The sequence below is a fragment of the Mastigoproctus giganteus genome, chromosome 2 (assembly GCF_048544385.1).
Source record: "Mastigoproctus giganteus isolate SK-2022 chromosome 2, ASM4854438v1, whole genome shotgun sequence".
Classification (NCBI taxonomy): Eukaryota; Metazoa; Arthropoda; class Arachnida; order Uropygi; family Thelyphonidae; genus Mastigoproctus; species Mastigoproctus giganteus.
In genome coordinates, this window is record NC_143576.1 from 43,057,448 (window position 1) to 43,129,536 (window position 72,089).

Genomic DNA, 72,089 nt, shown 5'->3' on the forward strand with positions numbered 1-72,089 from the left:
CGTACTGTCATTAGTGTCATTAACAATCCTGCCAACCTTCGTATTGTCTGCAAACTTAGGCATTAAGCCTGATATACCTTCTTCAATATCATTAATAAATACAGAAAACAACAATAGACCTAACACTGAACCCTGGGGAACTCCATAATAACATTAGTCCACGAAGAGCAGTGTCCATTGATTACCACTCTCTGTCTTCTCCCACTCAACTATCCCTTTATCCATAGCAGCAATTTGCTTCCAATGCCAGAATGCTCCAATTTGTGCAGCAGTCTTTCATGCGCAACAGTATCAAAAGCTTTCCTGGAATCCAAGTATATGACATCAAAATAATTTTTTGCATCGAGTTCCTTTGTAACGACATCATAGTATCCAATCAAATTGGTCAGACAAGACTATCCCTTAACAAACCCATGCTGTGTCCGAGCTATAACTGAAGTCTTGTTTAGGAGATCCTGCAGTCCTTCTTTAACCAGAGCCTCCATTAATTTCCCTGGAACAGAAGTTAAACTAACAGGTCTGTAATTATTTGTGTCACCCTTTGATCCTCCTTTGTGAATTGGGGTTACATTAGCACACTTCCAGTCCGTGGGGACTTCCCCCGAGTCCAAGGATGCTCTCATGATTATGTCTAAGGGTTTGCTTACTTCCTTTGCTGCCTCCTTAATATAACTGGATAAATTCCATCCACCTCAGGTGCCTTCCTAAGGTTTAACTTCAACAATTTCTCCTCCACTTTGCTTTCAGTTATTACAAAATCATCTAGCTCACTGCCAGAGCTAATTCACCTCTGGCATTCCCCTCCCTGAATAATTCCTCATGAATGTAGATGCAAAATACTCATTTAGTTTGTTGGCTACTTGAGCAGGATCATCAACAACAGTTGAACCATCAATATCAAGTGGACCAATCTGAATCATCCCCTTCCTTCTAGAGATCAAGGGTATCTACTCCCTGTTCCACCTATCATTAAATTAAATAAACGGAATAATGAACAAGCTGCTATTTATGCGTAGTGGATCGTAGTGAAGTTTAATGAAATAAATAAAATTTTTTAAATCTGAATAAAAATAATAGGTTCAATTACAGGAATCTGAACGAGAGATGCTGGTAGGGGGAGGATCTACGATAACGTTGTAAATAACAAGAACAAATAACATCGTAGAATATATAAAAGAAAAAGCCTGATGCAGTGATCTCATAAAGGATGGATGAGATGGCTGCAGAAATACAAAAATCGAATAAATTTAATGTGAATGCTAGCTAATCTATAATAATGGCAAAATCGCGTCACGGTTATCAAAAATTGGAAAAGATCACCGTTTGTTGAGGAAATAACCACTTTACCAAGAGACATAATTCGAGAAAGAATATTAAATTTAAAAACAAAATAAAGATGTCTTTATTTTATTACTAGTCGCGTGTGGAGGAAATATGACAATTCATTCATATTTCAAATCTTTTATTGACTTCAAAAATAAATACGGGATGTCTATAAATTATTCGCCTGATTATGAAACTAGATTAAAAATTTTATTGTAAACGGTTTGCTGCATTTAATAAATCAGATCAAAAATTTCATATCGCACAAACACAGTCCAGTAAACCTCAACATGGCCACCTCCGGTAGACGTACAATGTCAAGACGACAGCCAGTTTCATTCCAAGTGTTTTGAAGTATCTCTTGAGAAATGGAAGTCACTGCTTCTTAAATCTGGTCTTTTTAATTGTGATGTTGTTAACTTTTTTTACATACATCCTGTCCTTTACGTAACCCCACACAAAGAAATCCATAGGTGCGATATCCGGGTAAGACAGAAGCCATGGAATGTGGCCATCGCAGCCAATCCATCGGTTATGAATTTTTTTTATTGATTAAATCTCGCGCATGCAAGCTCCAATGTGGTGGCTCCCCCATTTTGCTGGATATCTTCCAGCTGTGGTGCAGTGTAAAATTCTACTTATCTAGGTAAGTAGCGGAGTTTACAGTGTGTTTTTGTGGAAGAAAAATAGAGCAATCACCTTGTTGGACAGTACGCACGATACATTTGCTTGGGATTATCTTGGTCCTGTTCACGAACTGAGTGAGGATTTTCAGATTCCCATATGCGAAATCTATGGCTATTAACTTCAGGTGGGATGTCGCTTCATCACTGAAAACATCCTTTTTCAGAAAACTCACTTTCGTCTATACGGTTGAGAATATAAACAGCGAATTTCTCTCGTTGTGGTTTGTCGTGAGGCTTAATTTCCTGGACGATTTGCACTTTGTAAGCATAAAGTTTCAGTCTATTTCTAACCACCTTGTGCAAATTTCTCTTGAATTTACAGCTGCAGGCTTGCCCAGCTGATATATAGTATAGGACTGAAGGTAAACACTTCCTGAATTTCATCTCCAGATATAACAAGCCGTCCCGCTCCTTTCTGGGGAAGCACACTGCCGGTTTCTTCAAATCGTCTTACCATCGCCTCATTTATCGTTCCGTATCTTTGTAGAATTCCCATTGAAAACATCTTCTGTCACTGGAGATTTGGTATGCTACAGGAAAAACACGCACATTGCTTTCGCCTGCAATGTCGCCATTTTAATGCTGTACTTTTGCAATGCCTGCTGGAATCAAGGCTACCAACCAAATGAGAAAAAAACTCAAAAGCTCATTGAGTTTCTTTGATAACTGCAGCAAACCATTTTAAGATACCTATTATCTTAAAGAATATGAAGACCGATTAAAATTTTATTATCAATAAAATTTTAATCGGTTTTCATATTCAGGTGTGTAATTTATGCAGCCTATTATATTTTAGAAAAATTCTTTTATAATTTTCGAGAAGAGTTTACAAAAACCTCAGGTTACATCTAGCAGTGGGATTTGGAGACTTCGATTCCATAGTTCGTCTAGGAAGCCAATTTATGGTTTATCTAGGGGAATATTTGCTAGTGGCCAGTCTATGACCATCCCTGGAGAGAAGACACAGTGGTTGTGAGAGGAACGATGAACAGCGATCACTTCCAAGGCCGTTGTATAGCTATTATTGGATATTCTCGCTAGATACTCTAGATGAACGTAGTGTGGCTCCTATTTTTTATGTAGCGCATTGTGTTGCATAAACAATATCATCCAGGGATGATTTGCATGGTGTGTGGAATTAAAAATCCGTAAACAGTGTTCAAAATAAAAATAGTATTCAAAACCACTATACTGTATTCACAATAGAGGACTCTCTGTGAATCAATAAAGTGATAAAGCAATGAGAAATAACGACCTAAAAGCATTGCACTGTCTAAGAAAATGAATCAATAATCTTGTCGATCTTCAAGTCATCAAGAATCAGTTGCCACTCGATGTGAGCGGATTGGAATACGGGTGGAAGATCATAAAGATATACACTGGTTTCTAAAACTTAAGCAGCACATCTACTTAGTAATATATTATCGCATGTATTGTAAAAATGCAATTAATAAAAGATATTACATACCCAAAAGATGACTAATTTTGCATACCGCAATAAAATTAATATAGTCTGATCCACTATAACTATCTAGCAACTACACTTTACAATTTATAAGGGAATGAACAGGAAATAGGTTTATTCGCTACTCCATAAACCTACTGGTCATGTCAGGGTTATCCATTGTTAATAACAGATGAAAGGAACAACCTGCCTGAGTGTATCACTGGAATGTACTTGAAACTTTTGGCTGGCCAGTTTTAAGCAAATGTTCAACACTGAAAATGCGGTAGCCGACAGACTTTGGAGATGGTTTCAAGCAAGGGAAGATCCAGCCTCAATTTCTTGCAGGGGTAACAGCATAAGCAAACAGGGGAAATACAATCTTATGGGAAGGGTAACAATATATGAAATTTATTTTGCTTACACAAATCCACATAATCCGAAAGCATAACATCCAAGAACTTTCTTTTGGAATAATCTTAGGGCTGGGAATTTTCCTAGATCCGGGTTTGATTACAAGAGTCAGAGACTGGCATCAGAAGAAACCTGGTTGAGGTAGAGCTATGACAAAAACCTTGAAGAAATATACAGTATATATCTTCGACTGTTAGCACAAATACACAGGTTGGCAACACGATCTCATCTCAAATTCATTCAGGCCTCACAGTCGCCACAGACTTTGCCTCTTCACGTTTTTACAGACATCTTTGTCTGCCTCTATCGATGCTTCGTCAAAAATTTCGAATAACGAAGAAAATCGTGGGAATTTGTGTAATTTAAAGAGAAAAAAGTCTAAAGGAGAACGTTGCGGGATACTCTGTAAATAGAGAAAAAGGCAATGATGCAGAAAATGAAAGGAAATGATATAGTAAAGGGAAAAGCTGCATTATAGTTGTTTGACAGTTGTCAGCAACCTTTTTAATGCAACTGATATATTTTATAGAAAATACCTAAACAAATAGAATCGACTATCCGGAACTAATCAAGATTTGAACAAGTGCAAAATATTATATTACTGTATATCCAAACGTTGTAGGAATGATGTTTAGCTATCACATTTAAATTATTTACTACTATTGCATTTGTTAGCCACGAATAACCTTGCTGTAAGCAAGCACAAAACTTAACGATTTTCATCCCAGTGTAAGAAGTAATTTAAAAAGATCCGCATCAATTTATGATCTTCTCCATGCCACTTATACATGAAAAATATATTCTTTGTGAAGGTAATTTTATTTTATCGCATAAATGAACTGATCCTGTTGAATTTTCTCAGTTTCCTCGTTTTCTCCTGGCGTCTGTCGCACTAAACCAACATTCGGAATGAAGAGAAACCTTTTCAGTCAACATTTAATGCCATTGTTCGTTAAAGTCATAAGCTAGAAAACTCAGGCTTCCAGTTCTCATTTTATCTAAGCAATGCATGTTAAGCAGGCTAGCAATTTTTTCTTCAAATCATTAAAACTGTTCTAATGTGCGAGGCTTCCAGATAATAAAAGGCTATTTATCTTGGGCCGTAGTCAATAACAGGTGGCAGAATTTTTATGCGTCAGCTGCACTCATTTAATGAAGTTTGAAAGAGAAAAAAAAATAACTGTTATATTTAGCGAGATTTTTAAATCGAAGTTAAATATAACACGGAGATGTTAATACGCTTAGGTAAGTAGTACTGCTCGTGGTATTGTGACGCGTTTCGAGTCGGGGTCAAAGAGTGCAATCGAACGATAATAATAAATGAAGAATACACTACACTGAAACTTTTTTAATTCATTCCCGCAGTCCTTGAGAAAAATGGTTGTCTTAAGGGGCTTCCTTTAGAAATCAAATACAGTAACTAAGGAGTGAAAGTCTTAAGGTCTCATTCAAGTTTAAATAAACGTAACTAATATGGTTGATTTATAAAAGCACTTTACATTTTGCATAAAATCCTTTTTGAAGAATGATGATAATTTATATTCAGAAGCGCAATCTTAGAATCCTCCATCATAGAATTCTTATTATGCCCACTCGTCTATTTCTCAAGCAGAATTAAAAATTTTCCCATGGGCCTAGAGATCTTCATCGCAGGGACTTTAAGGCGACTGTTGCACAGCTGTTTTTCTCAGGTAATGAGGTAAAAAGCACAAAAGGGTTATGTAGAACACCAGGAGAACAGATGAAAGGATTATCTGCTCATTATTTGTAAGGTGGCAAAGAAGATTCTGCAGTAACGAAATTTGAATGCCAAAGTAGCTAACACTCGACTAGTAAATTGCAGTGATAGCCACAGTTTTTTTTTTTTTTTTTTTTTTTTTGTGTGTGTGTTCGATATGATGAAGCATTTCGTACTTACGTCTCTTACGTTTAAAATTGGATTACAAATCACTGCACTGAAAATCTGTAAAATATTATACTTTGTTATGCTGGAGAATATACTCGTTTTAAAGGATCTGAAGATAATGAGGCAGCCTGAATGTTACTGTTTTACTTCGGTTCAAAAGAGAAGTTAAAAAAAAAAAAAAAAAACATAATGCTATGTATATCATTAGAACCATGAAGAACGTTGACAAAATGTTTAAACGTTAGTTGCAGTATACCAGAATTCTTTAAAAGAAATGAATGCTTTATAGGGAATTAGGAAAATGATTCCCTATAAAGGAATTAGGTGGGTCCAACAAAGCACAAAAATAAAAAAAATAAATAACAAATAAAATAAAAATACTAGTAAGAGGTATGGAAGACTAGTTTAAATGAACTTACCAGGCCAACAGCAAACACACAATCGTGAGGTGAAACACTACTCGTACAAGAATGGCCATTTCTTTCTTTTGCATCAGTAATCATCTTTGTTTATAATGTTGTGTTATTCCTTTTATGTAAACCCCTGGCTTGTAACCGTGAAGGGTGTTGTGTACACCAATGTGCATTCTGTATACAATAAAGAGTTCTTCTTCTTCTATTTTTTTTCATATATTGACCAATATATGATTCGAATTAAAAGTGGGACCCTAACTAAGGGAATTCCCATGTGATCGAGGAACACTATACTGTACAGCAGTCATTGGTCCACGGAAAGAGCACAAGATTCTGAGGGACACCGTACCGTTATGCCGATGAGAGAAGATTTACAGTGTTTGTTTTCAATATGCTTATATTAAATGGCAGTCAACTGATTATATGTACGGCGAACTTCGATTTACCAGATGAAAGTGATGATGACGATTTACCAGATGGGGGTGAGGTAGCCTCCGTTAAACTCAAAAGAAATATGGATAATTTCTTCCGAAGTTGACAGAATGTTAACAAAAAGTCCTGCATTGCTAGAGTGACAGGAGAGGGGAGGGACCCCTAAATGTAATAATTGTATTTATTATGTGGAGTAGATTAACTTGTGATCCGTTTGGGAGATTTCGAAATGGTGAGGAAAAATCCTGGAAATAATGAAGAAAAATCCTGACTTTCTGGCACTTTGTTTTATTATTAAAATATACAAATTGATGCTAACTACGTCAGAGTGAGGTGAGGTCTCCAAGTCCAGTATGAATGCTGTCCATTACATCCGAGATTCCGAAGTCTTGAAAAAAGTTGGGAACCAAAAATCAACATTTTTGTAATTTTTTAAAGTATGGGAATGTCTAACGTTTCCTAAAGGTGGGTGTAACTGAATTAACTGGGGGTTTATCGGTTGGTTCAATACCGACAATTATTGTTTGTAAGTTTGCTGAAAGCTACAGAAGGGTAGAATATGAGAACATTTCGCTTAAACAAACGAATTGTAGGATGAATATGACCGGACAGTTCAAGATGGAAAAATGTTTTTTTTTTTTGATAATTTAAAAATAAGTGTAATTAGTAATACACCTGCATAAAGAGAGAAATAGTCTTTAATATTACAAGAGTAGCGTAGCTACCGTTGTCTTATTTTTATTTTAATATTGAATTAGATTCTTGTTGTGTCTTCTTTACTGAGACAGCCATCCAGATTTAATTACAATAGGAAGGATTCTATAACTTTTAAATTATAAAAGCCATTTTATTAATCATATTATTATTATTATTATTATTAAGGGATCATTTAATAGATGTCAACCGAACAATAATTAATTAATAATTACGCTTATTAAGTCCGTCGATATCCGTCACTTACTTTTTAAATAACACGATTCCTTCATACCAATTCTCTTAACTCTTCCTGTGACACTACAGAGTGTTGCCTTTCTAAATTAAAATTAATGACAAATCATTAATTGTAATGATTTCTAATTTTTTATCTTCAATGTCTATAGAATATGTTATCAAATTGGGCAGTAATATCTATAAAAAGTGAAATGCACGCCCTATCCCTGTTTAATCGGGGATTAAACGATGCATGCCCAGGATTAATCGGGTCTCTACAGCCGATAGAAGTCTACGTAGAATAACGAAATGGAATCTGTCACAGATATTGTTTCATTCTGCATTTATCCTGCGAACAAGACACTTCGAATTCTGCAGAAATCGCATTTCCACCTTTGTTTGTGTCCATCATGTTAATCTCTCTATTGAAAAAAACTTCATCAATAAATATATATGTAAAAAAAAAGAGAAATTGTAAAGTCTCTTGAATGAGTCTCTGATTGACTACAGGGAAGAACAAAGTGTATCCGCTCTCGCTGACAAGGTGACGCTTCAATAGTTACGTAGCACCATTTTCGGGAAGCCAAGCCCATAGGAAAAGCGAATTTCACTGTTTCCCTTTCTTCAAAAAATATATTTGTATTAAATTTTACTTCAAATCTTTTCACGCTGTAATACACTTATAAATATGATACAGTAGTTATTTAATTAACGGGTATTAGAGATGCAATGGCTCAATCTGTTCTACGTTATATATCAATCAGTTAACAAAAGGAGAAATTACCTCTATGATGTCTTGTAGAACACTTTTGTACTGATACTCTCCGTTGTTGAATCAACTATACAAATATAGTTTACATGTATTCCGCACCCTCGTAGACAAAATACAAGATGGCCCGCGCACGCCAAGCTACCCCACAAAATACATCGAATCACCAATCAAATCTTTGAGGGAAAGAATACACTCACTCAAAGATTGAGAGAATACACTCGCTTAAAATATGGACTAGTTATCTTCTCTCACTCAAATCCTCAAATCAAAGGGTTGGTGATTCGATGTATTTTGGGGACGGGCTTGGGGTCCGTAGGTCTTCGATTCCGTTTTGCACTGGATCACTGATTTTGTCTACGAGGGCTGCGGAATACATGTAAAAGTATTTGTATAGTTGATTCAACACGGGAGTATCAGCACAGAAGTGTTCTACAAGACATCATAGAGGTAATTCCTTCTTTTCTTAAATAATACAGTAGTTATATAAATAAATTTAAGTTTTTTTATCTCTTTTCTTTCATTTTGCAAATTATAAGGGCAAATTTATTTCTCGTTCAACCCGGATAATCGGGAATCTACTCTATGTGATGACCTTGATCTGCACAGAATTATTATACAATTTTCATTGGCCAAAGCAAAAAAGAGCATTCTTCAAATTTACTTTGAATAGTGACGTCATAAATTTGATTCGCTTTCGAGCAAATTACCCGTGCAGAATGAAATTCTTGCCTGCAGCAACCAACGTTGAAACTTTATTACACACTTAAAATCTTTAAATAAAAAAATAATACTGATCAAAGAGTTAAAATACATTAGCTTAAAAGCTTTGAAAACAGACAAAATTCTATTCGATATCAAGGCTTCCTGAACTGTAATAATTTGAATTAAAGCGGTGCGTATTTATACATAGCAAAAAGAATGATGGCAGAAACCAAAATATATACAGCTTAATATTAGGGGTGTGTGTGTGTGTTAAATGCTAACGCAACTAGGCCACGATGCATCATTATATTGTCTGTATTCTGTGGTTGAGTTGCCCGTTTGATGGATGAAAAACTCGAGCTTCCAGGAGGTAAAAAAAAAAATTAATTAATTAATTAAAAAGCGGATAAAAATTCCTCTAGTTATCCACAGGACTCAGTCCAAGGCGTTTTTCGCCTTGGACTGAGTCCCGTAGACTTAATCATAGTCCTCCCCTACGCCCGGAGGAATGTGATTATAACCACTGTTTTATCCACGCGGATAGAGGGCGAAAGAAAAGAGGGGAGGGGAGAAAAAGGGAAATTAAAAGTGGAAGAAGATTAGAAAGGAGAAAAGATGAATTAGTAAAAAAAGAGAAGAAAAATTAAAGCTTTGGGAGAAGATAAAAGAAGTTACACTTGAAGCGATCCAAGGATTGACTATGCACTCAAATCACTGAAGGGGTGGAGAGAGACCCGTTGACGACTTTTACCCAACTCACGGAACTACAGACTCAAGGATGGGATGTATACGGATTTCTATCGAGAGTTAATCTAATGCTGCATATGACAGCAGATTCCAACCGCTAAGACCATATACTGTACATACAGTATGTACGGTACATGCTGTAAGAACCATATACTGTAGCTGAAACACAGTGTATGGGATATATTAGCTATAATTGTTTGTTAATGTGCACTAATTGTAAGAATGATGGGCAATAAGGCAGATAAGATGTTTTCTGTTCGCCCTTATGAAGTCGCCTTTTTCTGATGAGCCCATTTTTATTATTAGTTTACCAAATATATGAATCTAAATTATTACTATTTGCTGATTATATTAATCGCGGCAGAAATGTAAAATATGTATTATCTATCAATTTTATTATATTATCGGTTAATAAATTAATAATTATTTATATACACCCTCCCCAACCCCACCTTCTTGGCATGTCTTCAAAACGTAGATAATAAAATGAAGAAAAAAAAAATCTGCTAAGGTTTGTTATCAGATTTGTTTATTCATTTCTGAATAGGCATAAAATCATATTGTGTGATCTTTAAGCTATTTTTAACAAGCGTAAAGTAAGACCCCCCCCTCCCCGTTTTAGGAGTATTCTCCAGTTCAAAGACACGTGCCGTAAAAACAGACTTTTCGTATCTAGCAAGTGCAGCCCTGCTGAATGGCAAGATTTCTCAGCGTTACAGCAGAAGACATCAGATTTCGATAGTACGAAGAGGTGATTACATTGTGGCACGATAAAAACTGTCTACTACTTAGTAGCGTCACTAATGAAAGGCTGTGGTGCGTGTAGAAGTTTAATCCTTCTCGTTCATCTTTCCTTCATTACGCCACTAGAGATTTACACGTGGCATGACAATAAAATCTCGACGTTTGACCTACGATGCTGCAGTGATCTGGAGGAACGTCAGTTCTTTCTTCTGGTGACTTATTCTAGAGTAGCAGCATCAGCAGATTTCGGATATAGTCCCTGCGCAAAAACGTGCTTATCTGAAGATATGCACTTACATACGTGTTGAAATGGTGAAGGGGGGGGGGGGAGGATCGAAAGTTTCTAATTTGCGGTTTGAAACAAAATGCGAGGTAAAAAGTGAAATAAGAGAACCATAAAGCTGGTTCGCTGATTTATTTCATCGCGTGTGTAGGTGACTAAGAGAAGTTTAACATCTTGTTGCATTAAATTCAAAGGTCAGAAAATGCTAATTACGTTGTTAAAATGACACCAATGGAGACAGTAAAGCACGTTGCGTCAGAATTCCTCATTAATATGTAAATTACCAGCGTGCATTTATTTTCATTACGCGTAAATGGATGCAAAAATATAAAGAGCATTTTTAGACACCACTGCTAATAACTGTAGATGAAAATTATTATTACTCTTATTAAATTTTTTATTGCGAGCATGTAGGTACGCAACACTAGCAATATCCCGTCACGACAGAACGCCTGGGGTTTACAACTTTTCTTGACAAAAAGGTTAACTGAGCAATTAATCAAACAAGAATATGTAAGAATAAAAGTCAGAAATTAGGGTACACAAGAACAACATGCAAAGCACCAGGCTACACAGTCTAAGTTTTGTCACTGCAGACGATCTCATTGTTAATTCCAAGACTGTCTAAAATGCTTCTCCGCTGAAGACTGAGCCTTGTATGTCCGGCTGCATATCCTATTGCTGTGCGAAAGTGATTAATGAAAGAGACTGATGATATAGCCGGTGAGTCTAGTCTGGCAGTGAGGAGTGTAGGTTATAACATTAGTTTTGCTTAGAATCAACTTCAATGGTATCCAGTAGAGACCGGATAAAGGATGCCTTCTGGGAATGATAAACTTTTTTTGGAGTATTTTGTTCAACTAACTGTCAAACGTATACTGTATAACTTTATTGCAATCAGTGCTAATATGAAGCTACATAGCTGACCGATGCAATACCGGTAATAGTAGTAATGCTAAGGATTTTAAGCGCCTCCGTAGCCAGGTGGGAAGGAGCAGCAGCAGTGCGTAGTACACGCTTCTTGATTAGACCGGGGTTCGAGCCCGTCACCACCAAATGCGGAGCATGTGGAAAGGTCAGAATGACCACCGCATATCCCGGAGCAATATGGCCTTAGTTGCTAATGCTCCTAAAAACCAAATAATAACATAATAATAACAGCTAAGGATTTAACATAAATAAAGTTATTCACATGAAGTAGCAACATCAGCAGAGAATAGTTATTCAGACGATGCTGGAGAACAGGACCATTATCGTTCGCGATGGCAATCTGCGCTATACCAGGACTATTACAGCTGGAGTCCCACAAGACGGGTTCCTGTCCGGAATCTTGTTCTCGTGCCATTTGTGACAGGCCGAACTGACATCCTCACCTTTGCCGAAGACATAAAACTGTTTACTGCCATCAGCCCTGGAGATACTGCTGAATACATCAATACCTTAATCCTTCAGAAAATCCAGAACCTTGAAGCCTTTCTCTCCGGTTTCGGACTTCAAATCAATCCTGAGAAGTCAAAACAGTTGACTTTCTCTCTCAAACGGAGCCCAACAATAGTACAACCCATTTTAAGAGGATGCGCGATTTCTGCCGTCCAACAACATACAGATCAGGGCATTATTTTTGATCAAAAGCTCTTCTTTTCCACCGCACATAAACCACTAGCAAATAAAGTTCTGTCCACTCCGGTGGATGATTAAACAACAACTAATGCACGTCCATGACCAGGCTGTTGGGTGCAGATATATTAAGATATGTGTTTATCCGGTCATACTCTATGGCAACGAAGTCTGGACTTCAACTGCTACGACCCATCTTAGACAGATTTTTGCGAGAGAATTCTGAAGTGGGTCATATGGAAATTTCGGCTTCCTCCTACATCAAGGACCACCCACATGGCGGAAGCTCTCAACATGAGACGTCTTCCTGCCAACATTCACAAGAGAAGATTCGTCTTTACCATCAAAATGATGGTCGGCATTATTTCAGTACCAGATTTCTGGGCTAATTATGGATGGAGGATCCCTGTCCCAAGCGTTAGGGCTAATCCAATCCTTCAGGCCATTCAAACCAGTTAAAGTTATCTGATCGGTTCCTACCCGTGTAAATGCTGCAAGACATACAGCCACGTCAGAAGACATTAGAACCTGCTCCAGGAGAGCTATTCATTACTGCCTTGAACTCATCATTCTAGTGTTCAAACCTTTCAGGAGTCATAATGCTTTTTTTTTTTTTTTTTTGTGTTTATTATGTTATGTGATTTCTTTTATGTAAACTCCTGGCTTGTAGCCGTGAAGGGAGTTGTATACAGCAATGTGCTTTCTGTATATAATAAAGAGTTCTTCTTATTATTATTTACATCCCACCATCAGCAACAGTGGCTTGCTTGGCATCAGCTGGATCGCTAAGCCTTTGCAATATCATGCTTTTAGTACCATTTTGGAGTAGCAACCACACTTCTTGAAGATTACGCGAAAACTGTTCACTACTTATGCGCTTTTTATTGGCTTTGTCAAAAATAACTTGTAACCAGCGTCGCGCTTCAGGTAAATGCATTGTAGTGTACTCTCAATGGTTTATTCAGTCAATTATCACACTCCGTGATATGTAAAAGGTGTTGCTTGGCAAACCACCTTGATCTACAGACGTTCTGGATGGCTGAAAAATGACGTTTAAAGGTGAGCTCCTAGCCAAAAATGACCCCAAGATCTCTGTTCTTGGTGAGTGGTGGGGTCTTCTCCGCGTGTAGCACTGTGGTATCGTCACCATCCTCCCCACACCGGGTGGAAAAGGCCCGGGTTCGATGGCACGAGGAACAAAAACAGCAGCAGATGCGGTATTTGGGTTTTCTGTCTCAGGATCCGATATAGGAGCTTCAGTTCAGCTGAAAAAAATCAGGCAGTTGGCATGTGAATGGATAAATTGTAGCAGTAAATAGGGGCCCCTGATAGTATCCCAATCTGAGGTACACCAATCTTAACTGTCTGTGTGAAGGATTTTTTTTTATTCACAATCGGGTGGAGAACCTTTGTCGTTAGAAGCGGTTTCGGGAATGCAAAAACATTGCCTTTAATCTAGCATCTTGCCATCCTAGAAGTTGCCGTTAGGTAACTGGAATAGATTAAGCTATTACTCTTCTAGCTTATGTAATAAGTAATATGTAATATTACTTATTACATAAGCTCATGTTAATATGTTCATATCATGGATAAGTTCACGTGTAATACGCTTCATGTATGCGTCCTCACACACTTTGAAGAGGGCTGGGACATAAACAAAGTCAAATGTGGATTGGCCTACATGAATGTTCAATCCACATTTGACTGATAGCTCAGTCCAATCTCGAAATGCTTCCAGAATGGTGTTGGTTGTTACGAGTAGATTTGTTATAGTGGCCTTCCCTTTCAGTGCACAATGGTGTACTGAAAGGGAAGGATATACAGAGAATCACATGGTAGAATCTGGTTGGTTAGGATGGGAAGCAGATATTTCTCCATTACTCTGAGGATACAGAAAGCTCTCATTACTGGTAGTAACTGTATCCAGACTTCTGGGAAGAGTTGAGTGGTAAGAATGTCATTTAGGTTGGTTATTTGGTTTGGTTTTTTTTTTTTTTTTTTTTTTTTTTTAGGAGCTTTAGCAACTAAGGCCATATTGCTCCGGAATATGCGGTGGTCATTCCCTGACCTTTCCTCATCCTCCGTATTTGGTGGTGACGGGCTCGAACCCCGGTCTAATCAAGAATCGTGTGCTACGCACTGCTGCTCCTTCCCACCTAGCTACGGAGGCACCAATGTCATTTAGGATCACTAGAAGCGCATCCATGATGTAGACACACACGCTTTAACATAAATTGTTGGGCCCTTATGGGTAGCACAGTTGGTAGAATCACCGTTCTGCCAACACCAGATGGAAAAGATTTGAGTTTGAGTCCCGTCGATGACGGGAGAAAAATTTATGGGCCTTTTTCACAAAGTGGAGGAGTTAGTTGGTCTCAGGCAAGGAGAGCATGGTTTGTTCTCCCGGAAACATGGGGTTTTTTTTGTCCAGAAAAATAGTAAATAGACCACAGAACATACGCAATTCACAGACAATATATACGGAGCATCGGCAGGGTTGTAATAGGGTTTTAGGAGCATCGGCAGCTAAGGCTGCCGATGCTCCTAAAACCCTATTACAACATACATGAATTAACTCTCTTTCCGAAAATGGAAATAGATGTGAGAGTGTCTCGCTGCCATCTGACCTGTAGGTTCTGCCAAGCTGTCGTAGATTCCGGATTAAGTCTTGAAAGGTCATCAAGCCACTCAGCCGTAGTGAGCTATTGTCTGAACTTGTCTTTCCATTCCTAATTGTATGCTTTCATCAATGTATTCTTTAATGGCTGTGAATTTGCATCTTTTAAACTTAACTAAGATCCTGGCATCTTTTAAACGAGCTAAGATCCTGTTTTGTGGATCTAAAGTTGCTTTCCACTTTGAATTTAGATGTTGCTTATTATGAAATTCGACTCTGAGCTACCTTGGTTCTATCTTGCACTTCTCGAGCTAGAAACTGACATAGTTTTTGAGGTACCACTTCCAGCTATAACATTCAGCCAGCACGTTACTAAGTAAAAGCCAAGATATGGATTGCAAATAAGTCAGGGTCTACCAAAGTAAAATTTATACTGCGTGGTAACATATATCATAATTGAGGAGCGAAGGGCTGATCACAGTTTTCTTGACCGCTTCTTGATCAACCTTTAGAGGAGATTGTCACTAAAATAGCGAATTCTATGTTGTAAAAGGAGAGCTGAACTTATAATGGACTCCTCGCACCGAGTACATCTGTAACGTTGCAAAGGTCTCCGTTCGACTATCGTCTAGAAAGGAAGAACTTTTAGGAACTTTGGACGATATGTTTTCATCCAGAAAACAGACGGCACAACAGCTGCATTTTACAGAGAAAACGCAACGGCGCCTCGCGACCTTATTTTCCCTGGCAAAATAAAAACGTTTAATCAACCCAGTCGTCTCACAAGAAACCAATCTGAATTTCTAGTATCAAATCGACTAAGCGTAATTATCAGTTAAGCCTTCAGAATCGGAACTTATATAAAAGGTTAAGATGAAATGAAAGTTGATCCAAAAGAAATAAATACAAAGGAATATAATAAACCGTAGTCTAAAGCTTCTGCCATCATCTCCAATGATGACTTTGATGAATGAAATGAAATTTGTCAACTTCTTCAAACACGGCTGAATGCACACGAATGCCATATATCATTTGCTGACTTTCTACTGTTCGGAAGAAAATACAGTGAGTTATGACTTCGAATAAAAGTTAAGAAACGATCCCATATTCTTTCTAAAGGATGAATGGCAAATATAAGAGTTGGCAGATATCGCAAACACAAATACAGAAGCACAACAATAAGAAAAAAGGAATTTTATTCAACATGCAAAAGGCGGGAGACGCTCCGGGAAAAACAGGCCTAATGATTTTCAAAGTATTGTTCACTTTGCCCTAAATTGTTGATTCAGTCACAGAACCAAGGTGAATCAACAATGGAGAAACCCTTCTGGGGAATATTGAACGCATATTGTTACTTGAAATAACACCTAATTTCTTATTACTGGCTGGAATGTTGAACAATAACAGCGATCTATCATGTCCAAAATAATTCTGCAGAATAACTTGGGAATCAATCCTTAATTTATAAATATCATGAACACAATTAAAAGAGAATATAAATATCAAATTATTGTGAAGAGATATAATAAGTAAATAAGTTGATACTCCAGTCGGAGGAATTCACAACATTGAGAGAGAGAGAGAGAGAGAGAGGAGAATGCAGGAAACAGCACCGTATTTAGCAGTCAAGATAACTCGAAACACGGTCGCTTAAAGGGCTTACTTATACACTTTCGCACCCGACCATGGCTGCTAAATATATCAATTATGCATATTCATTGCTGAATATGTCAACTTGCAGTGTTTTTGGTATGCAAGTTGGTGTAATAAAAAGAAATGTTCGTTCGAACAAAGGGAGCCTTACGAAACTCTGCCGTTATTTACCTTACCAGAGTCTTAATGAAACGCTTCAACTGCAAGAAATCATTGTAGAGACTGTTAAAGCTACGCACCTTATACTCTCTTCAAACCATGAAAGAAATAACCACACTCTAGGCGCAATGTTGCAAAAATTAGTAAAACACTGCCAAGAAAATTCTCTGTTAACTCCCTGGAAATCAGTCTTGAAGCAGGTGACCAGGCAACACATTCTAGACGCACTGACATACACTGAGTGATCATTGAATTATGACCACCCCTATGAAAGCTGAATGCGACCCGTTGACCAGGTGAGGTACAAGAGTGCGGAGTAGGTTAGTCGACCTACGTAGCATTGATAAGGGGTCAGTGGTTCAGTAGGTAGTAAAATTCCGAGCGTGATGGGTGAAAGGAAGGATTTATCAGACTTTGATAAAGGACAGATTGTAGGTGCTCGACGAGCTAGTGCCTCGATTTCCCAAACGGCTGAATTGGTGGGGTGTTCGAGAGCCGCTAGTTAAAGTGTACAGAACCGGCGTCAAAATGGTCAAACAACGACCCGACGGTAAATTTGAAAAAGGTCAGCAAAAGGTTGATGCTAAAGGTGAGCGCCGGGGCCTACGACTCGTACAGGCGAACAGGAACAGCAATGTTGAAGAGTTGACTACCCAGTACAACATGAGCCAACCCGGAACAATATCTGGCATGACCGTGCGTCGCACGTATGGGCTATACCAGCAGACGATCCCTATGGCATCCTCTCCTAACCAAGGTTCATCGGCGTAAAAGACTCGCCTGGTGCAAAGAGCATGCAAGTTGGACGTTAGAAGACTGGAAGAAGGTATGCTGGTCGGACGAGTCACGTTATTTACTCCACACCGTGGATCGTTGTGTACGGATTTGGCGTCAACAACATGAGGCTCTTGATCCATCATGCATGGTATCAAAAGTGCAGGCCGGTGGAGGCGGTTGTATGGTGTGGGGCGTGTTTCACTGGCAGGAACTTGGACCCCCTTGTGTATGTGGAACAACGTATCAGTGGTCTCCTCTATCATCAACTGCTTGCTGACTGTGTACACCCCGCTATGTTACACTGTTTCCCGAATGGCGATGGTGTTTTCCAAGATGACAATGCGCCGAGCCATCGAGCTCTTGTGCAGGAATGATTTGAGGAACACAGTTCTGACTTCCATCATATCGATTGGCCCTCTTCTATAAGGCAGTCTTCTTACCAGCAATAACATACGCATCAGGAGTCTGGTTCCACAAGGCGGTAACAGCAGTAAACAAAAGGAAGCTAGAGACAATTCAACGTTCAGTCCTACTGACAATCTCGAGAGCCTGCTGTACTGTAAGCACCCACGCCCTCCAGGTCCTCTTGGGCGCTCTCCCCCTGGACTTGGAGATCGTCCGCTGTGGATTGCTTTATCAACTATCCAAAGGCAAAGCAATCACCTGCCTAGACTACACAACTGATCCGGCAAACGATCTTAAACTCGAGAAAAAACGCCTTCTCACCCACCTACAGCAGGCCTGGCAAACCCGCTGGACGACTTCGACAAAAGGGGAAGTCACCCGAAGATTCATACCGGATAATCAACTAGTGTTTCCCAAAAGCCCAAACTGGTTTTCACCGGGACTGCTGACAGCTTACCTGCTCACGGGACATGGCGCAATAAGAGCAAAACTCTCCAGTTTCGGATTGAGTGACACCCCTCTCTGCCACTGTGGACAGCCAGAGACGTGGGAGCACCTCATGCACCACTGCCTTGATAGGAACCTATCCTTCACTCCCCATCTTAACTATCTCAGAAATAAAATCAGAAATTACTCGTCACTATTTGCAAGAATCACCCGCAAGGACTGCTGCATAAAGAAGAAAACCCTTGCTCTTTTTCACAAAACTGTGTTCCTGCCAGTCATTCTCTATGCCTCCGGTGTCTGGTACAAGAAAGCAACCACTGCAACTAATAAAAGAAAACTAGAAACCATACAGAGGTACATCTTACTGACTATCTCACGAGCTTGCAAAACAGTGAGTACACACGCGCTTCAGGTGCTCACGGGTGCCCTCCCCTTGGACCTGGAAGTGATACGCAGTGGACTCCTCTACAGCCTTTCCAGAGGCATACCGGATACCTGCCTAAATTTCACATTAAATGTAGCCAGCGAACCGAAAATAGAGAAAAGAAGACTAACTGTACATCTTCAGCAAACCTGGCAAACACGGTGGCAAAACTCAACAAAAGGGCAAATAACGCGAAAATTCCTCCCATCTGTCTCGGCCGTATACCCAAAATACCCAAGCTGGCTCTCCCCAGGATTGCTGGCCACGTACCTCCTAACTGGCCACGGCGCCATCAGATTCAAACTAATGACCTTTGGACTGAGCAACACTGCCCTCTGTCATTGTGGCTTAGTGGAAACGTGGGAGCATTTAATGTACCACTGCAAGCTTTATGAAGACCTCCGATGCCGACTAATTACAGAATTACATTATGTACCAGAGAATCAAGAGGAATAATAAATAAGATCTTTATTGTACAGTACATCGGTACACGCAGGTACCACGACCATACAATACCCTTCACGGCACCATGCCAGGGGTTAACAAACGGCAGAGATAACCTCGCCGGAATTATAAAGATTAATTTTTAAAAAATTAATTAAAATTAAAAAATTAAAATATTAATTAAAATTAAAAGATTAATTAATAAAAAAAAAAAAAAAGTACTCATAGCAGATAACATTGACTTGAAAGGAAAACTAATACAAAAATAACAAGTTGTGATAACAAAAGATTTTCCTCGAGTCCAGTTTTCTGAGAGTCTCTTGCCCCGCCAAACCGATCTGAGATCAGTTGGTAGTTGTGGAGACCACGTGCAGATCGAGGATGATCCGTCTATACTTTTTATCATCTATGATTTTAAATAAGTCAGCATCCAAGGATTGAACCAGGTGGAGCTTCTGATAAGGGAGGAACCGATCTTTCAAATGTAGTCTCGAAGGAAGAGCAAGAAGCTTGGGAGTGGAGCGGAGACCTGGTTGGGGAATCCGCCAGCACACGGTGTCCCAAACGTTGGGTGCTGAGACTCTCCCGGCAATCATTTTTACGGTGAAGATGAGTCTTCTCTCGTGCATTAATGCTGAAAACCTGGTTAAATTCAGCGCGTCGGCCATCGGTGTTGTGCGCTGCTGTGGTGGGAGATGACACTTCCAGGTTGCCCACTTCAGGAGCCAGTATTCAGCGGCTTTTAATGGTTTAATTGTGGTGTCTGCAGCTGAGCCCCACAACTCTACTCCATACAGTATACTTCCAAAAACCATCATCCTGATATACATTTTTATCAGGTTTGTGTTGTCAATGTGTAGCAAGTGCTGCTTGGCAACCCACCGTTTCTTGTTGAATTTAGCACAGAGTTCGTCTATATGATGATGGAATCGTAATTTTCTGTCGAAGATTACACCCAGATCTCTTTGCTTTTCAACGCAGGGGATCGGGACTCCGTCAATCGCAGGCTGAATTATGGTTGGTATGGGTTTAAGAGAGAATACCATGATGGCAGATTTCTCAGGATTCACTTGCAGGTCAAAATTCGTGAGGTACTGCCGTACTTCTGATAAAGTCTTGTTGATGGTTACTGTGGCATTTTTGGCTTCATCGGTCAACTTTATTTTTGTGAAGATCTTTAAATCATCTGCATATGATATCATATCTGTTCTATTGTGTATTATTGGAGGAGGAGCACAGCTACAAAGCACTGGCAAACTTTGCACAAGATCTTTTTCACAGAAGGCATACTCTTCCGCCCCCACAGCCACAATAGCGTTTCTCAGGCCCACAGTATATCACTTTGCAAACAACCATATAAGGTGCACGGACAGTCACCATCAAGACAATCCACAAAGGGATTGCATCCCAGGAAGAAACAGCATAAAAAAAAAAAAAAAAAAAAAAAAAAACAGCCGGACTCGACAAACTCGGATCCAACAAATGGACCCAGGATCCAATAACTAATGACCATCACTCCAGATAGAGACATAAGTACAGACTGGACTAAATACCCACAACTACGGACCTGACTAAGGCACCTGTCCTGCTGCCAAGTGACAACCACAGACAGGAGCCTACACACGGATGGGACAACAAGGACCTGACTCAAGCAGACATGCAGCCGCCAGGCCATATGGCGACCTGTGCCGGCTCCCTTGCCGGGCACACTTTCCTCCCTTCCCTGGCAGAGGGGGAGGCGACAGCCTTCTTGTTGCCTCCCCCCTGCCATCCCACATCTTTCTCTCTGGTGGAGCATGGGCATGCCCCACTGGCACATGCTGGGGTCGTCTACTCTATTGATCCCAGTCTTTCCTAGCTATTCCCCCCCCTAGCCTTCAGTCTCCTCCCCTCTCTATCTCTATGCCAGCGCAAGACCCACACCAAAATTCTAGCTTCTCTAAATTATTTCGCCCTCTCCTCGGCCATTAAACTTTCAAATGCAACCCCTTCAAACCGGGAAACATGTATGTGATCAACATACAACGTGCGAATTTTTTTTTTTTTTTTTTTTTTTTAGGTCCTAGCCACTGAAATCTCAGGAAATTAGGTGGCAGGACCTGCCAGAGTATATTAATTATAATACTGGTGTACCTGGTCTGCCTCCACGGGGCGAAAGTGGGGCAACGTTTGGGCCTCAGTAGGGGTCCAGCGGCTAAATGACCAGATGAACAACGGTACACGACACTACATATGAACAATATCCATACACTTTTAAATCTCTGGCATTTCCAGCAAACTGGCACACCCATCACAATGTAAACAACGCGGAGATGGGGGAAACCCCTGGTGCCGTATGACCCTAAATACACTTTACACTTTATGCACCACTGCCAACTATACGAAGACCTCCGCTGCCTCTTAATAACCAGAATTCGTTTCTCGCCAATAAACCAAGAACAATATCTCCTGGAGAGCGTGGACAACTATGAAGCCTTAACGCAGTTTGCGCAGGATCTTTTTACTAGAAGAAGAACATACCCACAACCTTAGCAGGAATTTTCCCACAAACTAACCACTCGTCATCCATAATAAAGATCCTTAGATGTGTCAACCAAACAAAAACCTAACAGCCACAATCTGAAAAACTAATCATTAACTTAACCTGGATCCGACCACTGGCTTAAACTGGAGTCATTATCTGGACTTGACCACTCACACGGACGGGACAACATGTCCCAGGAATGGCATACGAAGACCTGACAAAGACATTGTGCAGTTTGCTGCCGAAACATCATTAGGCGATCTGAACCGGGTACCTCACTCGGTTCACTTTCTTTCCCTTCTCTTGGCAGGGAATGGTTACTCTGTAGGCCCCCCCCTGCCATCCCCTATCTTCACCTGGTGAGGCATGGGTCTGCCCCGCCGACTTTTGGGGTTATCTTCACTATTGACCCCATATTTCTGTCTTTCACCCCCCAGTCTTCAGTCTCCCTTCCCTCTCTAGCTATCTTGCGACTAGCGTTTGACCCTTGCCAAAACTACACAAGCCCCACACTAAAATAAAAAAAAATTAAAAAAAAGAACTCCTAACCCGTATAACTTATATCTCGGCCTGACCCAACTACTAGCGTTTCTCCCCCCCTCCATTTTTTTTTTTTTTTTTTTTTTTTTTTAAGGTCCTAGCCACTGAAATCTCAGGAAATTAGGCGGCAGGACCTGCCAGAGTAAATAGTAAATTTCTAAAATACTGGTGTACCTGGTCTGCCTTCACGAGGTATAGTGTGGGCAACGGTGGGCCTCATTTGAGACTCAACGGCTAAAAGACCAGATGAACAACAGTACACAACATTACACGCCACAATATCCACACACTTTTAAACCTCTGGCCTCTACAGTATTCTGTATAACACCACAATGTATATTACGCGGAGATGGGGGAAACCCCTGGTGCCATTAGACCCTAAACACACTATACACTATATATATATCGATTGGCCTCCGAACTCCACAGATACATAATCCCATAGAACACTTGTGGGACACTATGGAAAGGCACATCAGGCGTCTGGATACACCAATCACCTCCATACCTACATTGCTGACCGCATTACACACAACTTGGTTGGCCATACCTCACGAACGCTTCCGATATCTTGTTGAATCAATGCCACGTCGGATAGCTGCTGTACTGAGGGCTAAAGGAGGACCTACGAAGTATTCGGTAGGTGGTCATAATTCAGTGATCACTCAGCGTATATACCTAATGCGCTTATTGTCTTCATCATGTCTGTCCGTCCGCTTGTAAAATCCTTGTAAAATCTGCCCATAATACCTCGACTCCCATTGGATGGATTTTCGAAAAACTTTGTTTTATTCTCTTACGGAAAGTTATCCAAGATTCGAAATTTCATTAAAATCGGATCCATATAAATCGGGAAATTATTATTATTATTTTCATGCATAGTACATAAGCTTTCCATATACCGTATATTGTAGGTCAACGGTACTCAACCTTTTTGGCGGAGACCCCCCCCCCCTCGGAAGTTGGGCAAGGTTCTCAGGTACCCCTCAAGATTATCATAGGCATAAAATGCTAAGAAGGGGCATTTTTCGTTTTTTGCATGTATGTACTCTATTACAGTGGAATCGAAAAATAATCGCTACTCTTAAAATTAAGTATTATTAAGACTCCAAAATAAAAAATAAACTTACTCAGTGAATCTAATGAGAGACCTGTTTCCACAAATTTTCAGCGATTTTGTTGAAATAAGGTGCCAAAGCTGTAGTTCAATGGTTCCCAACCTTTTTGGCAGCGATACACTCCTGATGGCTGACAGATAATGTTTGTTAAAGAGAAACAAATTTGTTTCTCTTTTTTGATTTTGTGTCACAGTATTTGGCAAATCCACATTCACATAAATAAGTCGTCACAAATGGTAAAAGTTTACGAACTGCTTTGTCAGTTGTATTAGGGAACGAGTCGAACAAACTAGCCTAGAACGAAGACAGTGGAACACTAAAATTTTTTTTAGGAGTGACGTATCACAAGAGATATCAATGAGTTCTTCTTCTTTTGTGGACAGAACAGAGGAGTTTCGGTTTTTAAAGAAAGGCTATCCTTTTTTTTTTTAGCTCTCCCCTTGTAATTTTCAATGTCTGTATGGGGAATATTCTTCAAAAGGGATCGACAGCTGTGTGAGGTGATCAGTTATTGCTCTCTGTAAGTCTGAATCTGACGAGATATATTTTTCAATAAAACGTAGTAAAAGCATCGAAGATATAATATTGTCCTGTTTCAGCTGTCTGTTTAAAAAGGATAATTTTGGTTGAACGCTGAGATTTTATCATTAGACTTATAGTCGATGAATCTCTGCGGTTTACCTCAAGTTGATTTTCTTGTGGCTTCAGCATCAGTAAGAAACCTTACAATTTCAGAGACCTCGACTCAGCCAACGTGCTTTAGGCAAAGAGGTAAGCAGTCGTGCCCATTTCGTCGCAAATCTTGTAGACCAGATTTCACATAATGAACGATTTCTATTAGTGTCTTAAAAATATATTTTGCAGGAATTCTTTTCATAGCTAATTTTTCTAAGATGAAGTTGAGAAGTGATTTGTGGATAAATCATGTGACTTCACAGAAGCACTATGATTGGCCAGATAGTTTGGTTTTGATTTAGTTTTCTCAACACACGATAAAATCTAGGAAATCAGAAAAAAATAAAAATCAGCAAATTTCGCGATTACCTGATGAATATTTTGCTATAAACACATTAGAATCCGCCATTTTGGATGCAACGCCCCACGTACCCCCAGGGTTTCGCGTATATCCGGTTCAGGATCACAGTTGTTGGTAAAGCACTAGATATGTTTACTGCCATGCGCTGGATGGAGGAATCAATGGGCAATACGGATGATGTGCTGAGAGGAAATTTTCTTGGTTCTCGAATAAAAGTCGTTGCTTTTTTGTTATAAATCATGAATTATTACTGTTTGCTAAAGAACCTGAAATGTATCGCACTGCGAACATTCATTAACTAACTTGTTTTAATACCTTGTTTAATTTTTATTCATCTCTGTGTGTGCACCGCTGTCCCATTACTGCTAAGTTTTCGGTATGACTGTAATTAATGCTGTTATGACATTATATTAAGACAAAAGACGATAGTGGTGCACAACCAGATTTAATTGAGGACTCCACACGGAGGCAACTTCCTTTGATGTGTTTCAATCCATCACTTAGTATTCACGGAGCACATTCCACCAATTTATGACGCTTGTCAATGGAAAGTTCCAGTTTCCAGTAGAACAACTTTTAATTGAACGAGTGATCCTGGTCCTCGTAGAGGAGTCCTCCAATTCTTCCTACAGGTTCTACTTGGCCAAACAGGAACTGTGAGCAGTCTTGTCCTTCGCCGTCACATCGTTCTCATCAAATCGCGATAGAAGACGTTGTTTGAAAAAGGTAAGTTCCTTTTGCAGCTCTAAATTATAAAGCTGTTAAAGTGCTTGATAATATGTAATAAATAAATAAACAAAACAACTTTCTTTTATTGTTCTAAGCAAGATACAGGTAGTAACACAGGCAGGTTATTTTATGTTAAACCCCTAGCATTGTCGCTGTTATGGGTATTATTGCATCAGGCTATCGTGTAACCATTCACTGCCTGCAATAAAGATATTACCTAACACTGTTCTAGAAGAGTTTTTCTGCCAAACCCACTGGCACGTCTTACTTCTCAGGGAGAAGTGATTAATTTCGAATTGTTTTAACATGTAAAAATGAAATAAAATTACACTATGTTTGGAGAACCCGAGCGAACATATCTCAAAAATTAATGAAAAGATCAATCGAAAGCTACACGACTTAGGATCCTATCTCCATCAATTTGGACTACTTATTAATCCAGCAAAATCAGCTCAAATTGTCTTTTCTTTGAAGCGCAAACCTTCTCTAGATGGAATTCTCCTTCCAGTGGTAAATATACATACCGACTTGGGAGTCGTCTTCGACTGCAAACTGACCTTCAAGCCCCACATTAATGTCGCAGTATAATTAATTTAAAAAAGGATGTCTGTAATATTTTGTATATAATGCCAAAAATACTGTATAATATCTTTATGAATATGTTGTGAATAATTTAACTGAAACTTACAAGCTCATAACGAACTTCTGCAAAATGCGGTGGATTATCAAACAACTACTCCACGTTAAGGATTTGGATGTGACTGGGTGGTACGTATACACCTCTGTATACTCCGTCGTGTTATACGCCTCAGAAATATGGGCATCTGCAGCCCCCACGAATATCAAGTGTGTGTACTCCTCCGAATACTGGCTCCTTCGTTAGATCACACACACAAGAAACATCATCGTCAACCCCAGCAAAGAACAACTGCGATGGTAGCCGCACTGAACTTTGCCCGACTGCCAAACCTTATAATGGAAAGGTGCCTCACACTAACTGCCAAAATGACCACTGGAATAATATCGGAGCCAAACATATGGGAACTGTGCAGCTGGAGAATCCCTCAACCCGGACTGAGATCAGCTCCAACACTTACAGCCAACCATAATAGACTAGCCCTTAGCGACCGATTTCTCCCCAAACAGATGCTTATCACAGTCCAAGCAATCGAAGGCGACCTCTACAAATTTGTCAAGGATCGCAAATACCGGAGAGAGATGTTTGATGACCTAAACTCAACAAAACAAACTGCACATTAATGTCGCAGTATAATTAATTTAAAAAAGGATGTCTGTATTATTTTGTATATATTATGCCAAAAATACTGTATAATATCTTTATGAATATATTGTGAATAATTTAACTGAAACTTATTATATTGTTGGCCCTGGGGGATGAACCCGAATTTCGATGTGGGCCCCGTCCTCAAGGCCTTTGTCCACCAGCCAGTGTGAAGCCCTGAAGGGTACATTGTATACATCCTTTTGTACACAATAAAGATTATATTTATGTTTATTTATTTATTTATCAATGATTTAAGTATTCAATCATCATTCATGCTGCGAGATACCAAAAAAGTAAAAAAAAAAAAACTCTGTGTGCGCCGAGTACTCATAGCCGAAGTTAAGTGAAACTTCTTTAGAATCTTTTGAAATTTATTATTTGAATGTTACAGTAGTTTAATATTTTACAAGTTCATTATAAAGTTTTCAGAGATCTCTCTTCTGTACAATGGAGGTGGTTTTCGTGGTCGCATTGAACGTATACGACTTACAACACTCGCTATTAGTTTTCGGCATCATGAATTGTAAATTTTTTAGGATTTATGGCAGATAATGAGGAAAAAAGAAATATTTTGGTTTTTAAAATCGGACTGCTAGAAACTGAGACATAGCGATTTAAAACGTAAACGCGACACGCGTGCGAGTTACATCGTCGCCGCGCTGTTGGGGTATTGATTGTGTCATACGCCGCTGCTACGTTTTTCATTTCGTGTCGCATTTTAGTGGCAAGCCTTGTAAAATCACGGACGCCTTGTGAAATCACAGAGACCACAAACCATCAGAATCGTTTTCAAAACACACTATTGTTTAAGCCTCATCTACAAACCTCATCTAGTCGTGTGGTGTCAATCCATTCTATCCGATGTGAAACCTATACTTTTGGCACCGTATATACACCGATGAGCCAAAACATTATGACCACCTACCTAATATGATGTTGGTCCTCCACGTGCAGCCAAAACAGCTCGTACCCGGCGAGGCATGGACGCTATCAGATTTCTAAATGTGTCTTGTGGTCTCTGGTACTAACGCGTAACCAGCAGATATCCTGTAAGGTCCGTGGTTGGAACGCCGCAGATCGTATTTGCTGTTCCAACACAAACCAGAGATTCTCGATGGGATTCATGTCTGGGGAATTTGGAGAATAGGACAATACCTGGAAGTCATCCTCATGTTCCGCGAACGAGTATCGACCAATCCGGGCGGTGTGGTATGGTGCATTATACTGCTGAAAGACGGCACCGCCAGAATGGAAGACCGTTGCCATGAATGGATGTACCTGGTCAGTATTGATGTTTAGGTATAGAGTATTTTCGGGACTAACGGCACCAGGGATTTACCCCATCTCCGCGTATGTTCTTTGTATCAGTACTCTGTCAAAGCCAGAAATTTTATGATGATAATAATATTTAAGCAAGTGGTAGATGTCAGAGGGCCTGGCACATGAATGACTGGACCCAGGGTATCTCATCGTCCAAAGCAGGACACCGCCGCCACCGGCTTGTTTTCGTCCCACGGTGCATGCAGGCGCCATCATTTCCCCAGGTAAACGACGCACACATTCCCGGCGTCCACATGGTGCATCAGAAAACGTGATTAATCGAACCAAACGAACTTCTTACAATTACTCAAGTTCCAGTTTCGATTCTCGCGTGCCCATTGCAGGGCTTGTCGCTGGTGAACCAAGGTTAACATGGGTACTCGGAGCGGCCTGCGGTTACGCAGCCCCATTTTCACCACGGTTCGATGTAGTGTGTGTTGTGACACATTACTACCATCAATAGTATTCCAATTACCGTTTTTTGCGCCACAGTCGCCATTCTGTTGCCACGTACCATCCCGGAGAGAGAGAGAGCCTTCGCTTACCTCGCGCTTAGATGAGCCGTGGTCGTCCAACACCTCGCCGGGGGTTCGTGGGTCTCCCTCCTCGGACCACTTTCGTTAGGTACTAACCACGGCCGACTGTGAGCATCCCACCAGCCGTCCCGTTTCGGATATGTTCTGAGAGAGTCGTCTGGCTGGTTCAGAGTTGACAAAGGCCAAATTACATTTTGGCCTTTGTCAAACTCGCGTAAGTCCGCTGCCTTTCCCATCTAAAGAACAAGAGTAACACTGATTAACGGAGCCTCGTATCAGGTGTTTTTTTTTTTACAGTGTCCCGACCCGCACACGCGCCGTAGTTCACCTGCAGTTGCTTCGATTTGCATAACGACTTCCTGGTCTTAATGTTTTGGTTCATCGGTGTATGTGTGTGTTCGTTTGGAGTATCAAATCCCTATTTAAAATAATTCAGTTGTTCTTCTGCCTTCCCTTCCCTGTCGATCAGGGATCAGTTCCTATGTGCATGGCACTATTACACCCTCTGTTTTGCATTAACATTCGGGCTGAAATGTGCGTGCGCAGTAAAGTTTTTTTGCTATCTGTTTTAAATTTCCTCAGTGCTTGTGTGTGTTTGTTATTTGGTTTTTAGAAGCATTAGCAACTAAGGTCATATTGCTCCGGGATATGCGGTGGTCATTCCCTAACCTTTCCGCATCCTCCGTATTTGGTGGTGACGGGCTCGAACCCCGGTCTAATCAAGAAGCGTGTGCTACGCACTGCTGTTCCTGCCCACCTGGCTACGGAGGCGCCTTTTTTCCGTGCGTCAGTGCTTATAGCTTAATTGTGTGTATTCTGTGGTTGAATTATCTTTGCTGAATGAGAAACGAGCTTTCGGAATATAAACTAGAGCAAACTCACCAAGTTCAGGAATGTCTCCTTAAATTTACCCAAGTATTACTTGTACCAATTTATCCATTCAAGTAATTGTGAAATATTTCTAACGCAGAGCCAGTTTAAGGTTTTACCATTCTTCACCGCTTGGAAAAGTTCCAGATGAATCCCGTGGACGGCTGTGGAAATTTTCAACAAGGCCCTTCCACTTTGAGCTGTATTTAGCCAGTCTCAGGGAATACCTTCGGATTTACTTTGTGGGATTTTTCTTCTGATAAACAACAGATCAGTGGGTGGACAGACGCATTTTTAGAGGTTAAAAAAAAAAGGTTTATTTTAAGCCTTTTTTTTTTAAACCTCTGTATCGGAAAATCCGAGGCCTCCGTAGCCGAGCGTGAGTGCAGTAGCATACCTTCTTTGAGTAGACCGGGGTTCAAGCCCCTGACTGCTAAATACGGTCGATCTGCCAATCCGCACTGGACCAGCGTGGCAGATTATGATCCATTTCCCTTAACATGGATTGTTGAGGAGGCTTCCATCCTGCAGTGGGTTGATAATGGCTGCACTTTACCTTTTTTTTTATGGTAAAATACAAGTTCAGTCTCCTGGCTGGGAATTAGAAAAATAATAATAATATGATTTTTTTTGTGTAATTAATTAACTGAATTTACTTCTTTTCTCCAGCTGCTCGTATATACAGAGACAAGCATCACATGTGCTTGACCACGAGTAGAAACCAATAGCACTATACATAAGCCCGCATTCACTTAAGTGAAGCAGTTTGAATGTGTAGCGAGAGCAGGCGCTTAAAATTTAAATGACACGAAGGAAATGACTACAATTTGTTAATGGGATTCCAGAGCATAACGAGAGATGTGAATAGGTTGGAAAATTGCAAGACTGATAGTAGGTGGGTGACTGATAAAGCGATAGCCTCACAAGTTTGCCAGGAGCACTATGTCCATCCCCAGTATTCCTGCATGTAAAAGAGTGCGGTGGGATGTTCTCGTGCTGCAGCATGAACCAAATGTTTTAATATTAAACATATTAAGATGAGATGGAATTTGAGTTTCCGTGGATTCAGCAAAGGAAGTAGCAGAGAAACGGTGACTACAGTTTAAATGACTTTAATTTTCCGATTATTGTGGTCATTAAGCTACTGCTGCGTTTCTCAAACTGCAAGTCTAAAATTTAAGTGGGAAGAAGTACTATTTCTAACTCGAACAATTTTAATATAAAAGAGAAAGAGAAAAAAAAAATATAAAATATTCTCGTATAACGTTCGAGATATTTCTAAATCAGTTTTCGAAAAGTCCCTAAAAATAATGAATAATTCCAATTTTAGTTTAGCACTAAAAATAAAGGTTATTTTGAATTTAATTCTGCTAAAAAAAAAAAAAAAAAAAAAAAAAAACGTGATATGTTCATTAAAATATGCACTTTCCAAGTTCAAGTTCATTTAACCAGGACTCGGAATGAATTGCGCACCGAAGACCACATGCATCGCTAAAATCGGGTGCAAAACTGATTATTAAAAATAAGATATTTAACTTCTTGCGTTCTGTTTCATAAAATTTTTCATTTCTGCCCCTGAATCGAGCAGTTTCTTTTTTTATTTAAATTTGACTCTCATCCTGTAGTTTCATTATTCTAATTTGATTTATTTCATGAATTGCTCGGATGCAGTGATAGCACAAGAGACGATCCATTCATGTAGCTGCCCAATGCAGCGCTTGTCCAACTGTTCGGCTGGCAGACGCCATTTGAAAAATAAATAAATGTTCACCAAAAATACCATATACTTCTTTACTGCATCTTGCATTATTTTGTGTTTCAATAATTATCAGTAATTATTCATACAGCAAAATGAACTTCCTCCAAACACGCGATCTCAGAAAAAGTATTTTCGCTATTTCACACAAATATGTTTGGAATTATACGGTACTAAGGCAGCTCGTTGTTACGAGGGCAAAGTTGTTCCGGCTGTTAACATTAAGACCACTGAATTAAACAAACGGTTTAAATTAAGGTAACAGATATCTCCGGAATTGACTAACACTCAACGTTACGTACCCTATTTTTTTACAAGTCCCTAAAAAAGGCGACTCGCAAGATCTGCGCATTATAACGAACTTAAAACTACTTCATTTCCAGATTATTATTCCGTACACCACATCACGATCTCTCTCGTAATAATCAACGATAACGTATTCGCTTATCACTGCTGTGACTGCATAAATGTGAACATTGGTAGCGTAACTAGAGAATGGCAAGTGATCACAGGTAACAAATGTGCTTAAAGAAATCACTACGAATAAATTAAAAAAGTAAAATTTTCTATTTATACTCCGGGGCGATCACCTAGGGTCAGACTACGATTTATTTTAAAAATAAGACTATGTTTTTTATTACCTAAATTTATTAAAAGTGTACCCTTAAATTTAAAGTTTTTTTTAAATATATATATATATATATATATATATATATATATAAGATTTTCTCGTTTTTATACAAAATCTGCAAAGTTTTCCGATAACAATTTAATTATTATAAAATAATAATTAATAATTAAAGTTATTTGACCACGGTGAAATTATATGGCTATTTGGATTCTGTCTTCAGAATTTGTCTTCATTCTGTCTTCAGATTCTGTCTTTTGGTGATTTCATATTTATTTGAAAGCGATACAAGACCAGGACTACTCGTTGTTAAGAATGATTGTTCAATTACAATTTCAGAAAGAAATCTGGTTCCTTTCTGGGAAGGCCACAAAAGAGTTATAAGATAGATACAAAATACAAGAACGTAGTCGCATTTAGCAGTCACGCGTGTGGAAACACGTGATTGCAATGCAAGCGGTGAACTGAAACGCGTATTTAAATACACCGTCGCGTTTCCCCGCTGGGATAGAGCGGCGGTTCCATAATAACATCGAGAGCAGATTATGCAGTGCTGACCTGAGCAATCTATCAGCGTAACGTATTGTTTATTATCTATCATTGGCTAACATGTGTCACGGGTGAATGACGCCCTGTCCATCTTTCGCTAAAAAGGATATAACAGGATGATAATCCTAATTGATAATTCCGCATCACCACACTAGCTCTCCACAAACACTTACCGAATGCTTCACGTAAGGCAACTGTACAGTAAGGATGAAGTGAAATTAACATTTTCCAAGAAATTTTTCCGAAAGATAATCAACAATGGAACTTGAACACTGAAATACACATAGTTTGAGTTCATGCGGAAATTGAACTTTGAAGTTTTTTCATAGTTTAAGTTCATGCGAAAAATGCAGTCTTTTCCACATACTGCATGAAGATGGTGACTATAATAATCAACGTCACAAATGACCTGGAAGATGGTAAACGTCTCATAGTCAAACAATCACACAATTCAGGGAATTAAATCCACGAATAAGAATTTTCGGTTACTGAAAAGGTCTACTGAAATGTTTAAACCTAAAGAAATGAATTTCAAAGAATTGCAAAGGTCTTCAAAAAGAAAGGAATGCAACAAAGCATCTATAGAATGTGATGCAATATAAAATCCAATCGTACTGAAGCGTGCGTCAACAAATTACAACATCCGTTAGGTGGAAATGAGTCTCAATAGAAAAGAAGAGGAAACAAAGCCTTGCATAACTTTAGGACCATTTCCAGACATCTTTAGAAGTGTTCTCAAATTGTTTAAAAAGACCAGCAAAAAATAAAATTAAATCTCTGGACCGATTAATACTGCGATGTACTTTTTGAGAATGGTATCATATTTAAGTGAATATGCTAAGATTACGTTTATCCCCACGAAACGACTCCAGTTCGAGGAACCTGCACTCCAAGAAATTATCACTTAAATCATTAAAGCAAGAACGTACACAGCTAACTGTTCGTTATAGTAATAGCACATCCTACACTCCCCAAAGAATGCGGGTTTATTTTTCTCCTCTGAGGTGTCTAATAATATGCTAGAAAGAGGATATGGGATAAAGTTATTCCGGAATGTTATTTTTTTATTTAGTTTGCATGCGAGAATATTAGGCGAGATTCTAATATTCCTGCAGCACTGTTCGTCATACATTTTTAACAAGGAAACTGAAATTCTTATAAATGTGTAATAAACAGTTTGCAACCACAGAAGAAAATTGTGCTGTGGTAGCGATAAATGCATGAAAAAAACATTTTCTGCGATTGCTTTGAACAATGCAAGAAAGAAATTATAAAAGATGTAAGATGGAATATAACTGAGAGAAGCTACATCAGTTGGGACAAAGTTGGCATTGTTATTAGCCATTAGCATTTGCGCCTGTGAGCGAAATCTTTCCTCACTATAATGAAATGTAATGCACTAAACAAGGAAGTCATAAACTGTTTATTTAAATAATTCAGTGGCTGATATAAGGTTTATCCACTATGGAGATTAACTATAAAATTCACCCCGGCTGTTGCTAAAATAACCCACAGAAAGAGGAACAGACGTTCCTCTTTCTGTGGTTTATTATCCCCACTAACTCTCCCACCCCTTACTTATGTCCACTGCGAAAGTGCAACATCAGAACGACTCAAAATCAACTTGGACAGAGGATTTCAAGTTCTGCAAGTTTAGCATATTCTGAGGGAAAACAATCATACAAATTGTACAAAAAAGATTCATCATACGTTAAAAACTAATAATCAAAACTATTAGACTTATCAGTTGGCAATTTCTGTTAAGGGAAAGTAACCGTGTCAGGATATTGACTCTAGCACTTGATCGAAAGGTTCCATTTCGAATGTAGTAGATGTGGTGAAATTCTGAAGACATTTTCAAATAGGGATAAGTTCTAACTTATCCCTATTTGACAGGTGGGAATTAAAGTTTTCTCGGATTTTTGATTTCGTAAACAAGCTGGTCTCTGATCTGATCTAATGTGAGTTACCTGAGTTTCTTATTCTGGATGCCTTTGGGCTGAAACAACGCATTTGGACAATCCGCTTGAAATGACTTCAGCTAGATCTCCCCCTTATAATCGACCTAATTCGAATTTTAGCGAAGTGTAATGAAAGGCAAATTCATGGAGGTCTTTTTTCCCGTGTTCTTCTTATTTTTGCCTTCCCATGCAATTGCACATCAAATACCAACAAAAAGGCGGTTATGTTTGTGAAACAAATTCAATTACAAGTAGAAACAAAACTAAACAACTTATAAATCGTTCTTAGGTGAAGCGAAGTAGCTATTGTTTAGGTGAATAATATTAGGAAATCAAAAACCATCTAAGAGCCATTAATGGATAAAAACAGAGTGAATTATTTGTACACACCCATTTTTAGCAATCTTTAGGAAGTCACAGAATAGATGATTCAACATTTCTCCTATAATAGTTAATGATGTAGTTCGTAAACTTTCAAATCAATGTGTTCGCAAGATTCGTGTCATGCCGAAAATGGTACAGCCCGGTTGAGATGTTCTCTGTTTCCATGAATACATTTCCATAGAACACGTGATACTTCCAAACACAACACCTCAAGATCTTTTACAGCTACATCTTAAATCTATGGCTATATTAACAAGAAGTTGTGCATGCTAACCTAATATACTGCTGAAAACACGATTTTCTGCTTGTTAAATAAAAGAACAATCCTAATGTAAACAAGTAGTTTAGTATGACACGATAAATTTCTCCCTGCAGAGATATCGACAACCAACACTCGGTTACTACGCCATGGACAGTTGTGAGAATGCTCAAAGCCGCAGCTTAGGACTGTTCCCCAAAGAGGAAGAAGGCCTGCCACATAGGGGGAGCTAATGGTCCACTACGAAGAAGTATCGAGTGGCTGGAGCAGGAATCCTTTTTTTGTTGATATATATGAGGGGCGTTTGAAAAGTTCGTGGCTGAGTATACAGAGCTTATTTGAGGAGTATAGGTATGTTGAGGGTCTGACGGCTCCGGGGATTTCTCCCATCTCCGCGTATGTTCTATGTATCGAGTGACAGTACCCCGTCTATGCCAGAGGTTTTAAAATAATGTATGGGTGATGTGGTATGTAGTTTGTTGTGCCCATTGTTCATCCGGCCTGTTGGCCACCGAGCCCCCAGTGGGACAAGGCGTTACCATACCTAGCGACGGGGACGCCGACCGGGTGTACCAAGAGACTAATTATTCTCTGGCAGGTCCTGCCAATTACTTTCCTGGAATTTCGGTGACTGGGACCTGAAATAAAGGTTGGAGCTATCGCTATTGATTAAGTAAAATTGCATTTAGAAAGCGCTGCGTGGGGTTTTTCGCCGAAAGAACTATTTCTAGAGAGCCTAAAAGGTTGGGAAAAATTTGATGTGATTTAAATTTGGACATGTGGGGCAGTCGCTGTACACGAGAAAGTGATGGAAGGGAGGGTAAAGACGGGGGGATGAAATAGGAAGAAGAGGGGTCGGATAGGAAGGTGACCCCCCATTTTCAGTGGGGCATGCCCGTGAAAATATGGGGAGGCGAGGACAGGAAAAGAGCAAATACCCTCCCCCCCCCAAAAAAAAAAAAAACCGCACAAGGGAGTGCAGTTTTGGGTCGACAGTAGGCTATCCAAATCATCCTGAAGCCTTGTCTTTCTGTGGTATGGTGAGTTTTTTTTTTTTTTTTTTTTTTTTACTTGTTTGACCTCCTGCATTCTTTCTAGTCGGGTTGCCTTTGGTATAAGCACTTTATATACATATTTCTATCATTGTTTTCCTTCTAGAAAATAGATCCTGGGCATATTGACTGAGTGCCTTGTAGTCCTCTTAGGTGTCTAACAGTCTGGGTTCTTGGTTGTCTGGGATATATTGGATTGCCGTTATTAGGCGTAGTCGTAGGTCGTCATACAAATCGCACTCAAACATTAAGTGTCTTCAGGACTCTGCGTTGCCACAGAGACAGTCCGCGTTATTTATGATGCCAAGTTGGTGAAGTTTAGCTTTAAACGGGCGTGTCCTGTAAGGAGGAATGTGCTATTTCGACCAGGGTGAAACCATGCTTGCGCCTTAGGGTACAGTTTGGTGACAGTGGGGAGGAATCTTCTGGTCACTGCACCTTTTTCTGTGTTGCTCCATCTCCTCTGCCAAATCTGGACGAGATGGTCGGTGATTCTTCTCTTCTCATAGTTGCGGTCATTAGTGATGTCAGTGGTGAGGTCATACATTGTAGCCGATGTGTTTCTGGTAGAGCAGACCACAGCGGGTAGCTTCGAGATCCAGGGGCAGAACTCCTACCAGGACTTGGAGGGCAGCCGTGCTAGTCGTTCTAGTTATTTGAGGAGTGTGGTAACATGCTACTTTTCAATTTAGTTACGGTTAAAGTCAATACAGTACACTTTTCCCAGCGATGTCGCAATGCTTTGATTCCAGCCGAAGTTTTCTCTTGTGCCTCCAGGAATGCATCAACTGTAGTAATGACACGATTGTCGGCGGAATGCCAGCCAGGTATTTTTTTTCAAATTAGAAAATAGGTGTAATTCTGATTTTTCATTTCATGCAGTGAAACCATGGCAATGACAGACTTGTGAGCTGGCTAGTTATCATCGTGGAACAACACTTCTTTTCTGAGTTTTCCTCGACGTTTGTCTTTAATGTTTTCACACAAACGCCTCACAAGGTATACGTAATATTCTCTTGTGATTATCTGGCCTTTCTGAAGATAATCCCATGGCAACGTTCCATTAGCATTCCAAAAAGTCAATGTCATCACCGTGCCAGCAGAAGGAATCGACATCGCTTTCTTTGGAGGGAAAGAAGAGCTGTGTCCCACTGTTTGGACTGTTCTTTTATCTGCTTGAAAACAATGCAAATGTTCGGCTTGACTTGACAACTCTTGTGCTTTTTTTTATCTGCTGTCAACAACTTTGTGACCCATTGTGGTCACACCTTTTTCATAGCGAGAACCTCTGTGATTATGAGATATATACATTCATACGAGATGCCAAAGACGCTGACAATATACCGAACTGACACTCGTCAATCACTCATTATCCAATCATGAACACTCTCAACTACTTCTGGAGTGATGGACGATGCCCCTTCGACAGCGTGCGTCATTTTCCAGGCTCTCATTCCTACGTTTAAATTCTGCTGTCCACTTCTTAACCATGAAATAGGAAGGCGCATCGTCCATCACTTCGTGGATGATTGCACGAAGACTGATTTTTCCATCTTTCCTCATTCACACAACTGTTGACTTCAGGACCTGTGATTAAAAAAAAAAAAAAAAAAAAAAAGAATTTAACGCTACTGAAACTGCATGAAGCTTGGCGGGTTGCTATTTGAAGTATTGCCCATTAATTACAGAAATTTTTAACACTGTACATTACCCTTTCATACTCAGGCCATGAATTTTACAAATGCTTCTCGTATATTATATGAATGTTAAAATGCACCTGACTCCTTTTTTCGCAGCACGTAAATGACATGATAAATATCTCTCCAGATTTTTTTTTAGTTTTGATTTTAGCTATGTCGAAAACGTTAGGCTAATAATACAAGTTATTTCAACTTCATTAACATAGTTACGTTAGTAGCCAGGAGAATCTGCAAAACTTACAAAGTTCCATGATTTTTTTTTAGATACCCGGCTTATTCCATATACAGTATTAGCAAAGGTTTATTTAACTTTACTACATTGTATATAAGGAACCATAATGATTTAAAAACATCATTAAAAATAACACACCTCTTTATTCCGCATATTTATATTTTCATGTGGTTACTCTGGACGATGTTTCGAAATCATTACTATCGAAGTTCGAAAATTAGAAGCCCTAGATCCATACTTTTTCACATTAATACAATGCGTCGTTATTCCACGCAGAAATATAAGCCCTAGCGGTAGCAGAGTTGGTATTAATCACTCCCCCTCATCCACCAGGTAGAAGAGGTCAGAGCTCGAAACCTGTTAATGGCGGGAGAATTTTTACGCCCTCTTGGAAGGAACTCATAGTAATTATTATTAATATATATATCATCATCATGAACTTGGTCCGGCTTAGGTCTTTTAAGACCTCTTCCGCTGTAGCTCTTGGAGGTGGTCTTCATCTCGCCATCGTTGTCTTGGTCGACCAACATCTCTCTTGCCTGTAGGTTTGTAGTTAAAGGCTAATTTTGGGATCCGGTCTGGGTTCATTCTTTCTACGTGGCTGATCCATTTTTCCTGATACCGTTTTATGTCATTCACTATGTTATCTACTTTTAATTTCTCGCGGATATCTATATTTCTTTGGTGGTCTAGTCTTGTAAAGCCTAATAATCGTCTTAAAAATTTCATTTGTGCTGCTTCTAGTTTGTGTGCATCTTATATATATATATATATATATGTTAATAAGAGGTTGTGGAAAATAGATACAATGAAATTTATTTAGATGATTTATACCAGGGACACTGCTATTTATAGCAGAAAGAACCCAACGACCGTAATGGAATATAGATTGGTAGAAAATGAGAAAGAGAATGGGAACTAGCTACCAAAGCCGGAAATCGAAACTACGGTAAACCCGAAAGGCACATGAAAATAAAATAATAAAAAAGTAAGAAATAAAAAAGTACTTAATGCTGTCGATCCCGTGATTTCAATGTCTTCATCAAGGTTCAACCGTTGAAACCACAAGAAGGAAAGAAGAAGTAAGGACTTTGTTTCTGACATGAAATATACGTAGCACGTGGTGGAAACGGTGAAGCTATACTGAATTTTGCATTAAGTGGTAGAGGAAGTAAGGTCAAAATAGAATGGTAGGCAGGAGTAAAGTTAACTTTATGACGTATAAAAAGTAAAAGTAGCAGTAGGCAAGAGTAAAGCTAGCGTATATTTCATGTCAGAAACAGAGCTTTACTTCTTACTGTCTTTCTTGTGGTTTCGACGTTTGATGAAGACGTTGAAATCTTAAAATATCTATTAATCGCCTCTCATATCCATATTGGCGCTTAACACATACACACTAAGCAGAAATATAAAATTTTGTTCGTGCTAGAATAATCGCAGCTGCTGCTGCTATGCTATGAAACAGGATGTTTGCGAAAGACCCGTTCTGTAAATTAGAATACTCTAATCCTTTGCAGTCAAAATAATTTCGAATTTATATTTCAGATATTGAAAAGTGGCCAGGTGAAACTTTCCAGATGCTAAAAGAATTGAACTAATAGGTCTACACCTTGCTAATCGATAGGAACAAGACTGGTTCGTTAAGACTGCAACAGGAACATCCATCAGTTACAACGTCACTATTAATCAGGGTATATCTTCACGGTAGAATTCTAATAAATAAATTTCATTAATCAGAATATTTAAATATGCACAGAATACATCAAATTATTTTTTTATTTTCCCATTTTTGATGTTTTTAATGTTGTACATAAAGCTGTGTTTTGCTAAGGATATATTTTTATTGTTGTTGGGTGGTAGATGCATCAGCCACTTAGAATTGTTGTTGTTAGACTTTATAATTTTTTTGATTATGTCGCCATTGTGTATTAAGTCTGCATACGTGTGTGTGTGTGTGTTCACGAGCTGAGCTGATTGCATATGGTGCCGGCTGTAAAACAGGAATAACTCAAGGGGGGGGGGATCCTACACTTTTTTGTACAGCCGTGACTGAAGAGGGCTTTCGAAATTAATCTCTTCAGTATTTTTCCATATCTGGCGCAATTTCCGCTTTAATTGAAAGGTCATGTCCATCCCAACTTTCTGCAAGGCCAGAGGATGAGATTAAATCCTTGTTATTTTTATCGTTATCTACTTGAACCTTTCAGAGAGTAAACACAATCGTAAGAAGTAAGTACATTAAAATTGGGAATATATAAAGTTAAGAATAAAAACAAAAAACACGTAATACAAATAATACATAACTAAATCATCAATATAAACATAATTTAATATTCATTTTAGCATTCTTTTACCTTGTGTGTATGCTAAAGTTACACTTTTACTATATTATATTAAAAAAAATAAAAGAAAATAATTTTTAAAATGCTTAATAACTGCTTATTTAGTATTATTAAAATAAACAAAGATCTGTTAAATCCACTGATTTGAAAATCGAATAGACCTGTTAGAAAATTGGTAAGGCACCAAATTTGTTTTAGATTGGTACAGTTTAGGGGGATTATTTGTAATGGAATGAACAACTTTATTTAACCTCTTACATCCACAGAAAGAAAGCACGTTGCAGAATTAGAGGCAATCTTTCCTGGATTTGACTTCAGATGGAATACTTTGAACAGAAGGTAATAGACACAATCTTCTAAGTAAAGATCCCGTTACAGTGTTTGACATTATCTATAGAAAAACCGCCTTTGTCATTCTTTTTGAAAGGAATTAGAAAGTTGTTTTAATAATTATTGCTGTTTCAACTGTAGAAAAATATGGCAGATGCTCTTTTAATAATGCAATAAGATCGGACTCACTGAAATTCAGACGCGTGAATTTCCCACAGAAAACGTAATTATTATTTTGTCTAAGTAAAAGTAGAAGAAGAAGTAGATGTCTAAGTAGAATATACGCAAGGCATTGAGTGAACCCTTGGCTCTATACTTCTGTATTAAAATGTTTGGGGAAGTTAAAATACCAGTCTTAGTGGAACTGGTTATTTCCTTGTTTTGTTTTATTTATGCATCACGTTCGATTCTTATCATTTAAACAGGGGAAAACTGTTACTGGAAAGAATCGAATAACTGTCGAGCGTTTCCTGCAAGGCGGAGAGAATGCCCAAGAGAATATTTTCTTCAGGCGCAATTTAATGCAAATAATTAACAATTAATGTCCGCGTTCTTATTACACGTTTGCTGCAGTACTGCGAGGTTTTGTGAAAAGCGGATGGTGGAAGGCCAGATGTTAACTGTTCCTGGAAATGGTGGAAGGCAAATGACGTCGAAATGATTTTAAAAAATAAGGATATTAATGCCCTGTCAGGAAGAGTTTTATGATTTTTAATAGCAGTTCTTCCTGATAAAACAAGTTGATTTATTTTTGCTAAAAATTTTAACTGAAGTTTGCCTGTAGAGATGATTTTAATTACATCTTTCCCCCATTCAGGGTGCGGCTTTCCGAAAACACTTGAACAGTCATCACGAAGTAATACATGTGGCTAAGATCAAACATTCTTACATAGCGACATGTCTGCATCGTTTCTGCCGATACTTGCATATTGTATGGAAGCATGTTGGTAATGAGTTTAAACGACAGGTTTTCTCTTTTTCATTCTATAAGGTTTTAGTATGATTAAATTCAGTAAGCTGTCAGTAGTAACTGCTGACAGCTTACTGAATTTAATCACATGTACAGTGTGGTCCGAAAGTCCTGTAACCCCCCCCTCGTCACATGGATTTAATGTCATTGAATGGATGTAAGCAGAAGAAGAAAGCAGATGGCAGTTTATTTTAATTTATATTACTCACAGGGGGTCTGTTAAAGGATATAGACGGTATGTACGAACACCATAACACCATCATTTTCGTGACTCAAAACGATCATGCACTATGTCCTGTGGGGTATTTTGCCTTGCTGATTTTGATGAAGGCAATCTTCACTGCTTCCTTCAACTGTTCTGTTGTCTGGTATCATTACTTTGATACAGTGTGCCCCAAAGTGAGTTGTCCCAAGAAGATAGCGTGACCACTTCAATTTTGAAGTGGTCACTTTCTCTTCTTGGGACATTGTAGAGACAATTGTAGAGAGTGACCACTTCAATTTTGAAGTGGCCACTCTCTAGAATTTCTGACACAATTTATTATGGTGGACACACCGTAAGAAATTGTCAGATATTTGAAATGAAAGAAAATTTACAAGACGAAATCTAAATATGTTGATACTTTATTGAAAATGTGGGATGAATAGACCACATTACCAAAACTGCTTAAACTAATTTATAGCGCCCTCTTGGGGAGCGCAGTTGGTATAAAGCCAGTCCTTCCCACACCGGGTGGAGAAGAGCCGAGTTCGAATCCCGTCAATGGAAAGAGTTGAGGAATTTTTATGGGCCTTTTTCACAACGTGGCTGAGAAAGTCGGTCTAAGGCGAGGTAAAATGGTTTTTTTTTTTTTTTTTTTTTCCTCTCTCTCTATCCCCGAAACTTGGATATTCTGTCCAGCAAATAGCAAATCGACCACAAAACACACGCATACACAATTTATAGACATTACATACAGCGCAATATGGCTTAAGCTGCTAATGTGCACAAAAATCTGCGTGACAGAAAATAGACCACTTGCATTATGGAATAGTAAAAGTGACCTGCACACAGAAGTTCGCCGAATTTTTCAATTCGGTGAACTTCTGTGTGCTGGTATAAAATGAAAATCAAACAAAAAAAATATTTAGACACAGTCAGCCACTGGGTAAGTTATTTATTAACACGAATATTCCAAGTAATGTGTAAAACGTAATTCATAATCCATTCTTTCATGATGGTCTTGATTGTTTGGTTGATTTTAGATTTAATGGCGCACTGGCAGCTTAGGGTTAAAATGCACCAAGTCAATCATGATGGTGATTATTCAGATAATATTTAGCTACTCAAGGAAAAGATTTGCATCTTTATTATTACAGCATTGTCGGACGAGCTAAGAAAAAGCTTTTTATCTTCACGTTCAGATTTCACAAGAATTCTGGATCTGTCAAAAGCAGCCTTCTTGGAAGGGAGAAGATGCCCAATTTATCCTTATTATTTGTTGAAATAAAATCAACGATCTTGATAAATTATGATAATAAAATTGACATATTCGCAAAGGCAAAAGCCAGAAAAAAAATATTTTTAGTTAAATCGTTGAGCAATAATGCGTTATTTGTGATTATTATGCAATTATATTTTTTACGTGTGATTGCAACCAAAACTTCTTTTCTGATTTGTAATTAATTGTCTACATTATCGATTCTTGTAAGAAATTTTACACTATTTGCGATTTTAATGTTATTTAATGGCTATTTGTAATTTATTGTCTATTACCTGTGATTTTTCACTTTTGTGAGTATATTGCCCGATATAAGCATGTGCACGTGTGTATGTTATAAATTATGATATTAAAACGTGTTTCTTATAATGCTTTTCAATCTACTGCAACATATCCAAACTACAAGGGACCCAAAGGTGATTTTGCCCCTCGGGCCTCAAAGAGAGTAAGTTCGGCTCTTTTTATACTGCAAATTGTTGTTTATGTCTTCTTATCAAGGACAATGCAATTCAGTGGTAGTAATTTCAGTGAGTGTTGGCACTTGAGATTTTGATGTTTCTGCTGCAGTAAGTTGTTTGTAAACATTTCTCCCTGAAGCTTTTTCATATATAGCTGCTTCACTAAGCTCACTGTGAATAAAAGGAAATTGATGTTCATTCGGTTTCAAGGTTACAAAAGCAAAATTATGAATTTACGCAATTTTATATTATTCTAGAAGAATGGATCTATATTATCTTTAGCGCCAACGGATTACTGAGAATATTCTAAGAGACAGTTAAGTCCGTGACGCATCAATAAAGCGTGTGGGTGAACTCGTGCTTTGTGTAGTCAATCTCTGACTTTATCTGAATGAAGAATCCAAATTCAAAGAGCAAAAACCAGGCAACCCTCGCCCAAAATCCGCTAACTTGTCTACGGTGAGGGAAAAAAGTCCCATACAAGTAGCTCATCCTGTTAGCATGTGAAGGGAGATGTACATTTTCATCCGGCTAAAATGCGAAGTGTTTCTCAAATTCGATCAGCAATGAGGATCTAACCAATGGTCAGGCCACGCCTTGAGTTCTGCGTACAGGTCTGGAGGTCTCATTTTAGGAAGGATGTAGAGTTGCTTGAGCGTGTACAGAGAAGGGCAACAAGATTGGTTAGGGGAACGAAGGGGTCCTCTTACCAAGAAAGACTTAAGTTCTGCAAACTGCAGCGGCTAGAGAGTAGGCACTTGCGAGATGATTTGATTGAAGTGTATAAGGTCTTGAATGGGTTGAGCACGCTGAATTCTGACGACATTCTTCTGTTTGCTCAGATTACGAACCTGATGGGGCATAAATTCAAATTGAGGAAACACAGTTGTAGAATAGATGTGTGGAAATTTGCCTTTAGCCAAAGGGTGGTTAATTTCTGGAACAAACTTCCATTTGTTGGTGTGGAAGTTGATAGCTTAAATAAGCTAGGCAAACTTTTAGAGGGAATGGAAGTGCGAAATTGTTTTTTTTTTTTTGTTTTTTTTTGGCTGATGCTATATAAGCTCATACGCTTGTTTTCTTGCATCACATGCCTCCATTACTACTACTACTACTACTACTGGGTAGCGCTTTGAAAGTGTCGGCGAATGTTTTTAGATGACATACACATTTCTTTTTAAATTCATAGACCCCCGCGAAGCAGAACATTTTAACATTCATAAAGTTTGAAAAGGTTGCTGTCATTATTTTTTTTAACTGTGTAAAGTGTACGGAATAACCGTTATTTTATTTTATTTTGTTTTTACTTTTCCAAACTTTAAATTTTTAATTTGAATTATCTATCATAATTACGCAATCTTTTTCTATTTCAAACTTTTCATTAAACATATTTATATGATCTGCAGTATTCACTAAACGCCAGTTAGTATCCAAGTTCTGAGACTGATGTGAACTGATGGTGGTTTACTTCCCAAGGTCGAATGAGATTCACTATTTTCACCACGAGACCAGTAACTGAAGCCCATCTAAATTTTCAGCGCACAAAATATCCCTGTGATTAATGAAATGAAAAACAATCGTGAACAAGCAATGTTTAATTCCACTTTCTCAGGAGAAATATAGCAGGCTTTCCTACCGAGTGTTCGAATGAGAGGTTGCAGTGTACAATCGTTTGAATTAGCCGTGGTTCAACCCGGCGTAGATACTAAATACGTCGATGTTCTTGTTTTCTCTACGTCTACAACTTCTGAACCCATGTAGATGTACCAAAGAATAAACAAAAAAATTCATTTTTATTTTATCTTATCTTCTACCATCGTTTTGTTCCCAGTAATAAGCAGGTATTTTATTATCTGGACGGCTGCGCGTAGCATGGGTATGGATGTCTGAATATTTCGAAGCGGCACCACAATCCCTAAGCTGCAGCTGCCAACGCCTGTTATACTAAATGAGAGAAAGTAATTTATGCCTCTGATCGAGGTACGCAAAGTAACTCGTCACTTGACTGTCAGTGACGTCATTAATTATCATATTTGGTTCTAAGAAATCTAAACCATTAGTCTGCCAAATGTGAAAAACCGTAAAGGCAGAAGCAGATGCTGTTACATTACTGTAATGCCACTACGATTTCAATCTCTCTAGAGAGGAAAAAATTAATATCCGGCTATGACCGCAGTATTCATCGAAAGAGTGCCGCCACTCCCCTGTCATATCCACGGGCGCTGAAGCCAGTTCGTGTCTGTATTTGAGTGAACAAATGCAACGTGCGATGCATTTTATGAAACCAGAATCGTCAGAAAGGCTTTTACAATAAAGACGCTCTCATAAGTGAGTCCCACTCGGGCCACTCGATGGCTATTGTTCAATATAGCCTTAAGTAATATTAACAACAGCGCAGCAGGCTAGGGGGACAAAAGTGCATAATCCATAAGGTTGCGTGACAAAACAGATTGGCAAACTTTGTGGCTTTTCTTTATGGAAATCAATAGAGAACAAGCGACAGCTTGTGCGATGATTTCTTATGGAAGGACCTTTCTTTCTCACTCACCGTATCTTTCAAGTCATAGTTAAATTTTCTGCATTTCTAGCTATTGTGTTATTCTCTCTCTTAACTTTTATTATAAATTGTAAATAACAAATTATTATTTATTATTAATAGTTCTTAATCAATATAAATAATTAGTTTTTTATTCTTAATAACTATTATAATTAGTTATTCGACACTCGACTACTTATATGAATTCATATTTACAATTATTATAATATGTTTTATTTTTATAATCACATTAATAATGGTAGGGTTAAAACACATTTGTGACCACATTTTTTAACTTACCGGGTGTGATTACTGGATTTCTCACTACTCTGTACTTATAAAACTTTAGATTCTGCATACTATGAATGAAAGAAAGAAAAAAAAACATCTGGCTAGAAAAAAAATCATTATTAAAAGTTTGTAATTCTGTACGATTCCGATATGATGGGGAAGTGGAGGCACTCGAGTGCCCAGTTTCCCATAAAGATATCTAAAGTTTTATTCAAAGTGGAGCAGCTAGCAAATAATAATAATAATAATACAGAGGCGTTGAACATCTGCAAAGTTAATCCGATAGCGACAAACTTCCTAGGACAAACGATAGCGAAATGGAGTACCACCATTAAGGTCGAAAACATCACAACCAGGCCAATCCCCATCAGGAGAGGAATCTTTCAGGGAGATGCTTTGAGCCCATTGTGGTTCTGTCTAGCACTTAACCCGCTATCAACCATGCTCAACAGTAGCAAGTACAGATATAACCTCAAAGAAGGAAGGAAGAACCTCTACACCCTCACCTACCTGATGTACATCAAGCTCTACGCGGGAACCGAGAAGCACCTCCAGCAAATATTCCAGATCACCGAAGAATTCAGCAATGATATTAGGATGGAATTTGGTCTAGACAAATGCAAGACCCACGGATTACACCAGGAAAAATTAGTCAACCGAAACTACCAGCTGCAGACTGGTAAAGAGATCGAAGCCATGGCAGAGGGAGAGGCATACAAATACTTGGGGATGATGCAGGCTCAGCAGTTACAGCACAAGAAAATTAAGGCCTGCCTGACCGAAAAATACCATCAGAGACTCGGAAGCCTGCTAAAAGCAAAGCTGAACGGAGGGAACACAGTTAAAGCCATAAATAACTATTGTAAGCTTTGGCTTACAAAAAAAAAAAAAATAAATAAATAATAATATTAATATATACATTCAATTAATTACACCGACAATTTGAATAAAATAGAATCGTATATTTAATCGGTTAAGAAGGCACGAAAGGGCGAGGAGAAATTCACAGCAAAGAAAGACAACTTTGACCCAAAGTAGGTCAAGTCCGTTTTCCCCGAAAAAGGATTAGGGGAAAAACAGGGTGCGGCATAGATATTTAAGAAGTTCGCGGAATCTGAGGCGTCTTTGGCCTTTTTTTGTTGTTGTGTAGAGGTGTACGGTGGTAGGTAGTGAAGGAGTTGTGTGTAGGGTTGTGCATGTGGAAGTTGTGGAGAAATGGCATAAAAAGTGAGGAAGGGACACCCGCTAGTTGGGAATTAAAGCCGAAGTTCGCTAAAGAAAAGGTTTTCAAGGAAAAAGAACAAGAAAATAGGATCCTATAACGTCAGATGCGAGCGGTGGGCCTTTAGATATCCAGGACAGATTAATTCGACTGGTTAGTATTTAGCAAGCGGATCTGGAAGTAAGTTGCCAAATTTTCCTTTATAATATCTCCCGCGCTAAAATTATTTGGACTAGAAGGATTTAGTACTAACTGGAACTCCCTGAAGGCATTCAGTGTTCCTGAGGAATAATATATGTTTCATAAGGATAAATATATTAACTCTTGAGAGCGCGGAGTTTATAGGAGTTCTTGTATTTGAAGTGTACAAGTAAGTTCTAATAACTGGAAGACCTCTCCAGCAAAGTGGAGTTGTAGAAATATCCATGTTACTCAGGAAGACTGTATTTTAAAATATATATGTTAACCGAGTGCTTCTCAAAGTGGGCGATATCGTGCCCCCTGGGGGACGTTTGAATTATCCATGGGGACGTTAGGCATGAAAGGGGGCGACAGGGGAGGGCGATAGTAATCTGGAAGGCTCCGAAGCCGTCCAGATTACTATCGCCTAGTGTCCAGTAATCTGGAAGTCTCCGAAGCCTTCCAGATTACTGGACACTTAAATAAGGTGCATACAGATAAGGCAAATAACGACTTGTCTTACTTTCAAAAGCTACGTGAAAATTTTGAAAAGCACCCAACATTATCGAGCATGTTTTCTTGTGCGTCGCAACAAAACAACGATGGCCTTCGGGCCTCGTACAATATTTCACTGTTGATTGTCAAAGCTGGTAAGCCTCATACAATTGGTGAAGATTTAATTTTGCTTGCGATTTCTGAAGTTATCAGTACTGTTTTACATAAATCACGGCACAATATAATAAAATCTATTCCACTTAGCAATGATACAGTTCAGAGACGGATAGACGAAATGGCCAAAGACACAGAAATATAAAAATATTATTACTGTTCATTGTGTCATTCACTGTCAGCATTTAGTTGCGAAAAAACTTGGTGATCTCTACAAACTTATTACTGCTATAAACAAAATTAAAGCACATTCTTTGAATGATCGTATATTTCGAAAGCTTTGTGATCAAAACAGTGAAGATTTTGAACGATTGCTACTTCACTCCGAGGTTCGGTGGCTGTCAAAAGGCAACTGTCTCAATAGATTTTATGAACTCTTTGATACTGTTGTCGAGTTTTTTGAAGATAGGAACAACGACCTTAGTAATGACCTCAAGAAAATGAAAACTGATATTGCTTATCTTGCAGATTTATTTACTAGATTCAACTAAATGAACTTACATTTACAAGGACAAGATGTAACTCTTATTAAAGCGAAAACTCAAATTTCAGCATTTATTTCAAAATTAAAGCTTTTTATGCGCAACGTAGGACGACGTGAATTGTATCAATTTCCAAATCTGTTGGAAATAGAGAAAAAAGAAAAAATAGCTGATGAAACTCTACTAACTTTTGTAATCATCTAGAAATGTTGCGCAGAGATATGCAGGAAAGGTTCGAAGATCTCCTTAATTTGAAAATTCCAGATTGGGTTATAAATCTTTTTTTAAATAATGACGATGGTGGACGTTTTGTAGAAGAAGAATTGATTGAGTTACAAAATGAAGTTGAACTGAAGCCAAAATTTCAAAATTCATATCAGGAATTTTGGTTACAAAATAATGGTCAGGGATTTACAAAAGAAAATCCCTGACCATTATCCTGCATTGTGGGGAATTGTAAAAAAATTACTTATTTCTTTTCCAGCATCATATCTAGTCGAAACCAGTTTGTGCTGTATCTCAATTGCTGACAAAACAAAGAAATTCTCTGGATGTTGCTAAACGTGGCGATTTACGACTTCTACTTACAGATATTAAACCTAATATTGATAGCTAATAAATCTCCACCAAGCTCATCCATCTGTGGGGGTGGGGATTTTTTTTTATTTTATTTATTTAATATTTGTATATCCTTTTTCTTATATATTTTTATCTATCCCCTTGTGATTAGTTCCCTTTAAAATAACTCCCCACTTGCGCATCTGACTATTAACTTCACAGAAAATTTTAGGTTCAAGGGGAAAAGCTCTTAGATGTATTTAATTCCCTTCGGATAGGCTGGTACTCAGAACAACAAAAAACACACAAAGGTTATATATAAAATTCAGTTTATTGTACATATTTACATGAATACATCAAAACCAAAATGATTAAACCCAAACATATGACAACATGATCTAGTCTCATCTTTATATATATATATATATATATCTTAATCATGCATCAGTTAAAACCATTAATAACAAATACCAATCCCGTTCAATTCCCTTCTGCATATATTTAATCCTGCATCATTTAAAACCATTAATAATAAAATATCAATCCCTTTCTATCTTTAAGTGATCATGCATCACTTAAAACCATTAATAACAAAATATCAATCCCTTTCTATTCCTTTATACATATATTCAATACTTATTCATTTACTTATTACAATGATTATTAACAAGTATCACTCACTTCTAATTCCCATCCAAAACATATTTAATTGTAGCCTATCAAGCAATTATAAACAAGGCATCAATTACTTCAAATATTTTATATATATGTATTCCCTTCCAAAATTATTTATATATCTATTAATTTGCCCTGGCTAATGTCCTACGGCACATATCCTAAAATAACCTATCCTTACAACTGAGTAATTCTTATACACATCTCACAGTGTTCTGTTAAAAGTTCTACCAATTCGGCTATCGGGATATCTACAGTCTTTTGTGTGAGGGTGAGAATACTTTAGAGAACTAATCACTTACTTAGTTATCTTGTAGGGCTCTGCGGCATGTCTTCATCTTTCTCGCGGCGAACAGCATGTCTATTCCATCTGGAACGCATCTCACAAACCCTTGGAAGGTTCGACAGGAGTTATCTTATTTGTTTCCTGGGACTCGGGTTCCTTTGCTCCTTGAAAGTAATTCATTCCATCCTTTAGCATGTTTGTCTTCCCTTCTGTCCGGCTCCGGATTCTATCGGCTTCAGCACCATTATCTCCTGTGCATCAGACATCTTGTTTATTAACACGGGAGTTGATTCCTTCTCAATTATTGTGCAAGATCCTACAATGAGCTAACTTCACCGTATTCTGCTTTCTCAACTATTTTTGTTGTCTTCTGCTCTTTACTGACAATACGTCGGGATTCCTTTATTGTCCAACGATTTTAATTTTTCTCTACAGCACCTTTCTCCATTCCTTTCACTCCCTCATTCAAAAAACTCTGTATGCTACTGGCTTACTGACGGATTGACTAACTGGCTGACTGCTACATCTTAACTTGATCCCCTTTCTTCTCTCCAACACTAACTTATACTACAACTACTCAACTTACTGATACTGACTGATTATACCATCCTAAACTTTGTCAAAAACTTGCTCAACTCTAACAGAATCTCATTTCACTAACACTAAATAAAATTTCCATTTTTTGTGCTCCTAACTCATATTTCCTACCACAACAAAAACCTCAACTTCGTGTGTTCCTAACTCATCTTCACAAAAATACCAACGAAAACTCAACTGTGTTTTTCTAACTCATATTTCTTTAACACGACAAAATCCTCAACTTAGTGTGTTCCTAACCCTTTCACTCTACTTTTTGTTCATCTCCTCCCACATCTGGCTCCCGAGTCTGCCACGCCTATTCTCAGTGACTTCTTCCAATCTTATACTCATTTACGGATTTTTTCTCCTTTCATATGTTAGAAGATCCTTATTCAGCCTGCCCAGTAGCACGTGTTCAATACACCCACTTTTATCATTTTACTGGATCTGCTGTCATACGGTGTGCCCTTTGATGTTTGCCGATTATCCAAATAACAACTTTCCCCTCTCATATAACGTCTTTGTCCCCGTAGCGTTCTAAAACCACGAAAATCACATCTGACCGCAGCACCCATAATTGGAAACTTATGTGCTGGTCAAGAAACCACTTCCTGTTTACGATCTGACTGTCCCTACTAAGTTCGACCCTGCATAAAGTTTAATTTGTCTGTTGTTGTTTGGACCCATGCCGCTTTACAGTAGTTTTCTGCGTTTATTCCCCGCTTATAACGGAAGTTGATGGCTAATGGCTCTGCTTTTATTTCTTACTACCCATAAAATTTATATTCCATGCTGAAAAATTCTTATTATAGAAATCAGACGATATTACTTTCGTATTCACTAGCAACAAGAACTCCTATTTCTTAATAAAAACCAACTTATTATTATTTTTATTCTGTAAGATTTTGAATCTTACACATCGCATTAAATATTAAAATAAAATTAACTATTTCCATTAATATCATGACTTATTTATGCAATTAACTTAAATTTTTATGACTTAATTTAAGTGACTATAACTGACTTTATTTATGTAGTTGTAATTTTTTACGAAGAAGGAATAAAGTGCAGTAAATAGTTTTCTTTATAATTCGCACACATACATGCAGGGCTGCATTTACGTTTTTGGAGGCAAACAGACAAATATTCATTTCAGTTATTTAGCTTCACTTTATATTAGTGGGCCAAAAAAAAGCCCTGGCGAGGGCTTTTTTTAGGGGGCGGTGATCCAAAAAAGTTTGAGAAGCACTGTGTTAACCGATGAGAATTGTGTTTTATAAAGAAAAATGTATGATTAAGACCTAACAATATTATTACATGCATATTAAATTGTTCTTTGGTAGTAACGTGTGTCTGGAGTAAATTTGTCTTCACTCTACTTTGTATTCTGAAAGGACATGGAGTTTTCCCTGCAGTCAGAGGCCCTAACATATTTAAAATAAAGGAGGACAGTAAATATTACACAGCAGTCCTTGCGTAAGTTGTAATAGGTGAAAGTTGGCTTTAATCAGCCAGAACAAACATAGTCCTACACTATGCAGTCCCAGTGCTAACGTACTCCTTCAGGGTTGGGGGGGGGGGGAGATTATAAAAGCATTATTATTTGGTTTAATTTTCAATTTGAATTTTTTTAATTTTGAACCCTGCTGACGTCTCAAACCAACCACCACAAACGCAAATCTGACTGCAATTCACAGAAAATTCTAGATTCTAGGGTGTGTAAAGCGAGTGTTAGCAGAACATTAAAGACACACATTTGTTTACAAAAAATTTACAACCTTTAATGAAAATTATATACAGCATTTACATAAAAGAAACAAATAATTACATACAAGCATACCAATTTCCATATATTTGAGCCATACTACAGTACAGTACGGTACACTATCTCTCTCTCTCTCTCTCTCTCTCTCTCTCTCTCATCAACTATTCTCAATTTACAAATTATTAACATCAGTTTCTATCAGTTAAAAAAAAAAAAACTGCAGCCATTATCAACCCACTGCAGGATGGAAGCCTCCTCAACAATTCATACTGAGGGAAATGGAACATAATATACCACGCTGGTCCAGTGCGGATTGGCAGATCGACCGTATTTAGCATTCAGGGGCTTGAACCCCGGTCTTCGCAAAGAGCGTATGCTACTGCACTCAAGTTCTGACCACTCGGCTACGGAGGCCTTCAGTTGTATCTTACTAAATATGAATCCTCGATGATTACTCAATCATTTTCTTACATTACCAATTTGCATCAGTAAACTCATTTCAGCTCTTATTACTCTTTTTATATATTTGTTTCTAGCCTTTAACACATGAAGTGTATTACAACTCGTATCCTCTTACCTCAATAATGTTCACTATAAATCACTCATTCTACCTTAGTTACTCTCTAATTACCATCTTAGTCATCCCTCTTTACTCATGAGGTTTCTCTATTACTAAAATTTCTTTCTCTTTACACCTCATATGGTGCCAAAGATCCTACATAACAGCCTAGTAGCAACAGATCTCCCAGCAACCTACAAGGAACTCCAGAAAGTCGCAATCCTGAACACCTGTAGGATAATCAAAGTAAGATAATTCCTCGACCATCAGTAACACCAGACACAACAACAACCATCCTTTGTACTCAGTAGTAATACCCGTCACGAGGTGGAACCCCCAATCAGGGAGAAATAATATAAGAGCAATAATCATAATAATAATAAAGCAACAATCTCATTCAGATAACAATAATAATAAAGAAATATAGACAAGAGGCATACTCCAATAAACCTAAACGAGAAGACCCCCTCCAGCCCAGATGGAATGAACTAAGCTAGAACGATGGACAAAGAAGACACTCATGGCAGCCAGTATAATGGCCTCCATCAAGACCACATAGGTAAAATCGATTCCAATGCATGCCTCACGAGCGGGACTCTCTTCCCGGAGACCGAAGGATTCATGCTCGCTAGCCAAGACAAAGTAATCAACACCAACAATAGAAAATGCATCACCAAGGAACCGGGAGTGACAGATGGCACATGACAATGCCAACTAGCCTCAGAAACGATCCAACACATCACCACAAGATGCAGAGTCACGACCAGGTCTCCAGGATAACACATTATAAACAAGCGAGGAAATACCAGTTAATCAAAGAAAGCGTACCGTATTACAAATACGAACCACAGGCCGCACTAGAGATCCCAAATCACAAGCTGTACTGGGACAGCGCCATAATAGCAGAAAACACAATCCCGCACAAGAGATTGGATATAACCCTCATCGTCAAGAAGGAAAAGGCTACTTATCTGATCGACATAACGGTACCCAATCTGGTAAACTCCAGAAAACCTATGAGGAAGCACACAGACCTAAGAGAGGAAATCAGATAGATGTGATATCTGAAACAAGTAACGACCAACCCGATCTCCGTGTCTACCAACCGTATGGTGCCAAAAGACCCTACATAAGACCAGATAATACCTACAAGGAACTCCAGAAAGTCCTAATCGCGAATACTTGTAGGACAGTCAGAGGATTCTTTGACCAACAGTAATAACAGCCACACAAAGCAACCATCCTGCGGACTTGGTAGCAATACCCATCATGGTGTGGAATCCTCATCAGGGAGAAAACATAATAATAATAATGTTAGTAAGCATTTGTACTCTTCATGCTGTGTTTTTTTTTTTTTTTTAACCTTTAAAAACGGATAGATCTACGTCGACATTATGAAGTAATTGTATGTAAGAAAAGAAAAGAAAACACAGCTTGGAGGGATTTTTTTTATGAAGTTTTTGGATGTGAAGCCTAGAATCTGGCTTCACCGCGCCCGTATGGTTGTGACCAATTCTCTACTTAAACTAGAATGTCTTGTTCTTCCTCTCATTTGTTCCGAAACATTCCTAAGGTACTCAGATGGATTCGGATCTCAGTTGGAAATGACAAGTTCACCACATTATTCTCCTGAAACCACTGCTGCTGACGTCTTTTGCAGCATGGATCGTGATCGCTGATGCAAATGCGGCCCCTCCTCAAATTAGACAATTCAGGTAAGGTAGAACTGTTCAGATACCACAACAGCAATTGTATTTACAGTTTTATCTTTAAAAGCCAGTGTACTAAATCTAAACGTGATAAAGTCCATATTAACTATCGCATGATGATCAAAGCAGTTAACGAGAATTTAATTTCAGAAAAAAACGAACTTTGTGCTGATTACATGGCAGCGGGCCGCACAATATTTGAAGACGCGCGCGCGTGTGTGTGTGTGTGTGTGTGTGTGTGTGTGTGTCTGTGGAAACCACAATAGGCATCTGTCAATATTTCTCAGGAGCTCTTTGCAAGACGAAGAAACATTCCTAACAGCCATCCTAAGAATATACATGCCGAAGAGCAATCACTAAATAGTGAATAATATACACCCAACTGCTGATATCGAGACCTACCAATTGTGATAAACACCTGAATGCGATTAAATACCTTGACGTGACTAAAACCCCTAAACAAGACACAAACTGAGCACCTCCAGCTGCGACAAATACCTGGACAAGACTAAGCCACCGAGGGGACTTGGTCTCCCAACCGTGACCCGCTAATCTTCAATTGTGACAGTTATTTGGACATGACCAAACCACAGAAAAGGACCTTGCCTCTCGACCATGACTTGTGCACCAAGGGGCGATCAATACCAGACTGTCTTGCCTGGTATCTTTTCACCCACATTCCCTTGCCCCACTCACCTAGTGTAGTTTACTCCACCTAATAATTTTGATTATTCCTTTCCCTACACCTCAATATTTCTTACTAATTCCCCCCATTTGACTTTCATATTCCCCGATCTCTATCTGTTTTTTTTTTTTTTTTTTAAATATATATATATATATATATATATATATATATGCAGTGTGTACGGGCACTGTAAGGTCCCATTAGGGTGTCCTGTGGCAAACGCCAGACCACAGAAACAGAATCCAACATAATACTTCTCATATACCACATACAATACTTTTTTTCGGGGTAATACAGAGTAATGTGTACCTCACAAGAGTACTTATGTCGCAGTTGTGGGAAACCACCGGTGGCACCCCCTTCCCAAACACCATGTGTGTGTGAGTGTGTGCGCACGCTAAATGTTCTGTTTAGCGAGAGCCACTTGTAAATTTTAACCCAACTGCTTTTGTTTTTTATTCAGTTGACTCCTTTAAAGCAACTATCCATTAAGTTACAAAGCGGTCGTACGCGCATATTAATAGAAACACCAATTTCTAAAGCAATTCATCTTGATCCAACTGAAACGTTAATTAATAAAATTAAATCGTCTGTAGATAGCATACAAATGACAGTCTATGATTCAGAAGAATTGCAGTTTATGAACTCGCTGTGCACAAACTATCTACAAATTTAATGTCAATTGACAACCGTACCTTTGTCTCTGTTCTCATCACGAAAGCAATTAATTTCCCCCACAGAATCTGATATCATGTATTTAACAATATCCTAAATTTTATCTTAATACTTTATATTATCCATAAATTAAAAATGCAGTTAGTAATAACGTTCTGAAAGCTTCTTATATGGCAACTGTTCCTGACATCTCCCATCCAAGTGCGACGTTAAAACTTAGATTTCACTAAAGAAATCTAAATAATTATCAAAGCTTACTCTTGAATAGTGTCGAATTCCCTATATGTGTCATTCTTTTTGTTAGTTTCAGCTTTACTCCCTCTGCGCGTTATATCTTATTCTTTTTCATATTCTTCCGTTCACCCTTTATACTCATATCATGACATCGTCGAGAGGATGTAGCTGGTAGCGTGTACTTTTATGTCTTTCTGTCTCACCTGTCTTCGGGCGACAGCTTATTTAGGTGTAAATTCCAGCTGGAAGTGACAAATATTTCCGGTCCAAATCATGGGCAGGACAAACCTCACGGTTGTCTTCCTGAGCTGCGATAACAGGCCTTGGAACCTTTCATTTCGGCTAAAAGTATTTCTTAGAAAAATCAGATCTGCTGATGTCAGCTGGAGCAAATTCACGAGCTGAATGACAATCGATTATAACGGTAGCGTCTTTCTGAATACCTGCAAATTGCACATTCGACACGCTCTCTTATTCGTAAAACTTCTTTCAGAAGTCCTCACTTTTATTTCTTCTGTCAACCTGTCTTACTTGAATCTTTCTATTAACACTTGTCAGCAACGTCACCTACAGACAAGACTAACAGCCTCTGCGAGCGAGGTTACTCAAAATGCTAGTATCGTTCCATTGGCATCGATCAAGAAAGCCTTCTCAAGTAAGAAGGCTATTAACACCCACTTTAAAACGTCTTTTTCCTTCACCTCGCAGTTCCCTATTTGACCTTGAATGTGATTACCGCGCATTTACTCTCAGCAGCCGTCCACCCTCTTCCACGTGCTGACGTCGGCACTGTTGCCTGCGCTTCTTTGGTCAAATCTTAAAATATGCAATTGGTATTCTTTCGGTGTTTTGTTCGAGTACGCGATGCGCACCTGTCTAGAATTATAAAAGGATTTTCTTACTGCGCCCCTTCTCTAATTATATTTATCATTTATTTGTATGGTTAAAAACTGCCTAATCTCAAAATGCTTGAATGTGGAATAAGTTTATGTGTTTTATTTAAGATTATACTAAGAAAAATAATATAGTTAGGGAAGAATGTTTACGTGGATGTTTTCCATTAAGATTATTACTATAATTAATACACGCGAAATTAATAATATATCATATATCACATGAAAAAAATACAGTATATATATATCATCACGTGAAATTAATAATACTATATAGTTTATTAAGCTAATCACCTTGACCACTATACATTTCAGGCATCTTACCGATACCCATCATCAGACCATGCTGTTGGGGGGAAGAAAGTAGTCCATATATTCGAACGAAGGAGCAGCCCATATACAGCCCCCTTCAGAACCCTCAGAACCAGTCTGGACACCAATCCTAAAGTTTGTGTTTCTTAGTGAAATTAAGAAATACATGTATTTACTTAAAATTCATGAATACCTTTTTAAAGAAACACACGCATATTATTTTGTTGATTAAGCAGTATTAAATTTTGTTCATTAAAAATTATTAATTTGTTGAATAAACAGTATTAAAATAATTGTGTTCAAATTACATTCTAATACGACATTTTCACTCTTGTAAATAAATAACTTATTAGCCCAGTGGTTAGGGCTTTTACCCATAAAAGCAAGCGTACCTCCCTCTCAATTCCACCACAAAAAGAAATTTATTATGAAAAAACTCCTGTGGTGCCATCCAGTAGCAGATTTAAATTAATTTTAGAAAATGGTGGCGAAAAACAGTGTAGTAGTACAGGAGAGATGACGTCATCCGTGCAAAGGATCAAGGGAGACAAAATCGGTTCAAACTGTCATATTGGTAGCACCCCCTAGCGGAGGCGGCAACAAGTAAAATCGGTTCAAATCACTACGCCCAACGCCGTTACAAGGTTTTGCCACAAACGCTAGCGCCAGCCCTGTTTATGTAATTCGGTTTCAGTATCTAAATGTAAGTCGTTTAAGGTTAGTGGAGAAAAGGTATATTTAAATAGGTTGCAATTTCACCTATATTGGCCTTTAAATTGCATCCCGATTATTTGTAGATAGGTTTTCCTTTGGCAACATCTTTACTCGCACTTCTTTGGTTTTTGTGTTATCCGCATTCTCAAAGTTATAATTTGAATCCATACAATGATCTCATTGCATTTTCCAAAACAAATTCGGCCTCGGTATGTACAAACGAGTCCATAAGAGCCTCTTCAATCTATGAACGTGCACAGACTTTCGTAGCGAAGAACAACTGTCGTAATCACTGTATGTGCTGTGTCACTAGAAACGCTAAAGCGAAGTGTTTTACATATAAAAACGATGTAATTTTTTAAAACTCAGCATCACATTTGTATTCAACATTGTTTTAAAAAAGAGATTGTACTACAACCTCGGAGCGTTGTTTAGTAATATTATGTTTTCTTTGTGCTGTACAGTTCATCAAAAGTCGGAATTCACAACGAATTGTGAGTGCTTCAAGGTCGGGTTGTTGTTTGTTTTCTGGAATGATAAGCAATATTTTGTGGAACTAAAAAGCATACAACCTCGTGCCAGTAACTCAGTCAAGATTATTATTATCAATTTATTTCTCTGTTGAAGAGATACCCCTGGGACAGCCATTGGCTAGAAGGGTGAGAGTTACATTCTAAGGTGTGAAGAGGACCTATGAGCAAAAGGTTATAAAGAAGTCCATGGGACGTTCACCCTGAAAGGCTGAATACAGAATTTTGGAATGCACGAGCAATTATGATTTTATAATAGAATATTTAAATTTTTGGCATCTTTGAACATCATAGAATGTTTAAAATTTTGACATCTTAGATTGGCATCTAGAATACCGAGAAAATATAGTTAAAAGGGATCAAAATTACATGCAGTTTTTGAGCCGAGTGGCTAGGATTCAGAGACGAGAGGATTCAGCAAAGACTTGCAATCTGTAGGCTTTATCGTTACAGAGCTTTTCCGGTTCAATTCTTAGTTGATTGAACAGTTCTATTGTGTTTGCTGAAAAAAAAAAACGACTTAGGCTGTCCAGGTTTTTTTAAGTTGCTTTGAAGAGGATGTCTTGTTTCAGCAATCCTGGTGGCTTCTAGACGAGAGTGAAACAAGCTGTCAATACTGGGATCGTCTAATCTTCCTGTTAGCAGTTGATTTAATGTGAAAATGTTTGTTGTGTTAATTGTCTGTTTCCAGGGAAGAATGCTGAGATTGGAAAGTAGGATGGCTCTAGAGATTGTAAATGGGAGATTCCAGATCCTGTTCAGCCATATCAAGAGCTAGTATTCAATACTTAGGATCGGGTTATTTCTGGAATGATAACCAATCTGTGAAGCATACAGTGGGATGGGAAGTATACATTTCAAGATATACTTTTTAACAAAATATGGGTTTCTAATGCCAATTAACTCCTGTCTGGCAGCCCAGAGCGCTGCATATGTTTTTGCTTTGATGTAATCAAAGTGCTCAGAGAATATTAGTTCCTCATCCCATTTTAGGCCAAGATCTACGTGCGATTTAACCTTTGTAACTTTGCATCCGCTTACCAGCATAGAGATATTGTTCCTGCTCTTTTTCTTTGTAATTGTCATCTGGGCAGATCTCATTGGGTTTAAACGTAGTCCAATACAGTCGAGGTAATGCTCCAGTTCATTTATTGTGTTATTGGCTTGTTGATTTGTTTACTTAACTTGTTTTAGATCTTTAGATTGATGAAGAATTTCAGGTCATCAGCATATGTAATAAAGTTGTCTTTATGGGATGCAAAAAAATGGTTCCAGAACTGCAGCAAATAACAGTGAGGAGAGAACGCCTCCCTGTGGCACTCCCTGCGAAATGGAGTAATAAATAAATAAATTTTCTGTTTATACTCCGGGACGACCAAACGGTCAGAGGAGTTTACAAGATACACAGAATACAAGAAACAGCACCGTATTCAGTAGTCACGGGCTTGAACCCCGGTCACTCAAGGCACGTGGGCAATAAAATCGGGATTACAGATTATGAGGCATCTTTCCTTCAGAATGTTACATGATATCTTCAGGTGATTGCCTTGTATTTTGAATTTGATAAAATTTGTTCCAGAGTCGTTATGTGGAAAGAAAAGAAGTCCTGATGCCTAGGCGGGACTCCAACCTTTTTCATTGGGGAAGGGGGGTCCGGCAGTCGTAGCCACTGTGCTAGCGTAAAGGGATAAACTACCGAAGGTTCAAGAGATACGATTACATACTATCACTGCCAACAATTAATATGCAAAGTACCATTTCGTTGCATGTTGTACGTGGAATTCGCTGCAGGTAAATAAATGAAAGGTTATTAGGTCTTAGAGATGTTAAAAGGCCACAAAGAAATAAATGCGATTTTTTAGAACGTAAAAAAAACGCGTTTCTCTGGTTCTTTCGCAGCACAGTTACATGTAAGAATTCGAGGGGAGTGGGTGAGAAGGAGAATATTTTTTTGAAGAAATAAAGTATCAATTGGCATTCCTCCAGATCAGAGGATTTTCTAATAAATCATGAATACAATCGTTAATCGTATTTAGAGCAAGGGCTTGATGCCATAATTTGAGCCTCTTAACTCCAGAATAATTATCATTATCTGTTATTTTAAATAATATATTGTAGCGGTGATTCATTCATATTTTTGTTTCGCTCTTGTTCAATACGTTTACTATGGAAAGGGTTAAGCATCTCGAAACTAGCATCTAAAATTTTTTGTTTTATCAAATGCAATTCGTGATTTGTTCTAACAGTTTACAGTAAAATTACTTTCAAGCTATAAATTTCGTGTCGTGAACAGATTCCGCCATGATCACATCATTAGTATTTTTAGGCTGTCTCTTACTGTGGACTCTTGTGCTTTAGTTGTATGGTGCAGATCCACTTCTGAGTAATTTTCTTTCACTGCTTTCCAGGTGACTACTACAGTTGTCGTTAGGGAGTCGAGGGAGACGTACACTTCAGTGATATATAAAACCCTGATGAGTAACTTCAGAACTTTCAGGGGACGCATTATTCTTACGTATACGTATGGATAACAAGACCATACAGATGGTGTCTTGTTAGCTAGAGAGCCACGTGTTCGAATATCAAACCTAAACGGACCACTCAGTAAACAGTGATGTCTGCGGTAATAGCCACGGCGGAGCGAGAGTGATATAATTTTGTGTTCATGACATGACAAATATATTGCCTGCTCAAACAATCCGTCAACATCTTCTAAATATAGGAGTGAGGTATTCCTGAAGAGATGTATGGTTGCGCCTATGTCTGGTTCCATTCGAGTGCATTCAGTGATAAATTGGCAGTTTTCCGGGAACAGTGTGGCTCCTCCTCGGAAGAAGGACTTTTCAGCAAGGTGTCATTAAACCTTGATATGCATTAGATAACAATCCGAAAACCGTGACTCGGCCAGGCTCGCCAGTCGATAATAGATGGTCGCTGGTGAGCTATCAATATTAATTCTATCAAGCTTGAAGCACGACACCCGCCTCGCGAGGTGGCGAGTCCGTTACGGCATTGACGAATGGAACCACTGTATGGAAAAGTATTCAAAACGAAATGCGTTTTGTTCGCTGCAGGCATTATGACGTCTGTATACTGTGGTCCCTTCTCGACATCCCTTGATAGCACTGCTGGATTGGAGTAACAAAAGCAGTCTACTGGGACCTCGGTATTGAACAGATATGGAACTACTACAGGGGGGTACCATTTCTCTCTCTCTCTGTTGTAGACACGGAAAAAGTTTTATTCTAAAGAATGATGCTCCAAGGCATTTCTTGTACGATAATTTTTCTTGAAAGACAGTAAGGTCTATTTAAGAAGTAGAAATTAACAATTCTTAATATCTATAAGAAATGAGATTTTTTATAATTTAGTGATTTCGCATAATCACGCCACAGGATGCTTTAAACTAATATGCATAGAACATTCAGCAGTTATTATTTATTTAATGTCTCTAGAATTTAAAAATGGGGGGGGGGGGTAGCTTCCCAGTATCTCATGAAAACACATTTTACTTTTGGACTTATGCTATTACCACTAAAAATTCATTTTATTATTGTTATTGCGAACTAAAGGATAACTCATTCAAAAGAGTTCTAAGGTGCATGACAGGTGGGATGAAAGCGTCTGTGTTTTATATTGTTAACCTTACTGTTATCTTTCTATTAAAACAAATTTTATTCTGAATTCAATGTTTTTAATATTTTACTTATATACATAGGTTCAAAAACAGCCGAATTTCTTTGTAATTGATTATGCTCCTCACTGTCTATTCAATGCACATGTTTTTTTTATTGTTTACTGGTATGATTATGCAGGGGATGTACAAAAAAATGGAAACATCTGATATGAAAGTAGCAGTTTTTGTAATGGCTGTATGACGTACTTATGAACAAGCAGTGATGATTATTTTTTCTTGCAGGTAATACCATAATGTAAACACCATTATGTACTACCTGCCGACAGTAAAGGAAATACGATAAAAGTGGTGTTTATTTAGAGGTGATATGAAAAGGTGCATGAAGAAAATGATCGAACTGTCTGAATTTCAAAGAAGTCAAAGTGTTAGTGCAAGTTGAGCATGGGCATCAGTGGCTAAAACTTCTGATTTATTTGTTTAATGTATCCCGAGAAACCGTATCGCAAATGATGTCTGCATTTACCGAGTATGCGAGGGGGAGGGAATCTGATAGGACGAACTGTGGCAGAAAACAGAAGTTAACTGAAAGAGACAGCCGGACACGGAAAACAGCTGCAGCTCGAAAAATAAAAACTACTGGTTCAAAAAAAAAAAAAAAAAAAAAAATCAAGCTGAGTTTTTCATCAATCCAGTTTCCAGCAAAACAGTTCAGCGAGAATTTATAATGCTAAATTTATGGCTGAGCTGCTATTGCCCAGCCTAGCGTTATTGATGGCAATGCTAGAAAGAGGCTGAAATAGTGTAAGGAGTAAAAAAACTGGATACTCGATGATTGTAAACCTATCCTATTTTCAGAAGAATCACCATTCACGCTTTTCGTTTGGCAAATGCCAAAGCAAGTCATCCTGACTGTCCTTTCATACGTGAAGGAGGATCCAAAATGGTTTTAACAGTAATAAAAAAAAACAAACAGTAATATCATGGTATTATTTAGTACATGGTATTATTTGGCAGTGGATTGTCCCATCATCATCGCGAACGGGCGAATTACTTAGTGATAATCTTGATGTTCTGAGTGCCCAATCTTGATTTGAAGAGCATGACACGGAAGTCAAGCCTCTCCCGTGAGCTACAACTTCACCAAACTTAAACGTTGAGCCACTGTGGCATACTTGGAGAGGAGAATGAGAAGCACATTTCTTCCGTTTCATCACTGAAGGAAATTGAAACGTTGAATCGCGAAGAATGGTTCAATATTACTCTTAAGACACTTCAAGATTCAATTGAATCCATTCGAGGTAGAATACAAGCTGTCTTAAAAGCAAAAAGTGGCCCAAAACAATATTAGTGCATATCTCTAACTTTTATCAAAGGTATTTCCATTATTTTCTCCACTACTGCTTGTATTTGCTTTAAAGGCCCTATTTATCATGATACATGTTACAGATATGTACACATGCAAATATTCTTGTTGGTTGATTAGTGGGATTCGCTTGTACGTCACCATGCAGATATTCGTAAACAAGAAAATAAATTTACACTACGGATGAAATCGGAGCCTAGAAATTGCATTCTAACTGTTAGTCAAGTCAAGTCAGAGCATTTTATTATTTTTTGGCGGGCTCCAGGGTTTCCCCTATTCGCCCCTGAAAGTAATCTATACACTGTGTACAATTTATAATGATTAATTGTACATAAAAGAACAATGATCAATTATACATAAAGACTATTTACAATGATGATACATAAATAAATACTGGGCTTCGGAGTCCAGCAGACTGGTCAACACATCAGGTAAGAGTAATCCAAAGGAACAGTCTAGCATTTTACTGAACCTCAGGAGCAAGAATTCTTTTCCTCAGTTTAAACAATTTCTCCGCATAGGTGGAGAAGGCAGTATAATATTCAAAACAGTTAACCAATCTTCGCATTTCGGAGCAGTCAAATACATTTGTGAGAAGTTGAAAGTCCAGTCTTAAATCATCGTACAGAGGACAATGAAACACGAGGTGCTCAACAGTTTCTTAAGCACCACAACTACAGAGAGGAGTGTTACTTAATCCTAGTGAGAACAATTTAAAGTTAAGACTGCCATGACCGATATATAAAATAACGTAACGCCAGAATGAATCAGTCCATTTTCTTGTCGTAATCAACAACCTCGGGAAAAAACTTAAAGGTCCCCCTACCCAAAGTAGAAGTAGACCAAGTATTTTGCCACGCTCTACAACATTCATTTCTCATTCTTTTAATGTCTACATTTTCTTGCAAGTCAGTATTATATGATATACCATTTACAATCGCAGGAACATTTTTTCTTCTACAATATAAAAGATAGTGTAACATTACTTCATATTGGATTGGCAGTCGATGACTGAGGACCTGGAGAGCAGCTGTAGAGACAGTTCGACAAGCTTTACTTACAGCGAGAAGAAAGAATCTTTGGGCTTGAATAAGATATTTTTGAACAAGGGAGTTACCGATTCTGTATCCCCAGGCCCCAGCCGCGTAACACACAATTGGTATAAATATACAAGAGTAGTATAATTTAATGGAAGATTTCTTTATACCAAAAGTACTCCTGGCAATCTTAATAATTTTATAGGTCATAGCTTTTATTTTCTGAAGTACATATTTTGCCTGGTAATTAAAATTAAGACGGTCATCAAAATAAATTCCTAAGTATTTATGCTGCCGAGTACTCCTAATCATTTCTCCATTCAACTTAATAACAGGTGTTCTGTTCACATCAAGAGAGCCCTTTAGCAACATTTGTTTTGTTTTATTAGTCGAGATTTGAAGTTTATGTGTTTGATACCAAGTCATCCAAGTCCTCTAGAACTTCATTTGCTCTGCAGTCTAGCTCCTGGCGGGAATTACCAAAAATCAGAATAGCAAGGTCGTCTGCGTAAACTATCTGAAGGATGTTGTCTCGATCAACCGAGAGACACCCATCAAGGACCATGTTCCAGCACACAGGGTCAAGAACAGAGCCCTGAGGGAAGCCCTAGGAAAAGATCTGGAGACAGAGCAGAATCCTGAGGAAACTGTGATGCTGCGAGAATCAAAGTAATTCGAAAGGAGACGGTAAATAGGAGCAGAGACCCCTGCCTCTCTGGACCTCGCCAGGACACTCGGCCACCAAACAGTGTCGAATGCCCCTTGGAAATCAACAAAGAGCCCGAGGACATATTTAGAATTGGAATTTTGAATAGAACTCAAAACCTGACAAATAGCATCAACAGAAGACCTTCCACGTCTAAAGCCAAATTGAAGTGGGGAACTTAGGTTTCTGTCTAAATAGTAATTTAGAAGACGAGAAACAATTAATTTTTCTAAGACTTTGCCAAGGATGGGCAGCAGTGCAATGGGCCTGTAAGAGGCCGGATCATTGGAGGGTTTATCAAAGGACTGTTAGTCAAAACTTAACTCTATTTGTCAATTAATTTCAAACCAGGGAAGATATTCACTACCAGGGCTGTAGTGGAGGGTATGTGCAGGTATATCCTCTTGATTTTTTAAGGTGAATAGATTATACCTTCTGGTTTTTGAAAAACTGAAATTCAGCGTATACTCCATATACCCTCTGAAATTCGATTAATACGCACAGTATACTCCGCTTTTTAACATTCATAGAGTAAACCTTTTGCTAATTTAACGGAGCACTGCTCACTACTCGGTTAACATGAAAATTAACTCCAAGACAGTGGAAAGATTCAGATGGATCTCCATCGCGTTTTCCTGCTAAAAAACTGCCATGAAATTCCTAATCACAGATTACTAGACTCTTTAATGCCTCAATCGAAATCCGTGCTTAACCAAAAACAGGCTAGCACTACTCTGATGGCATATCTTATGTCACGCACATCAACGCACGAGACAAAGATTTCACATGAAACTGCTTACTTCAGGGACCACGCTCGCAAACACCCAACAACACGAAGCAATTATGCAACCATTGAGATTAATTATGAGGGCATCTGTGGACTCGGGAGAGATTTCTTTGAATTGGAGAAGTGCCGACGTATCGCCAATACATAAAGGAGGTTCTAAGGGTAACTGCAGACCGTTTAGCCTGAAAATCTTAGAGGCAGTGTTTAGAGTGCAATCCAGTGACATTTACAGAGAAATGGCATTCTAAAGGACACACAACATGGTTTTTTAAGGGAAAATCATGTTTAGCTAAACTGTAAGCTATTTTGACACACTTACTCATGAATATTTAGACGATTTATTTGGATGTTAGCAAGGCATTCGACTCTATCTCTCGTGAGAGGTTACTGTATAAGCTGGAATACGTTGGGATTACTGGAAAAATTCTAAGGTAGACTAAGGTGATTGCATGGCAGAAGGCAGTGGATTGTCATTAATTGCTATTCTTCAGATTGGCGTAATGTCAGAAGTCTGTCCCCAAGGATCGGCTCTTGAACCATTTTTGATTCTGGTTTTCAGAAAGGACATCGACGAAGGGATAACGGGCGTGATGTCAAAATTTGTAGACGACGTAAAGATTGGGTGAATCATTAATGATCGATGCCAAGTAGCGCGCCTTCAGGACGACTTGAACAGGCTTCAAGAATGGTCAGAAAAGTGGCAGTTATGTTTTTATTGCAACTTAGTGCAAGATTTTAAAGTTAGGAAATAAAAACACCAAAATAAAACACTGGGTTGAATTAGAAACAGCAAGGGTAGAATGGGAGTTGAGAATTACGATAAGATCAGATATGATGTTTTCTGAACAATGTAAATTGGCAGCTAGGAAAGGACAAGGTGTCCTATCGATGATTATTCTAACGTTATTTTATATACAGGGTGTCTCAAAAATATTGATACAAACGTTTAGGGAGGTAGGTAACATCTAAAGGAATGTGAATCGCATAGGACCCCATAACCGGAAACGTCACGGGAAAGTGACGGCAGAGGCACAAAAAAGCAGAAATGACAAAAGACAGTAATTAGTGGCAAACATTTATTTGACATAATATTAACAGTGGAGTACGAGATGGATGGATTTCATGATGTTACAACAGATGCTCGATTGTTCCACCATGAGACGCGATGCATGCCTAACACCGATGTAGCATGGGTTGGTGGACACGGTCGAACACACCTGGAGTTTCTTTGACAGTAGCAGCAGCACAGACCAGTCTCGCCACGAGATCCATTTCCGTCTCCACAGGTGATTCATACACGATAGATTTGAGGGCCCCCACAGAAAGAAATCAAGGCTCGATAAATCAGGTGAGCGTGGGGACCAGGCAACGGGTCCACCACGACCAATCCACCGACGCCCAAAACGCCTGTTCAAATGGTCACGAACACACCTTCCATAATGGGCAGGCGCCCCGTCATGTTGAAACCAAATGTTGCGTCTCACATTTGCTGGAACATCGTCAAGTAACCCTGGTAGAACTTGTTCAAGAAAGATCCGATATTTAGCGGAGTTCATGCGGGAGAGTAACAGGTATGGGCCGAATAAGCAGTCACCGACCATACCTACCCACACCGTATGATTGTCGTGAGCCCACACATGAGCATTGTGCTGATTGAGTAAGCCTTTCCGAGTGAAATAAGCCTCATCCGTGACCAAAACATAGGCTGGAAAATTCAAGTCTTGAACACTTTCTTGGAGAAACCACTGCGCAAAAGTCACACGTGCAGGATCTTGGGTGAGCAGTAACTGAACCCTTTGGAGATGAAAATGGTGTAAGGAATCGTCGTGCCAGACACGCTGTACACTGCAGCGAGACACTCCTAAGGTAGAGGCAACGGCACGTGTACTGGTAGTAGGATTATTCTGGACGGCATTCAACACACTTTCTTCCATGGCGGGAGTTCGCGTCGAACGTGGTCTGTCCGCACTACTCCTGTTACCTCTAAATGACCCATAATCGCACAAATTTTGATGCACACGAGCAAAGAAACCGTGGTCCGGTACATATCTGTCTGGGAAGCGTTCTCCATAAATTCGTTGAGCGGCTCGTCCATTGCCCTCTGCTAATCCATACACTAGGTGCATGTCTGCTAGCTCACAGTTCGTATATCGATGCATGCTCTTCGTGCAGCGACTACTGCTTGAATGAGAACCAGCAATTTTCCCTGTCGCGAACTGATGAACAGCGCCGTGTACCGACTTACGGTAACGTTTCCGGTTATGGGTTCCTAGGCGATTCACATTCCTTTAGATGTTACCTACCTCCCCTAAAGGTTTGTACCAATATTTTTGAGGCACCCTGTAGATATGGAGGTCATAATCCCACTGGCTAAAAACCCAGAATTTTGTCGAAATTAACAGGTATGGAGAAGTTTTACTTCCATAAGCTGTATAAAAGCCTTTATATTTACCTTATATATTTTAAAGCATTAAGCATAAATGCATAATTAGATATAAAGACAATATATTGCCATTATATTTAATTTTAACCTCCTGAATCGGGTAGAGTTTTATTATTAGTAAAGCTAAACGATGAAAGGAGAAACTTTTTATTTTCGCTGAAGACCAAGCACCAAGACTCAGCATTAAGGCTCGGCCTTACGTTGAACCCAGAGGCAAATACCGTTATTCACTATTCTGCCTAAGTTGCTAATATCTTTAGAAATTGTATAGCATCACTAGAATGGGTGAAATAGCTATACATTTAAAAATCTGAGAGACCACTAGACTTTTTTTGGGATGTGCCCTAAACTTTTCAAATCACTTTGCAACTACTAAAATTAACCGTGTCCTATGGTCCATCAAACAGAAACTTACAGGAATCACAGTGCGTAATATAATTATTCACCTTTATCCCATCGCTTTGTATTCCTCTGTTATATGATCTTTAAATCCGTCTTCATATCTACAGGAGGTTTCATGACATAGATTACTAAATCTTGAAATGTCTTTGAGCGACAAAACTGCCATCTACCATTTCAAGAACCTCCTTCCACGTCACTCTCAACATCCGTCCTTGGAAGGTTATCATCACTTACAGAATGCTCAGATCCTGGCTAAACGTATCACTCAGATGGATGCATACGCCCTCTCACTCCCTGATCCGCAGCTCTTACATTAATGCACTAATTACAAGAAACAACCAGCAACGCCACTTAAATTAAAACGTCGAATGCATCAATCGAATATTTTTTCCCATCAAATCCTTCTACACAATTTAATTATAATCAGACTTTCTATTAATCTCCAGCAGCATATCACGAACAAGTTCTACAGAAAATGTAGTCCTACTAACTATGAATCTCTACTATGCCGGATGTGATGTACCTTTCACTGACCCGTTCTCATTGCTGAAACTGGATTCTTTGGACCCTCTGTAATTTAATAAAACAGACAATCCGGAGTTGAGAATAGTGTGCCTTTTTATTGATCTATGTATTAAAATTTTCTAGGCAGCAATATCAATGTCGTGCTTTTGTTGATTCCATAACTTCAATTAACATATTCCCTTTATGTCCAAGAGTGCACAATACTGTTTATTCGTGTATTCCCTATACGTCTTCCTAGCCCAACAGAGGCTGTCCATGGGTGGATATAATTCAATAAACAGATCTAATAATAATAATAATAATTTTTATTATCATTATAATTTTTTTATATATATATAATAATCTGATTGCCGTGTCAATCACTGGCATGGTGCCAAAGAGTCTCCATAAGAACCTAGCAGGAATAGGCTTCCCGGAGGACACTTACATGGAACTCCAGAAAGCCGCTATCCTGAAAACCTGTAGAATAGTAAGAGAGTTCCTCGAACAACAGTAATAATAACAGTAAAAAGAAACAACCAACCATATAGATAAGAAGTTAGCATCAATTAGTTTCAACGTGCAGAAATTTTTAATGTCGTCAGCAGAGGTAAGTGGAAGAGTATATATATATATACATATATATAAAAGAAGACCAAGGAATGATTCCTGCAAATATCAAGAGAGAAAGAGAGAGAATTGGGCGATTCCCCACGCCACAAGAATGAGGGCTTCCTTGAAGATAGCAAGTCTTTAAAGAAGAAAAAGCCTTTAAAAATACCAATTTTAAAATATTGCATCAAATTGAATGCCGTAATCAAAAGACCTACTTTCGTACTCAACGATCATTTAGAAAGAGTTCAGAACAAATTTGTTGAATTACTGAAAAACTAATGAAACTTTCGGTTTCATCACTTTCTAATTAACACAGGCAGCTGCCACAAGATAGATTGCTAATTGCTAACAGAGAACGAAAGAAACCTGATATTTATATTTGACTGATTTCATAATTATGTTTTAATTAAAATTATACTATGTACAATAAAACAATTTTATGTTAAAGGAAATTCTATTGTTTATTAAGCGTTATCTTCGTACCAGCAGTGATAGATATCTTTCTTTATTCAAGGCTTACCAGATCTACTTCCATCAGGTCTCCTTCTTCCAGTCACTGCTCGAAGAACCTTTACCAACGTCTGTGGCCAACCGCATGATCAACGTTAATTTTCTTCTTACACCAGCACCAAGCCTCCCAAGTGCTCTCCGGCACAAACATTCAAACATGAGATTCCTTTCAAACATTATTAATACACTGGCAACGCTGCCGTGACTGGCTGTCTCACTGAATGGAGAATGATCTCACTTTCCAGCCAGATTCCATATAAAGTGTGTTTTCTGGTTAGGCTACGTAATCAACTACATCCCAATGGAACTGGAGCGCATTAAATTGCATTATACGGTTCAATACATGTGTAAAATATATTACAAAATACGTATGTGTGTTGCTGAAGTTTTGGGATGCTATGTAGTTGTACAGTGGAAGGAAAACCAGCGCGGGCTGAACTTCATCTAAACTTTGTATCCAAATATAAAGATGACAGACAAGCGTTAAAACGGACAAACTTTTGCTTATTTCTTCGAATTCTTGGGCAGTGCTATCTGAGATGAAACTACATTTTCATTTCTTGACATCGTTTAGTGGAGGGAATTACTGCCGTTAATATCAGCTGTCGTCCAACAAATCATCCTGAACGAATGTAACTATATTCGTCAACATACAGATTTTAGTACATCGGGATCAACAGAATTTTTTGGTACCTCGGCAACAACAAAACACGTTTATTCTTTGAAATCTGAATATAAAAGAAAAAAAAAACCCTCAAAGGAGAAAACAGAACAAAAGAAGAAAGTGGAAATATTAAAATATACGTTCAAAAAACAAAAATGGAAAAAAAAAAAAACTCTGCAAAAGTGATTCCGAGTCCTAAAATTAATGTCCTAAGTTTGATTAAATACGCAGGATTACAATAAATAAACTAAATCACAAAAAAGGAAATAAATGGAATATTTTTTCGTGATAACATCACTTTCATTAGTTATAGAATACATAAGTCTCTAGGTACACGATTAATGCTTCTTAAATCGTTGCGAAAGGTGAAAAAGGCGATCTTGGAATTAATTTTTTCACAGAAAATAATGAAACATTGGTTGGATCACGTTCTGCATCAGACCATCGGACGTTTCTTTATACAAAAGT